Source organism: Oryctolagus cuniculus, chromosome 7 (assembly GCF_964237555.1).
Source record: "Oryctolagus cuniculus chromosome 7, mOryCun1.1, whole genome shotgun sequence".
Classification (NCBI taxonomy): Eukaryota; Metazoa; Chordata; class Mammalia; order Lagomorpha; family Leporidae; genus Oryctolagus; species Oryctolagus cuniculus.
The window spans coordinates 146,512,558-146,573,505 of record NC_091438.1 but is presented as its reverse complement, the minus strand read 5'-3'; the positions used below and the strand labels follow the sequence as shown (position 1 = coordinate 146,573,505).

Genomic DNA, 60,948 nt, shown 5'->3' with positions numbered 1-60,948 from the left:
GTAGTCCAGGAGGAGCCAAGCCGGGCAGTGGCCAGGAGGTGAGCCCGGCCCTCCGGGAGCGCAGGCTGGGACGGGTTCGCAGTAAACCTCTTTCCTCCGGGTCCGGCTGGCTGGCATTCTACACCTGACTAGCACGGTCTACACCCGGCCCGCCCGCGCCCTCCACCCAGACGAGCTCCTCCCACTCCCGGGGCGCCCACACAGCGCCCCGGGCTCACGGCGGGGCATCGGCAGGGTTCCTTCCCGCTCCGTTGCCCTCTCAGGGGGCTCCTGGGTCGGAGCGCCCGCGGGGCCGTAACCCGAGCCCCCCCAGAAGGACCCAGGTCTCGGAGCGGCGCGGGGACGCCGCGAGGAGGCGCCACCACTCCAGCTTGCGGGGTCCTGGCGCCCCCAGGGCGGCCCCGAGGCTCGGGGCGATCACCTGCACGGGGCGGAGCTGGGGGCGGGACCCCTGGGCGGGGCGGGATTCCCACCAGCCGCGTCCAGCCTGGCGGCGGCGGCGTCACCAGCGACTGATCGCCGGAGCGCAGCGGGGCGCCCAGCGGGGTCGCCGGAGCAGGTAGGAGGCGCCTGGCCGCCCAGCTCTGCGGCCAGCGCGGGCCGGCGGCTCCCTGTCCACCTGCTGGCCACGCTGGGCAAGGGGAGCCCCAGCCTTGCTCCCATCTCTGTTGGGCGGTGGTCGGGGTGGGGTTGGGGCTGATCTCTAGGGGGTTTGAGGGCACGGCGGTGGGGGTATGAGTGCGTCCAGGTGCCCAGAACGCCGACCGAGCTCCACCCCGCGGGGAGAAGGGCCCCCGGAGCAGCCTGCATTTTGGGAGTGCTGCTTCCGTGTGCATCGGTCCATCTCTGGTGCCATCCTCGTCCCCTCCTCTGGCGGAGAGGCTGAGACTTCCCGGAAGAATGGGCAGCTGACCTGGGCAGGTAGAAGGAAGTTGGACCCGCTCGGACGCGGGTTTGCCTGTCTGTGAAATGGGCGTCTGGATGGGTCGGGCCTAGGCGGAAGCCCCTTGGAAGCTCTGCCATTGGATGAGATGAAAACCCCGCCCCGGGGAAGGAGGCCAGGTTGCGATGCACCAGGCATGTGGGGTGCGGCTCCAGAGGACTGGTGTGGGGACCCCAGCTTCTTGGGTACCCTTGTGGGAGGAGGGGGCAGCTGTGGCAACCTCCAGGGCTCAGTAAAGGGACCAAGGAGTCCCTGGAGTCTGGGGGAGGATTCCAGAGGGCTCCATGGAGGAGGTGAGGTTTGAGCAGGGCTGGGGAAGACAGCACACTGTTAAGAGCCGAGCTGTGGGATCCCTGGCCCTACCCCTCCATGGTCCAGTCTGATGTGTTCGTTCAATGACGCATTCTGCTAAGACAGATAAATCCACATGAAGTGCTTGGTCCAGGCTCTGTACAGAGCTCGCTCTCAGCAGCACCAGCTATGAATTTCTGCTGGGCCATGGCTCCCTGGGGCAGGGACCAGGCCTGTTTGGTCCCGAGAGGCGCCTGGCTGGTGGGGAGTCAGCTCCTGGCGGGGGGGGGGGGGGGGGGTGAGCCAGGAGCACACTGACCAGGGATCCAGGAAGTGGTGGACGTCTCTGGGGACCAGCTATCATGGTTTCCCATCAGTCGCCTTGGCCAGTTGCTGGACATGAACTGTGGCCGCTTCTGTCACAGGCTGGGAGGGAGCTCCAAGCAAAGCTAGGGGGCTTTCCTGTGCTGGCGTCCTGGGCGGGGCCTCTGTTGAGTTTCCATACCTTGACTTAAGCAAAAGTGGGAGACCCAGGGGCAGCCATCAGTAGGAGCCGGCGGCGCTGCACCCTCAAAGAGCCAGGTTCCAAGTTCCCGTAGCGCTTTCCATATCTGCTCGGGATGGTTTTCGATGTCTGTGTGTCGCCGTGAACCCGTGCCGCTCTGCTCACTGTATCCTCACCAGCGCTGCCGCTGGTGGTGCTCAGGCTGAGGACTGGGTTCTTGGCTTTCTTTTTTTTTTTTTTTTTCTTAAGATTTACTTACTAATTTGAAAGGCAAAGTGACAGAGAGAGGGGGAGCGCGCAGGAGAGGGAATCTTCCATCTGCTGGCTCACCCCCCAAATGCCTGCAACAGCTGGGACGGGGCCAGGCCAAAGCCAGGAGCCAGGAGCTCCATCTGGGTCTCCCTGTAGGTGGCAGGGACCCAAGCCCTTCAGCCATCACCTGCTGCTTTCCCAGGTGCATTAGCAGGAAGCTGGGTAGGAAGCAGACGGGCCAGGACTTGAACCGGCGCTCCTATGGGATGCCGGCATCCTAAGCAGCAGCTTAACCCGCTGTGCCACAACTCCCAAAACTGACCGCGAGTTTGTTGGATTTTTTTGTTTTGGCATCTCTGCCCTGTCCGCCTCCACCACTAATATCTTTTCTCGGACAAGGACCCGCTAGGAGGGACACACACCTGGGGGCAGGCCTGGGGCTCCAGGGAGAATCTGCCACATCCTCGCTGACCCCTCCCATTGCCCAGACGCCAGGTCACAGAGGGGGTCTGAACCGCAGACGCAGCAGCACTTGCCTGCGTTTCCTGATCTTCAGACAGAAGGGGTGGGAGTTAAAAACCAAGAATAAATGTAGAGTGGATGGTACGTTTTCCAATACACCCTTTAATTATTTTTAAACTTCATATTTGATGAAAATAAAGATCCCAGATTACATAGATTCACTTTATTAAAAAAAAAACAGTATTTATTTATTTGAAAGGCAAAGTTACAGAGAGGCAGAGAGAGAGAGAGAGAGAGAGAGAGAGAGAGAGAGAATCTTCCATCCTCTGGTTTACTCCCCAAACGGCCGCAAGGGCTGTAGCTGGGCAGATCTGAAGCCAGGAGCTTCCTCCGGGTCTCCTACGTGGGTGCAGGGGCCTATGCACTTCGGCCACCCTCTGCTGCTTTCCCAGGCACGTTAGCAGGGAGCTGGATCACAAGTGGAGCAGCCAGACCCAAACCCGTCGCCCATAAGGGATGCTGGCGTTGTAGGCTGCGGCCCCACATGATACACCACAGTGCTGGCCCCACTTAATTTTTATTTAAGATCTATGACTGGAGTGGAAGAAAAATACCCCAAATAGGAGCCTCTGTAACTGGGCTGAGCTGTTGCAGCTGAGTGCTGCGCGCTGGCTCTGCACTGCCCCGCGGGGGCCTCCGGAGCCCCGGGCAGCAGCGGCGGTGGCCGTGGTGCTCCTGGAAGGCGTCCAAGCCCTGTGCGCGCTTCCCCGCCGGTCCCCTCCTGCGCCCAGCGGCCTCCTGATGCGCGCGCTGGCATCACAGCCCCGCACCCCAGTCTTCGCCTGAGGAATCTGGCACGAGGACGCCCTGGTTGTTTGCCCTGGGGCGAGGTCCTGATCAGAACAGGGAAGGGGACCGAGCCCAGCGCAGGGCAGGCCAGGAAGCCGCCTGCCGGGGGCCCTGAGCTGGGCTGGCACTGAGGGCAGGGAGGGTAGGGCAGGGGCCTGAGTGGGGCCGAGGGGCGGGGGCTTCTCCTGTGGTTTGAAGCTGCCCTTGGCCCGAGGAAGGAGAGGGTGTGCCAGGCTCTAAGACAGAGAGGCCTGTTCTCAGGCCTGCTGGGAGGGGCCTCCTGCCTGGGGTGGAGACGCACCTGGGCTGCTGGGGCAGGGAACCCAAGGTCCCCAGGACCCTGCTCCAGGGCTCACCTGGAGGAGGGGGAGCGAGAGGGACTGCGGCTGTCCTCTGCCCCCGAGCCTGGGATCCCATCACGTCTCAGCCTCGGCTTCCCTGTGCATGAAGCAGAGGTGGCAGTGTCCACGACGTCACTTAATAAGCATTTGTTTCTCCTTTGGATAAACTTCTGTCTGGGGGCTGCTGGGCCAACCTACCGGCAAACAGCCTCTAGGGTGGTTTCTTTTCTTTTCTTTCTTTTTTTTTTTTTTATTTGAAAAGCAGAGAGAGAAAGAACCAAAGACCCCCAGAGAGAGATCTTCCATCTGGCTCACTCCCTAAAAGGCCACACAGGGCCATCTGGGTCTCCCATATGGGTGACAGACACCCAAGTGCTTGAGCCATCATCTGCCGCCTCTAGGGTGCGCACAAGCAGGGAGCTGGGTTGGAAGTGGAGGAGCCAGGACTCGAACCAGGCGCTCTGATGTGGGCTGTGAGCATGCCAGGCGATGACCTCACCTCTGTGCCAAACACCTGCCCTGGCCTCAAGGATTTTTAAATCCCTTCCACAATTCACAAGTCATTCATTCATTCATTCATTCGGTCCACTTCCTCTGTTCTTTCAAGCACCTGCCTGGGGCCTGCACGGGGAATTCAGCGAGAGCTCTTTTTGGCGCCTGCTTGGTGCCACCTGGCACCCCCAGCACATGGCAGCTGTGCAGCTTCTATCTGGGGGCGTCTCTCCCGCCTGCTGCGCAGAGAAGCAATTGTGTGACCACTTCCACCCAGGCCCACAGTCCTCCTGGGATTCCCTAAGCTCATGGCCTGCAGTTCACAGAGAGAAGCCACTGGGCCAGTGTGATTGGCGGGAGCTTCCTGTGCGCCCAGCCAGGGCTGAAGGCTGCGCTGCCCCGGCGCCCGCAGCCCTGCTGGGGGAGTTGCTCTTCCCCAGCTCGCCGAGAGGTGGAGCCACTTGCCGAGGGCACACGGAGCAGGGATGCGCTGACCTCCCTGGGCCACAGTGCTTCCTAGGATCCTTCCTCTAGACTATTAAACATTACACTTATGACCGCACTGGCATATTAAAGCAATTTCTTCAAGGCCGGGGCTGTGATGCAGAGGGTTAAGTCGCCGCCTGCGATGCCGACATCCCATACGAGCACTGGTTCTAGTCCCAGCTGCTCTGCTTCCAATCCTGCTCCCTGCTATTGTGCCTGGGAAAGCAGCAGAGGATGGACCAAGTACTTGGACCCCTGCCTGTTCGGTGGAGTTGGCAGCTGCTGTCCAGGGGCAGTGGAGGGCGGCTCAAAGCTGAGCTGGGGTAAGGATGGACGGGAACAGGCAAGGCTCAGGCGTGTACTGCTCTGTCAACGCCCCTCCCCCCACACCTGGGCTCTCACAAGAGGCCCCGCCTCCTGCCCCGCCTCCTTCTCTCTGGGATCATAGAGGTGAAGGCTGACGTCAAACCTGGCAGGAAGCCCACCAGGACAGGCTGTCCACAGTCCGTCCTGGGCTCATCTTTTTCCTTATGCCTTCCATGTGCCCCAGACAGACAGCTGGTGCCTCCAGGGAAACGTGAACACACCTGCAAAATAATTGTAAACTCCTGAGCAGAGCTGCTCCAAGAGACGCAGCAGGTCAAGTCCCCTACGCCAGGCAGAGCAGGATGTGGCGGTGAGGGGCCCGGGGTTTAAAGTAAAGCACGGCAGTTATTCTTAGGAGGTAAGAGAAGAAAGGTGGGGGCGTAGTGGGTAAAGCCGCCTGCGGTGCCGGCATCCCATTTGGGCGCCAGTTCGAGTCCTGGCTGCTCCACTTCCAGTTCAGCTCTCTGCTATGGCCTGGGAAAGCAGTGGAAGATGGCCCAAGTCTTTAGGCCCCTGCACCCACGTGGGAGACGCAGAAGAAGCTTCTGGCTCCTGGCTTCCGATCCGCCCAGCTCTGGCCATTGCGGCCGCTGGAGGAGTGAATCAGCAAGTGGAAGACCTCTCTCTCTCTCTCTCTCTCTCTCTCTCTGCCTCTCTGTAACTCTGCCTTTCAAATAAATACGTAAATCAGAGAGAGAGAAGAAATTCATGAAATAACACAAGAGCCAGGAGTCACAGGCTTTCTCAACCATCGCTAAAGCAGCAGCAGCCAAAATGAAGTTCAATCCCTTTGTCACTCTAAATTTATTTACATAATTGAAAGGCAGTTACAAATGAGAGAAAGGTCTTCCATCTACTCGTTCACTCCCCAAATAGCCACGACTGCTGGGGCTGGGCCGAGCCAAAGCCGGGAGCCAAGAACTCCATCTGGGTCTCCCACCTGGATGTTAGGGACCAAAGTACTTGGGCCACCCTCTGCTGCCTTCCCAGGTGCATTAGCCAGGGCTGGATCAGTGGCAGAGCAGCTGGGGCATGAGCCGAGGCTGCGGTGTGGGTGCTGGCCTTGCAGGTGGTGGCTTAACCCACTTCCAACCAGGGCAAGGACTGGAAGGGGCCTTTCAATGTGCCTCCCTGTGTTTGCAGGAAGATTATGCTTTCCCCTTTTCCCAAATAGCTGAGACAAAAATGCTACGTTCCATGCACGCCCCTCTGAAAGCATATTGAAGCTTGGGATGTTATAAAGGCCAGCAAACTGGCAGAATGGTCTGGGTTTACAGGGGACAGCAATCGGGGAGTGGGCGAGACCCGGAGAGGGGACACTGCCATCTACACCATCTACATAGAGGGCAGCAGTGGAAGAAGGCTAACAGCACATCTGCCTGCCGGGACGCTCTACTGCTGTGGCCTAGGAAAGCAGTGGAAGACGGCCCATGTGCTTGGCCCCTGCACCGTGTGGGAGACCTGGAAGAAGCTCCTGGCTCCTGACTTTGGATGGGCCCAGCTCCAGCTATTGTGGCCATTTGGGGAATGAACCAGCAGGTGAAAGACTTTTCTCTCTCTCTGCCTCTGTCTCTGTAACTCTATCTTTCAAATAGATGAATAAATGTTTTTAAAAAATTAACTATGAAAGATGCAATGCTTAGAATAAAACTACAATAGATGGCACGAACATCAGGATGGGTTCCACTGAGAAATGAACTACCCAGGAGGTCGACCAGATTAATTATCCCGGGAAGCAGCCAGGAAAGATGAAGAGAGAACAAATGAAAAAGAAAAGCCAAGAGGGATGGGGTGGAGACGTGGACTCCCCGAAGGGAGGCACGGGCTGGATGTTGTGCACAGTGGCTGGGGATGCCCAGACCTGAGTCAGAGTGCCTGTGTCGGTTCCCACCTCTGCCTCCAATCCAGCCTCCCTCCAATGTGCCTGACAGCAGCAGGTGATGGCCCAAGTACTTGGCTTGCTGCCACCTATGTGGGAGAGCCAGGTAGAATTTCTAGCTCCTGGCTGCTGCCTGGCCCAGCCTCAGCTGTTGGGCATATGGATCATGAATTAGGGGATGCAAGATCTCTATCTATCTTTTTTTTAAAATAAATAAATAATTTAAAAAAAAAAAAAAAAGGAAAGGTAGGCTGGCACCACAGCTCACTTGGCTAATCCTCCGCCTGCGGCACCGCACAACCGGTTCTAGTCCCGGTTGGGGCACCAGATTCTGTCCCGGTTGCCCCTCTTCCAGTCCAGCTCTCTGCTGTGGTCCGGGAGGGCAGTGAAGGATGGCCCAAGTGCTTGGGCCCTGCACCCACATGGGAGACCAGGAGAAGCACCTGGCTCCTGGCTTTGGATCAGCGCAGCGTGCCGGCCATGGTGGCCATTTGGGGGTGAACCAACGGAAGGAAGACCTTTCTCTCTGTCTCTCTCTCTCTCTCTCACTGTCTAACTCTGCCTGTCCAAAAAAAAAAAAAAAAAAAAAATGGAGTTGAGGAAGGAACTGCAGAGACACTGCAGGTTAAATGCATCAGAATTAAAGAGAAGTGAATGGTGCAGAGCGAAGGACCTCGGCGAGCAGCCGCCCCAGAAATACGGAAACCCACACACAGAGATCGCGGCGAAATCAGGACTGCAGACGACGAAAAGGAGGGCACACGGGAGACACGGGTCTCTCGTGCAGGAAGGAGAGCCGGGCTGCGCGGACCTGCATTAACAATCCTTGATAAAGGAAGTGAACGAAGCAGCTAACCTAAAGAAAAGGACCTGAAGAAAAGAACTCTCTCAACCCAGAATTCAAAGCCAGCCAAACTGCCATTCCAACATGAGGTCACAATAAAAATAGTCTTGGGCAAATAAAGCCTCAGGAGGCGGCATGCACAAAGACCCACGAAGCTGAAAATACTCACCAGGAAACACTCGAATAGCAAAAGACCTCCGAGAGGTGCCACAGGAACTCTGGGAAGTCAGGGTGCGAGTAGGGGGCAAGAAAAAGAGGGGGGCATCTTCTCACCTGTCTCTCTAGACAGTGGAAAGACGGAGGCTCCGACCCACGGCAGCGCGGGCCAGCTGGGGGCTGTGGCGCGTGCCGTAACCACGAGGAGGAGCCCCAGGGCTGCCTGGAACTGGCAGCTCCCCCACGGCTGTTCCCGAGCCGGGGCCCCAAAGCTGTCTCCCCGGATCTCCCAGTGTCTCCACAACCCTGCCTTCTCTCTTCTTGTCTCTTAAGATGTGTTCGTCTGTCTATCTCTGTAAAGTGACAAGGAGGAGGGAAGAGAGAGTGAGCGAGAGAGATCTTCCACCCACTGGTTCACCCCACAGATGGTCAGGCCAGGGCTGGGCCAGGCCAAAGCAGGAGCCACAGACCCCACCCAGGTCTCCCATGTGGACGGCAGGGGTGCGGGCAGCTGGGCCGTCTTCTCCCGCCTTCCCAGGCTCACTGGCAGGGAGGTGATGGCAAGCAGAGAGAGGCTGGGACTTGAGCCAGCGCTGATACCGGATGCCGGCATTGAGAAGGCTTACCCTACTGTGCCACAACACCCCTCCCTTGCTCCTCTTTTCAACACAGAGTCGGTGGCCTGGGGCTCATGCACTCCGGGAGGTGGCACTGTCTGGCTGGAACTTAGTGACCTTGATCCGTTCTGTCAGGTCTCTCTTCTTGTTCCCGTCTACTGATGGCAAGTGGGATTGGTTTTCCATCTTCAGAAGTGATGGACAGTTTCTGTTTAGAATGAACTTGTATGTGCTTTAAAAGAAAGGTGGGGGCCAGGGCTGTGGCGTAGTGGGTAAAGCTGTTGCCTGCAGTGCTGGCATCCCATAAGGGCACCGGTTCGAGTCCCAGCTGCTACACCTCTGATCCAGCTCTCTGCTATGGCCTGGGAAAGCAGTAGAAGATGGCCCAAGTGCTTGGGCCCCTGCACCCACGTGGGAAACCTGGAAAAGGCTCCTGGCTTTGGATTGGCGCAGCTCCAACAATTGGGGCCATTTGGGGAGTGAACCAGTAGATGGAAGGCTTCTCTCTCCCTCCCTCTCTCTCTCTGCCTCTGCCTCTCTGTAACTCTGCCTTTCAAATAAATAAATAGATCTTTAAAAATAAATCAATGAGAGCAAGGTGGGTCCAGGACTCCCAACCCAAAGCTGCGCTGGTCGGTACAAACGGTTGTAAGAGGTGCGAGGTGGAAGAGGCCCCGACCTGGGGAGGAGGCTCAGTCCGTGTCGCAGTGAGCCCGGTTCAGACTGGGACAGAGTTGGACGAGAGCGCTGGCGTGAAGGGTGACGTGTGGCTTCTCTGTTGCTAGGTAACCAACCATTCCAAAACTCAGTGGCTTAAAACCACAGCCGCGTGTCCCTCGTGCCTGTGGGCTGGTCAGGTTTGGCAGGTGTTTCTCATTCGGGGTCTCTCTGGGCTGCGGTCAGCTGTCCAGTCACCTGCAGGCTCCGCGGCACAGGGTGCCCGGAGGGCTCACGCCCATGGCTTCCTCCCAGCGCGGGCTGTGGTGCCGGAGCTCGGCTGGGGCTGCCAACTGGAGTATCACCTGTGGCCTCTCCGGGAGCCTTTGGCTTCTCAGCTGGCGGCTGTGACCTGAGAGTGAGGATCCTAAGAGCAGAGGCTGCCCATGGCCGGCGCCGCGGCTCACTAGGCTAACCCTCCGTCTGCGGCGCCGGCACACCGGGTTCTGTCCTGGTTGCTCCTCTTCCAGGCCAGCTCTCTGCTGTGGCCCGGGAGTGCAGTGGAGGATGGCCCAGGTGCTTGGGCCCTGCACCCCATGGGAGACCAGGAGAAGCACCTGGCTCCTGCCTTCGGATCAGCGCGCCGCCGGAGCAGCCATTGGAGGGTGAACCAATGGTGAAAGGAAGACCTTTCTCTCTCTCTCTCTCTCTCTCTCTCTCTCTCACTGTCCACTCTGCCTGTCAAAAAATAAAAATAAAAGAACGATGCCCACGCTGCCAGGGCCACTCCAGAGCACAGCCCCAGCCCCAGTGGCACATTCAGCGGTCTGAGCAGTCATGGGCCTTTCAAATAAGTTAAAACTGAGCAAAACAAAACTCTTATACCCCCTGGCATGTGCCGTGAGGCTGGTAATGGTATTGATTACAGTTAGTATCCCTTTGTCACACGGAGTGAGACAGCTGTCACCAAGCCCGGCTCAGAGAGGGTAAGCCCTGATTCCACGGTGACTCAGCTGAGCCGAATGCAAGCGGGGTCTCATTCCAAAGCCCACACCCCTTCCTGCACCAGGAGAGTCCCTCTCACCCCTGCCACAGGACATTTGCATATTCCAGATCACCCCTCCTCACCTGCTGCCTCCGATGCTTCAGCCCAGCATCCCGCCGGGTGCCCGCCCCGTGCCTCTCCCTCCTCGCAGGCTGTGGCTGCGAGTGGCCCTGCCCCACCCCAGACCACAGCCCCAGGAGCAGAGGGCTGTGTTGGCTTTTACTGACCTTGTAAGCCCCCGGGGTGGGAGTGGGCATTTAGCCCAGTGGTTAAAGACCTGCGTTCCACATCAGACTGCCAGGGTTCGAGTCCCAACTCCAGCTCCTGCAACAGTGATGGCACAAATAATTGGGTCCCAGCAGCCCTCTTGGGACCCCCAGATTGAGGTCCTGGCATTCTGGGCATCTGAGAAGTGAACCAGTGGATGGCAGCTCTCCCTCCCTGTCTGTCTGTCTCTCTGAACCTCAAATTAAAGAATCAAATCCCCGGGCCCCGGACGCTTGGCGTGTTGTGGATGGAGCTCCCAGCTGATTGGTGGGCAGGGAGCACCTGCTGACCCGCAGCCCCCACAGCACCCGCTCAGCTTTCCCACCATGTGCTACTGCCCCCGCCATGCAGGGCAGGGGCAGGGGAGGGGGCAGACGGCCTGCAGGAGTCACCTTCGAGTGGCGCTGTGTGTTCTTGTAACCCCCGGAGGGCCCGGCACGGGAGCCGCAGTCATGGCCAACATGTTCCACGCCCAGCCCTGCAAGGAGCTTTGTTGGGTGGTCTCCCCCACGGCCACCGCCACCTCAAATCTTCATGCAAAGAAACTGAGGCCCCAGAAGATGAAGCCCCCCAATCAAGGCCCCCCGCTGAGGGAGGGTGTGAGCCCAGGGAATCTGGCGGGAGCCTGGGCCTCATTCTGAGGGCTCAACCGTGAGAGCAAACGTTTAAAGAGCACTTCCTATGTGCCATGCACTGTTCTAAAAACTTTGCGAGTACTATTTTATTCCTATGAATTCATATTCTTTCTTAAAAATCTATTTATTTATTTATTTTTGAAAGAGTTACAGAAGGAGAGGCAGACACAGAGAGAGAGAACGACAGAGAAAGAGAGACAAAGAGACAGAGAGAGTATCTTCCATCTGCTGGTTCACTCCCCAAATGGCTGCAATGGTCAGAGCTGGGCCAGGCTGAAGCCAGGAGCCAGGAGCTTCCTCCAGGTCTCCCACGCAGGTGCAGGGGCCCAAGCAGCTGGGCCATCCTCCGCTGCCTTCCCAGGTGCTGGCTTGGAAGTGGAGCAGGCGAGACTTGAACCAGAGCTCCTGTGGGAGGCCGGTGTCGCAGGCGGAGGCTTAACCTGCTGCCCCACAGTGCGGCCCCCGGATATTTCACTTCTCTCCCCTCCCCCACGCCCGGGAAGCTCTCCCCCAACCCCTGGCTGCCCCAGAATCAAGGTTAAACCCGGTGACGGGGAAGCCCGCTGGGAGAGGGAGGTGTCGGGCTACCGCGCGTCTCAGGGCTGGGAAGAATCAGAAATCACTGGGTTTGCGTCCTGCTTCGGGTTACGGAGCTGTGGCCTCCGGGAGGCAGCGCGGGCGATGACGTAAACGAATTCTTCTGTGTTCCGCGCCCGGGCTTGGGTTCTGAGCAAACCGCACAGCCTGGAGGGAGGCTGGGAGCGGAGGAAGCCGGCTGGGGAGGTCACCTCCCGCGTCCCAGCCCCACCCTGCCTCGCGGCTCGGGGCGGGCCACCAGCCAGCACTGAGCTAGGTGATGAGTTTTCCTGGGACCACGGCCTGGGGGCTCACGGAACCTGAGTTTTCCTGGGACCATGGCCCCAATGGAGGCAGACGTGGCTTCGCTTCTCGGGGGACAGATGCGTCACCACTGAGACAGCTCGTTCCGCAGAGCAAGTTATAGAGGGTGAGACAGAGTCGGGGCCAGCGCTGTGGTGCGGTGGGTGAAAACCCCAGCCTGCAACGCCGGCATCCCATATGGGCGCCGGTTCGAGTCCCGGCTGCTCCTCTTCCAATCCAGCTCTCTGCTGTGGCCTGAGAAAGCAATGGATGATGGCCCAAGTCCTTGGGCCCCTGAACCCGCATGGGCGGCCTGGAAGAAGCTCCTGGCTCCTGGCTTCAGATCAGCTCAGCTCCGGCCATTGCAGTCATCTGGGTAGTGAACCAGTGGATGGAAGACCTCTCTCTCTCTCTCTCTCTCTCTCTCTCTCTCTCTGATTTATTTTATTTATTTGAAAGACAGAGTTACAAAGAGAGGTAGAGAGAGGTAGAGAGAGAGAGAGAGCGCGCGCCTGGGGTAGGGGAAGATGTGCTGGTGACTGGTGACATCTCCACAGTTGTGAAAAGATGGCATCCACCACATGGTTGGCCACTCAGAACCCAGCAGGGCATGGAGGCGAAGGTGCAGCGTCTTCACAAGACAGCGTTTTAAACATCACTGAAGCGCCTGATGCAAGTTTTTGGAGTATTTGAAGGCTTGGGTTTTGAAGTATGAATAGGAGTTCACCAGGCAGCCAGGGTTAGGAAGCCATTCTGGAAGGAAGCACGAGCATGAGCGGTGGCAAGTCGTGTCATGGGATGTGTAGGTGTGCAATCCACGATCTTTGGTATCTTGATTTTTAATTAGTTATTTGAGAAACAGACACGGAGCCCCCATCTGCCCGTTCACCCCCGCAAATGCCTGCAGCAGCTGAAGCTGGGAGCAGGGGACTCAGGCCGGGTCCCGCGTGAGCGGCAGGGCACCGCTGCCTCCCAGCGTCTGCATTAGAGGAAGCTGGACTGGGGCTGCAGCCAGGACTCGAACTCAGGACCGTAATCCGGGAATGTGGTCATGCCAAGCAGTGTCCCGGCCACTAGGCCACCACCCCACCCACACTTTGGTACCGTGGAGGCTTCACGTGGGCTCAAACGCCAGGCCTGTGCACCCTGCCTCTGGCGCATGGGGTGCGATGGATGGATTCTCCCAAATGAATCAATGCATGAACGAATGAATGAGTTGGTGTTGGTCAGAGAGGCAGCAAAGAACAGACCAGAAATCAGCGTTGTCCAGTGTAATATGAGCCACATATGCGATTCCAAATTTCCTAGTAGCTACATTGAAGTAGCAAAAAGAGACAGGTCAATGTTTGATGCTTTATTTAATTCCATATATTGCAAATACTATCATTTTCACGTGTAATCAATAGGAAAACATTGTTAATGAGATATTTGCATTGTTTTATTTTGCACTGCAGATATTATATAGTCAGAACACATCTCAACCCAGAGCGGCCATATTTCTTCTTCGTAATTGTTTTTAACTTCTCTATTTGAGAGACAGACAGAGCTCCCACCAATGCCCACACAGCCAGGGAGCCAGGCCGAGAGCTGAGAACCCAATCCAGGCCTCGCACGTGGGAGCCAGGGACCCAACGCTTGAGCCCGGGCTGTGCGTCAGCAGGACGCCGGATGCAGCAGCCAGGGCCGGGACGTGCACCCAGGCACCCTGATGTGGGATGTGGGCGTCCACACCAGCGTCTTCCCCGCTGCACCAAGCACTCAGCCCAGGAGCAACCATGTGCCCAGGGCTCAACAGCCACGCACCGCCGTGTTGGAGAGCGCAGGCGTAGATGCTGCCGGCGGCGAGACTTGCCGTGGAGTTTGGGCTTCATTCACTGTAGCCAGCGAGAGGCCACCAACGGTCAGGCAGAGGCAGGCACCATCCAGTCTGTTTCTAGAATGTTCTCTGGGGTGGCTGCCGGAGAGGGCTTCCCGTCCTCTGCACTCTGGACGAAGGGGGCCACACGGAGGACGCGCCTGCCCCCTCCCGGTGCAACCGCAGGTGGAGACATCCCCATCCCACAAGGACTCCCCTGCCTCAGCAGCGCCACCCACCGCTTCTTCCCTCCCCGGGGCCTCTGAGCTGTCCCAAGGCACGTGGTGGTTCCTGGACAGGACAGGGTTGGCCAAGCTCGGCATCTGCTGGGGCTCGGGGGTAAACAGACGTAGCCCTGGGCCGCACGGTGAAGATACCAAGTGCCTGTGAGTGCGTACAGCATCATCCCCGGGCACGCCCGTCCGGCCCAGGGCCAGCTCAGGACGAACCCCAGGCGCAGGCACGCTGGCGCAGGCACGCTGGCTCACGCCGCCGGGAGTGTGCGGGTGCTGTGCCCGCACAGCTTTCCACGGCCTGTGCCCGCAACCCGGGTGCAGGCACGCTGGCTCACGCACGCACAGGAGTGTCAGGTGCTGCGCCCGCACAGCCTTCCACGGCCTCTGTCCACACCCTGGGCACAGGCACGCTGGCTCACGCACGCCCAGGAGTGTCAGGTGCTGTGCCCGCACAGCCTTCCATGGCCTCTGTCCTGCTGCTCAGTATTCCCCAGCCCCTGGGCCCACAGTCGCCTTGCACATCGTGCACACCCCCGAAGTCCCTTGCACACGCTCTTGGACGCCTCAAGGAGGGGAAGGTGAGAGCCACTAGATCCCGGTTTGGGCAGTAGAAACTGGGTTCTGATCTTGCCCTGGGAGCTGTGTGGCCTTGGACAAGTGACTCAGCCTCTCTGAGCCTCGGTTTCCTTGGGTATAAAGTACAGTGGGATGGGATCGTGAACGTGGGGCCTGCAGCACCTGCGGGGCGTGCAACGGTGCCCACAAGGAGCATTCTTGGCTGGGCGGCGCCCCTCGCCCCCCTCCCAGGCCCTCCAGAGCCAGGCTCAGCCCCCACACCGTGGCCCCTGCACATGAAGCAGACTGGACTTCCCTGGCCTCTGTGCCTGAGGTTCCCCGAGGCCATGCTAACCCCCCTCCACCTGCCCGGCCCTCTCTGCGGCCCCCTGCCTTGTCCAGAGCCCTCCTCCTCCTCACCCCTCCGCGCGGCTCCCCCACTCTGCCCCCACCCGCCTTCCCGTCCTGTCTCGAGCCCACAGCAGCGCTCCTCAGTTCAGTGCCGTCCGTGTGCACCTCCCAACCAGCTGGGGGCTGGCACTGCCGCCCGGGAGGGGGTTTCAGTGGAGCCGCGGGGCCCCCAGACAAACGCCCTCTGTATCTCCGGCCTCCTGGGAGTGGCCGCGGGCCAGCCCTCGCCGCCAGCCGCTTGAACGGTGCGGATTGTTTCCCGCCTCCTGTCCCCTCGCCTGCCAGGCCGGGCTGGGCAGGAAAGGGGAGGAGTGCTCCTTCTGGAATGGAAGGTGTGGGAGGCCAGCGAGCCGCTGGGGAGGGGGCGGGGTGCTGACCGCACGGAGGCCGCGCAGGCCCCAGCGGGGAGGCGAGGGCAGGCGAGGGCGGGCCCGGGCTCCCGCTGCTCGTGAGAGCGCACAGCAGCCCAGCCAGAGCCGGCGACCTGCCCAAGGTCGCTCAGCAAGCCAGTCGCAGCGGCGAGACTGGCCCCAGCCCAGGTTCTGGCCCCAACGCCAGGCCCCTCCGCTGGGGTTTGCGTGGGGAGCTGCTTAACGAAGGAGTGGCGCAAACCGCAGATGGGCACGCGGGGGCGCAGGGAGTGCAGGGAGCGCCGGCGCGTTCACGCGGGGCTCAGGAGCCAGCGGGAGCCCGCGCGGGACCGGCTCCGCCGGGGGCTCCGCAGGGGCGCTCTCACCTCGGTCGTCAGAAGAAGAAAACCGAATGCGGAGCCGCCCGGAAGCGCGGCGACCCAGGAGGCTGCGGGCGCTCGCTGGGGTCCTGCGCTGCCGCCCCACTGCCTTTCCTCCTGGTCGCCTTGTCGCCAGGTACAGGACCAGTTCCGCGGGCGTGTTCCCGCCTTGCACAGGCGCCGGTGGAAAGTTACAAGCGCAGAGAGCCCCGGGGAAAACACCTGGGCAGGGGCGCACGTGTGGCGCACCTGCGTTGGGTTTGGTGTTTCTTGTCGCCGCTATTGGGCTTGGTTTGGGGTGGCTCAGGAAGGAGCTCTTGCACAGTGGGTGCTCGCAGGTTCGAGTCCCAGCTACTCCGCTTCTGATCCGGCTTCCTGCTGATGCACAGGTGGGCGGCAACAGAGGATGGCTCAAGTATCCGTGCCACTGCCATGCACGTGGGAGACCTGGATTGAGTTTCAGGCTCTTGGCTTTGGCCTGACCCAGCCCTGGCTGTTTCGGACATTTGGAGGGTAAAAGAATAGATGGAGGATCTCTCTGTCTCCCTCTCTGTCCCTCTGCCTATTATTCATTTGAAAGGCAGAGTTACAGAGAGGCAGAGAGAGAGAGGTCTTCCACCCACTGGTTCACTCCCCAAATGACCACATTGGCCAGAGCTGGGCTGATCTGAAGCCAGGAGCCAGGAGCTTCTTCCAGATCTCCCACACAGGTGCAGGGGCCCAAGGACTGGGGCCATCTTCTGCTGCTTTCCCAGGCCACAGCAGAGAACTGGATCAGAAGCTGGGACTTGAACCACTGCCCATATGCAGGCAACAGTTTTACCCACTATGCCACAGCGCCAGCCCCATCTTCTGCCTGTTAAATAAATGTATAAATAAATCTTAGAAAAAACAGGAAATCACTGTCGGGTGTACCTTCCACTCTGCACGCGGCCCTGGCTGCCTGCTGGCCCTCGGTTTCCTCTCTTGGAAAGTAGAGGGTCATGACCTCAGTAGCTGTCAGACTGGGACCCACAGGACCCTGTGATGACACCGAGTTGGCTCCCAGGGCCACCACTGAGGACAGGGTGGGGGTGGAGAGGAAAAACTGTAGGGTGTGGGGAAGGTGGGGGGCTGGAGCAGAGGGGAGAATTTTGCTCTCTAAGTCTTGGGGGCGTGTGAGTCTTTTTTCTTTTTTAAAGATCCATTTATCTACCTGAAAGGCCGAATCACAGAGAGATCTATCCACTGGCTCACTCCCCAAGTGGCCACAGTGACCAGGGCTGGGCCAGGCCGAAGCCAGGAGCCAGGAGCCTCTTCCAGGTCTCCCACATGGGTGCAGGGGCCCAAGGACTTGGGCCATTTTCTGCTGCTTTCCCAGGCACATTAGCAGGGAGCTGGATGGGAAGTGGAGCAGCCAGGACTCGAACTGGCACTCACATGGGATGCCGGCACTGCAGGTGGCAGCTTTACCTCCCGCACCACCTTGCCAGCCCCGCATTTGACTTTTTGGGGAAAAAAAATCATTCCTGGAATTTTTGTTGTCAAGATGTTGGGCCTCCTGGCGCGTCCCGTTTTCACCAACTTTCTGTTTTTTCCACTTTATGAGATTTTTCTCAACTATCTCCCAAGGCTTCTGTTGATTTTAAAATTTCTTTTATTGTATTTTAAATTTCCCGGGGCCCCATCTTGGCCTCATAACGTTCCTTTCTTACATCATCCCGTTCCTGTTTCACAGGTGCAGGGCTCGTCTCCAGGCTTTCTGAGTTGTCTTCTGCCCTCTGTCCTGTCTCTGCTGTCAGCGCCACCTTCGGTCCACCTGTTGTTTGCGGGTCTTTCATCATGTCTGAGGCCTTCCTCTCAACGGTCTCTTGATGAGACGTGGAAGTAGGTTGCTGTTTAAAAGTAAGGGGGTCAAGTGTGTGGCATAGTGGTTAAGACTCCGTTTGGGGGGCTGGCATGTTGCATAGTGGGTAAAGCTGCTGCCTGTGGTGCCAGCATCCCATACGGCGCTGGTTCGAGTCCTGGCTGCTCCACTTCTGATCCAGCTCTCTGCTATGGCCTGGGAAAGCAGTAGAAGATGGCTGAAGTCTTTGGGCCCCTGCACCTGCATGGGAGACCTGGCTTCAGATCGCTCCGGTTGTTACAGCCATTTGGGGAGTGAACCAATGGATGGACGTTCTCTCTCTCTCTGCCTCTGCCTCTCTGTAACTCTGCCTTTCAAATAAATAAATAAATAAATAAATCTTTTTAAAAAAAAAAAAAATGTAAGAGCCACAGCTGGCTGTGGCGTTGGGCGGTGGATGCCCGGCCCTGCAGGGCAGAGGACGGGCGGCCGTCACACAGCAGGAGCTGGTCCTTGTGCCAGGTGTCTTCTTCCTCTCCTCCACCGTGCACGGCACCCCGACTCTTGGTGACGGCTGTGGCCACCCCCTCCCGAGTCTCGTGGGGATTTCTTCCGTGCGACCAGGACCAGCTTGTGCTGGGCGGCGTGGTGCCCTTGTGTCAGCTAAGCCCCACACAGATGCCAGCTCCCCCCAGCTCTCACACCTGCGCTGGCTTCCCGCCCACCCACAGGGCTGCCTTCTCCCCTTCCCCGTGTGGCCTCTTGATTGACACCTCTTGATTCTCCTTGACCGTCATCAGTATCAGGACCAAGCCTTCATCTGTGCTTGGGCTCCCCCTGCCTTGTCTAACAGGAAGTCCCTCCTGCCTTTTTTTTTTTTTTTTGGAAAGGAAAGGAGAGATCCTAAAGGCTGTTTCTTCCAACGTAAAGCAAACCAGACTTCGTTGTCTCACCTGTGGCTTGCCTGTGGACCAGGGGACCGCTGTGCCCGGTCACCCACAGCCACCAACCCTGAGTCGCTGCCACACCGGAGAACCCCCAGGCAAGGGAAAGCCCGCATGTCTGGGGAATCTCAGCTCGCTCTCTTCTCTAAAGGGGTCGCCGGGACTTGGGGCTGAAAGACATCCTTGCAAATCAGACCTGGGCTGAGAGCAGCCGTAACAGACTCAAGGCCGTCTCAGCCCTGGGCGGGGAGGAAATCTGGAAAGGAAAAATTGAGAGTGGTTGCGAGTTGGCTGGGCAAATACATCCCAGAGGTGGGACGGAATCCCGGCCGGCAGGGCCAGGCTGGGGTGGGCTCGCGGGGCAGGGTGGACCACAGAGGGCGTGGCAGTGAGGTCGGAGGCAGTGCTCCGGCGTGGGTGACGGCAGCTCGCTCCGCGGTGGGGGGAGTCAGGCCTGCCGGTCGCCCCCGAGCCCACTCCCCACACCCCTGCTCCGGCGGGTCCAGCGGCCCCAGGGCTTTCTGTGCCCCTCCCTCACACGATTCTCCTGTTCTCTGCGCTGATGCCACACTGGTGCCTGCCACCCTGCACCTGTCTGGTCCACCTCCTTCCTGGCACCTGGCCTAGGCTGCATCTGTGGTCAGGCAGAGTAGCGAGGGTGTGAGCACAAACCTTGGGACCTGAAAGATAAAGAGTCTAAAATCCTAAGTGGGATACTAGATAACATCTCCCTAGGGGCATCTGTGTCCTGGGGTGGACTTTGGAGCAGTGGTCAAGATGCCTGCGCCCCGATTCAGAGGGCCTGGGATGGGGTCCTGCCTCTGCTTCTGTCCAGCTTCCCACCAGTGCACAGCCTGGGAGGCGGCAGTGATGGCAAAAGGAAGATCTGCCTCACCCCTTCTCCCCCCTCCCTCCCCCTCTCCTTCCCTTTCAAATAAAGTGGGGAAGAAGTCCACATCCTAATGGCCCATTGCTAGGGCTCTGGGTTTGCTTGGCTACAGGGATTTTGTAGGCCTGACTGAGTTGGGATCTTGAGATGGGGGATTCGGGGATGTCTGGGCCCAGTGTGACCACAGGGACTCAGTGGACAGGGGACACCTGTCAGGGAAGGAGCCGAGAGGCAGCGGAGCCGGCAGCTCGCAGAAGCTGAAGAAAGAAGGTGTGTTCTGCCCTTGCGCCGCCAGAGGGCGCGCCGCGCCGCAGGCCCGGGCCCCCGCCCAGAGAATGGCCGGAGACCGCTGACCTTGGAACCGTGAGCAGCACAGTGCGGCCTCTCCAAGCACTAAGTAGGCAGTGCTTGACCCAGCAGCCCCGGGGAACCACTCCGCCTGGCCCCTCGCGGCCTCTGTGTAAAGTAGGGGTGGCCCCGTGGGAAGATTACACAAAGTCCTTACCGGGCGCTCTGGTACAGGGTGAGCACCTGATAAAAGAAGCTACGGATCTCGTGGTCCCCGACGTCATCATTATTGGTTGTCGGTCCCCAGACCATCAGGTAGAAAGACGAGGGGCAGAGGCCTTCCCCCGCAGGCTGTGGACCCCCGGAGTGTCCTCGGGAGCCCGCTTGCCTCCTGGGAGGTTTGGAGGTGGGGGATCTGAGTCTGCTGTGAGATGGGGGGACGGTCACTCTGCCGCTCAGCCTCTGCTTCCTGGTAGCAAACAGTTGGTGCTGGACAAACATGAGCTCCCTGCCCTTCCGGGCCAGGCTGCTGGGGGGCGCTGTCGCCCTCTGACAAATGCACTGAGCGGTGTCAACTCTTCAGCCTTGGGCCCTTCCCCCAGTCGGCAGGGACAGTGGCAGACCTGGAGGTGCAGCTGGGTGCTGCTGTGTAGTCTGAGGACGCGGCGGCGCTGGGCCCTTGGCTTGAGCCCAGAGGCTGGGGGCAGATGGGAGCCACAGGTCACATTCCAGCTCTCGGTCAGTCTCGGCCGCGACACCCACAGGTCTCTTCCTCCCACGGACTCCTGGCACGGCCCGTGCTGCCCTTTTGGCACCAGGCGAACTCAGCCTTGTGCCCGCTTCCGTCTGTGGTTTCTGGTTATAACCCCTAGGACTTGGAGCTCACCGCTCGTGGGTGGGAAGCTGCTTGAGACCACTGCCCTTACACTGTGGGGCCATCCAGGTCCGAGAAACAAAGGACCCGTGCCATGGCTTGACGGGGCAGGCAAATCCGATTTCGCAGATGTGCTGGGTCTGGGCCACACTTCAGGGCCACGGGCGCTTCCGTGTGGCACTGTGCTCGGCGCTGGGCTAGGCGTGAGGTGGGATGAGACCCGCTGGACACGGACAGAAGAGAGGTTTGGAGGGGAAACGATTCCACTTCTCCTTGCTTGCACTTTGCAGATGTGAGCGCCACAGTCCTTGCTTGAATCCTCTCGGTGCTGTGCTTATGGTGGGCCCTGGTTGAATGAATGACAGGGCGAGTGGGCGGCAGACCAGGGGCAGGATGAAGGCGTGCCCAGCACATGGGGAAACCGGGGGGTGCATGAGCAGAACAGGTGCTTCCAAATTTCTGGGAAGCAGCCACATGGTGCACGTGCTCCAGTTCAAGGGAGCACCGAGCAGAGCGCCGTGTCTGGGAGCCGTGACGCACGGTGGGACGAGCAGAGCGCCGTGTCCGGGAGCCGTGACGCACGGTGGGACGAGCAGAGCGCCGAGCCCGGGAGCCGTGACGCACGGTGAGACAGGGCCACAGGCAGAGCGCCATGTCTGGGAGCCGTGACGCACAGTGGGACGGGCAGAGCGCCGAGCCCGGGAGCCGTGACCCACGGTGGGACGGGCAGAGCACCGTGCCCGGGAGCCGTGACCCACGGTGGGACGGGGCCACAAGCCGACAGGGCAGGAGGGTGCAGATGAGAAGGCCGCGGGCGGCGGTCACTGAAGCTGCAGGCGGCGCGGGTCTCTGAGGCCGCAGGGTGCGCGGATCGCTGGGCCCCGACACAGTGTCTGGAGTCACCCCCGGCCCTCCACGCTGCTGCTGCTCCCCTACGTGGAGCCCCAAGTGTGCTGCCGTCTCAGCTGCCTTCCAGCAGGGTCTCCTCGTGCCGACGCCCCCTCCCTACCGTCCTAACGTCTCCTGTCCAAGTCTACAAGGAAGGCATGCTTTGGGAAAGAGTGAGCTGTGAAAGTTTTTTTTGTTTGTTTTTTTTTTTTTTTTAAGATTTATTTGTTTATTTGCAAGGCAGGAATACAGAGAGAGAAGGAGAGAGAGAGAGAGAGAGAGAGAGAGAGAGAGAGAGATCTTCCATCCACTGGTTCACTCCCCAGATGGGCACAACAGCCAGGGCTGGGCCAGGCTGAAGCCAGGAGCCAGGAGCTTCTTTCTGGTCTCCCACATGGGTGCAGGGGCTCAAGGGCCTGGGCCATCCTCTGCTGCTTTCCCAGGCCGTTAGCAGGGAGCTGGATCAGAAGTGGAGCAGCCGGGACTTGAACCCAGTGCCCATATGGGAGGCCAGTGCTGCAGGTGGAGGCGTAGCCCACCACGCCACAGCGCCGGCCCCACCAAGAATGTCTTTCGATGCACCAGAACCACAGGTTGGAAAGGGCTTTTGAGATCATCTCCAAACTGAGCCATTTCATGGACAGGAAAACCAAGGCCCGGGGAAGGGGAGAATATCCCAAGGTCACAAGGCAAGTGAGTGGCAAAGGGAATCCAATCCCCTGATTCTTGTCCCAAGGTGGGCACCCACATCCTGCTCTTCTCGTCAGAGGCAGGCATCCCGGTGAGGTTTTCCTCCGCTCTGTCCACTGTCGGTGGAGACTCGGAGGCAGGGCGGAGCCTCCAGCAGCCCCCGGGAACCCCTCCTCCAGTCCTCTCCCTGGGACACCTGCTTCGGGGCCTGGCTCCCTGGCCTTCCTGTTCACGCCTGGGCTCGCCCAAACACAGCCAGCGGGACAGAGAACAGAGAGCTCACACTCCAAGAAAAGCAGCCAAGATGTGGCTGCAGAGAGGGAGAGGAGGAACGGCCGTGGCAGTGACAGTGACAGTGGCCAGTCAGCTCCCACCCACCAGGCCCGCTCCTGGGCCCCTGCGGTGTCTCATCCACTCTCCCAACCCCAGGAGGCGGGGCCTGTTCTCCCTGTCTACAGCTGAAGACACTGAGGCCTTAAGAAGTCACTGTCCAGCCAGCCGGCCAGCAGGAGAGGCCAAGGTCAAAACCCAAGTCTTCGTGACCCCAGAGCCCTTGCCGGTCAGGAGCTGCTGGACAGCCTGTTCCGTCCTCAGCAGCCACCCAGGAGGAGCTGGGGTTTCTCTCCTGAGGCCCGAATCAGCAAGGCCGAGCCAACAGGGGAAAATGCAGTCTTGCTCTTCAGCTCACGAAGTCATCTGCGCAGGTGCAGCATGGGGTCAGCTCGTCAGAATGGCGTCATCACTGCCGCCGCCGCACTTGCTGCTCTTAGGGCTTTCGATGTCCGGAAAAGGGCCGAGGGGTCCGTCCACAGGGTGTTTGAAGGGACCTCACAGGAAAATGGGGTCCGAGGCCGGCACCGTGGCTGCCTGCAACACCAGCATCCCGTATCACCGTGGCAGTTCGAGTCCTGGCTGCTCCGCTTCCGATCCAGCTCCCTGCTGATGCTGCTGGGGGAAACAGCAGAGGACGCCCAAGTGCTGGGGCCCTGCACCCACGTGGGAGACGGTCACTTGGGGAGTGGACCAGCAGATGGAAGATCTCCCCCCCCCCCCCGTATTTCTGCCTTTCAAATAAATACATCTTTTTTTTTTTTTTTTTTAAGCACTTGTGAGAGGCAGGCGCTTGGCACAGCAGTTAAGCCGTGCTCGGGCTGCCCATACCCCTTATCAGAGTTCCTGGCTCTGCACTGACCCAGCTTCCTGCTAATGTGCACCCTGGGAGACAGCAAGGCCTGGGGGCCCCGCTACCCACTTAGGAGACCTGATTTGAGTTCTCAGGCCAGCCCTGGCTGTCGTGGGCATTTGGAGAGTGAGCCAAAGATGGAAGATCTCTCTTCTTTCAAGTCAACAAAAAGAAACAGTAATTTAAAAAATAAAAGCACTTCTGTGTACGGAAATTTCATCTCCAATTTGCAAGATCAGTTAGTCCAACTGTATCCCTACATCAATTTCATATCCCACCAATAGGTGGCGGCAGCAGTTGGCCGTGGGTTGGTAAAAGTCCTGTTGAACCTGTTTTTTGTTTTTGTTTTTAAAATTTATTTATACTTGAAATTCAAAGTTAGAGAGAGAGGAGAGAGACCTTCCATCTGCAGGTTCACTCCCCAGATGGCCGCAATGGCCAGGGCTGGGCCAGGCCGAAGGCAGGAGCCTGGAACTCCACCTGGGTGCCCCTTGAGGGTGCAGGGGCCAAACACCTGGGCCATCTTCCACTGGCACTTGAACCTGCACCCATATGGGACTCTGGCATCACAGGCAGCAGCTTAGCCTGCTGCACCCTGATGCCAGCCACCACAGAAGTGCTTTAAAACCTGATGGGGGGCTGGCGCTGCGGCTCACTAGGCTAATCCTCCGCCTGCGGCACCACAATCCCAGATTCTAGTCCCAGTCGGAGCACCAGATTCTGTCCCGGTTGCCCCTCTTCCAGGCCAGCTCTCTGCTGTGGCCCGGGAGTGCAGTGGAGGATGGCCCAGGTCCTTGGGCCCTGCACCCGCATGGGAGACCGGGGAAGCGCCTGGCTCCTGGCTCCTGGCTTTGGATCAGCGTGATGCGCCAGCCGCAGCGCTCTGGCCGCAGCAGCCATTGGAGGGTGAACCAACGGCAAAAAGGAAGACCTTTCTCTCTCTCTCTCTCTCTCTCTCTCTCTCACTGTCCACTCTGCCTGTCAAAAAAAAAAAAAAAAAAACTGATGGGGGCTGGTGCTGTGGCATAGCAGGTAAAGCTGCTGCCTGCAGTGCTGGCATCCCATATGGGCACCAGTTCTAGTTCCAGCTGCTCCTCTTCCAATCCAGCTCTCTGCTATGGCCTGGAAAAGCAGTAGAGGATGGTCCAAGTGCTTGGGCCCCTGCACCCACGTGGGAGACCTGGAAGAAGCTCCTGGCTCCTGGCTTCGGATCGGCTCAGCTCCGGCCATTGTGGCCATCTGTGGAGTGAACCACTGGATGGAAGACCTTTTTCTCTCTCTGCCTCTGCCTCTCTGTAACTCTGCCTTTCAAATAACTAAATAAATCTTTAAAAAGAAAAAAGAAGACCTGACAGGTTGTCACGTGGGAGAGGGAGCATAGCTAACCTCGTGGGACAAGAATTAGGCTGAATCGGGGGAACCACAAGGTGCCAACACAAAGGTCAATTTTCTGGCAAGGAAAACACCCCGATGATTCCGGGGCTGCTTGTGTGTGGAGGAGGCGCGGTCGGGCTGGACCACGCGTCCCGGGCAGCACCAGGCTCCAGCAAGCTGGGGGCTTCGTGGGCCACCCGCTGAGTTGTCCTCCTGGTGGGGGCGGGGGCTCTGCCGGACCTGGCTGTGCCTTTGTCTTCCAGTGGGGGTGGGGGTGGGGGTGGGAAGTAGACACAGGAGGCTGAGGAAGCAGGGCGCCCCAGGACAGAGCAGGAGGGGAGGTGTTCTGGCCAGTGGGGTCAGCCCCAGCTCTTAGGCTTGTTGAGGGGATGAGCCGTGAGTGAGTGAGTGGTCGTCACCGTCCATCGCTTCCCAAACTGACCCCCGCACAGGGCCACGGGAACACAGCCGAGGAACAATCACCCTTGTGTGTCCTGTCCCAGCTGATGAAGGCTGGGCTGAAGACAAAGGTTCCGAGTGTGGGCCAGGGCAGGGGAGGGGTCGGGGTCAGGTCTGCCGGACTCCATCCTGGCTGGATTTTCCCGTCAAAGGGCCAGGTGCCGGTACTCACTAGGGGGAGGTATGGTGAGGCGTAATGGAGAGGAGGCTGCGAAATCAGAGCGAGGCTGGCTTGACTCCTAGCACGACTCTGGTACTGACCTGTGAACTTGGTGGGTTTCTCCTCTGCTCTGAGCCTCAGTGTCCTCGTCTGTAGAATGGACACAGTGATTATGCCCCCTTTACTAGAGGGGTATGGGACAAACATAAAGCACGGAGGGTAGGGTCCAACACGAATTACATTTTTTTTAACAATTGATTTTACTTATTTGAAAGACAGAGTTATAGGGAGAGGTAGAGACAGAGAGAAGTCTCCCATCCACTGGTTCATTCCCCAAATGGCTGCAACAGCTGGAGCTGAGCCAATCTGAAGCCAGGAGCCAGGAGCTTCTTATGGGTCCCCCCATGTGGGTGCAGGATCCCAAGCACTTGGGCCAATCTCTGCAGCTTTCCCAGGTACATTAGCAGGAAGCTGGACTGGAAGTGGAGCAGCAGGACTCAAACCGGCACCCATATGAGACACTAGCGCTGCAGGCGGGGGCTTTAACCCGCTGTGCCACAGCGCCAGCCCCAAGTATTATATTTGTTGTTGCCGCTAAATCAACCTCTGTGGGTGAAAACCACCCCTACCCTCTTCATCCCTCCCGGTTTCTGTAGCCTTGGACCCTGGTCATCAGCACGATTAATACTGCATCCCCTGCCGGACCTCACTTAGTTAACAGCAGTCACGGGGACCCCCCACATGCAAACACCCACGCCCTTGGCCATGGACGTTCTACCAGCCTCCTCCCACCTTCTCCCATGTGGCAGGAACAGAGAGGTCATTGAGAGCCCCGGTCCCGAGATGAGGCGAGATGTGCTGCAGGCTCACTCACTGTTCTCTCACCAAGAGGAGTGCCTGGGCCCGTCCAGGAGGAAGTGTGCACCTGCAGCTTGGTCCCCAGGCGGTCGCCCCTGAAGGACCTGCGTCCTGGAGGCCCTAGGGGGCAGCATTGCCGGTCAGTGTGTGCGTGTCTGCGCTTGTGCACGTGTGTATTTTGGCGGTGACTGAACACGGACTTCTCCAAGGTGTGCCTCGGGGGCAGGGCAGAGCAGCAGGCAGCACCCAGCTGTGCAGCTGGCAAAGCCTGGGCTCAAATGGCAGCCCCACAGCTCCAGGCGGAATGAGCATGGAGACTTATCCCTGTGTCCCCACGGCTGGGAAAGGACCCTCCCTTCCCTGGCACTTCGCAAATTAAGTCAGGGCATCGATTTCAAAAAACCGATCGAGCACAAGGCCTTGGCAGGTGACAGGCGCTGGGGAGGTGGCTCTGCCGTTTCTGTGTATGTCGGTTGCACGGTGGACATGTGTCCAGGGTGGAGGTGGGTTATCCAGTGACTGTGCACGTCTGTCTCACCGAGAGACCTTGCTCCGTGGCTGCCTGTTTGTCTCTTTCCTGCTTTGAAAAGGAACCGTAAGACGGCCTCACCGGGAGCCTTCCTGGCCTGAGTGGGGTAGAAGCAGAAAGTCAAGGCGGAAGCAGGTTCACCTGCTCCCAGTGGGGACGGACAGCGGCCTGGGGGTGGACGGCTCTCCCGTGGCGGGGTGCAGGCTGGGGGAAGACTCCGTTCTGCAGTCTCACGCGGGTCCGTGCTAATTTCTGCAGAAAGAGCTTTTCCTTGTCCGGAGCCCCAGATCCCCCATCGTCGGCTTAGTTCAGCAAATGTTCCCTGCACCCACGCTGGGAGTTCCCGCTCACTGAGCTCTTGGCCCTCAGCTCATGCACTTTGCCTGCAGCACTCAGCTGCCCTGGGCAGAGCCACAGGTGCTGGCTGCAGCCCCTGCCCCCTCCCCCCAAGGTGAAAAGGCCCTGGGGAGGCTGGGAGAAAGAGCCAGAAGCAATCTGGACCTTCAGCTAAAGCACAATGTTAAAGGCAGACAGAGGCACCGGCACCGAGAGGCTGAGCGCTGCTGGGGGCAGGGGTGGGGGTGGGGCACTAATTCTGTCCCAGGGCCTGGGTGAGTCTTGGAGGGGTGACTGGGCTGAGTCTTGCAGGCTGTGTTCACTCCATTGGGGAGCTTGAAGCTTGGCTGGTGCACGCGGAGCCGCCCGGCGTCGCTGGATGGAGCCTCAGTGCTGGGGATCCTGGGGGTTTGCTCTGTAGGAGGAAGGGCAGACAGGCCCTGGAGAGGGTTAGGGGAGGGTTAGGGGAGGGTTGGGGGAGGGTTAGTCGGGGCTGCAGACCCAGAGGATGGTGGAGATGGAGAGGGCAGAGGCTGTCCTGTGGGTCAGCCGGGCCAGGCTGCAGCCACCAGGGGCCCCCATTTGGGTGCAGGTGCAGGCGGCCTGACCCCACTTCCATCAGACTGGGAAAGCAGGAGCCGCAGCCCAGAGGTGAGGACTCCAGGTGGATGCCCCCACCTCCCCTGCAAAGACCAGGCCCCAGGCTGGGGGCACTGGAGGGGTGCATTGTCACAGCACTCCACGGAGGAGCTGCGGGCACTGAGGGTGGGGCCAGGCCTGGTAGAGGAGGCGGCGGGGGGAGGACGGCTGCTCTGTGAGTCCCGGGAGGACGGGTGCACAGTCCGTCTCTCTCACCGGAGCCTGCGCTTCCCGAGCCAGGAATGCGCCTCAGCTCGCTCGCGCCTGTCACTCACAGGTACTTGGTTGATATTCGCGTAATAAATATTATGTAGAGTTACAACACATGCAATGTTTATGGATACAATGTTTAAGGGGACTTCAAAAAGTTCATAGAGAGTGGAATTAAAAGGAAGTTTATTTTGGTGCAAAAAGATGTTTGAATTCATGGGTAGTTTTTCATAGTAACTATTTTCCATGAAGGCCACTGATGTACACAAATTTCAACAATTTTATATACCCAAATAAACGTATCTTTTTTCCACAGACTTTTTGAAGCCTCCTCGTGGTGAACCTGTTAACACTTTGATGAGATTCACTGAGGTTGAGGCACTGGTTACTCTGGGGAGGGAGGAAGTGGGATTCAGATAACACACAAAGCACTTCCGGTGCATCTGAATTTTTAGTTATTTTAAAGATTTATTTATTTTAAAGGCAGAGTTAGAGAGAGAGAGAGGTCTTCCACCTACTGTTTCACTCCCCAAATGGCTGCAACGGCCAGAGCTGGGCCAGGCAGAAGCCAGGAACCAGGAGCTTCTTCCGGGTCTCCTACGTGGGTGCAGGGGCCCAAGGACTCGGGCCATCTTCCACTGCTCTCCCAGGTGCATTAGCAAGAAGTTGGATTAGAAGTGGAGCAGCCAGTTCTCAAACCAGTGCCCATATGGGATGCTAGCACACAGGTAGCTGTTTTCCCCGCTACACCACAATGCAAGCCTCTTAAAATTTTTATTTAAAAGGCAGAGAGACAGAAAGAGTGCTCCCATCCACTGATTTACTTCTCAAATGCCTTTGGGCCAGGCCAAAGCCAGAAGCCAGGAACTTAGTCCGAGTCTCACACGTGGGTGACAGGGACACACGCACTAGAGCCACCCTCTGCTGCCTCCCAGGGTGGGCACGAGCAGGACGCGGGAGGATGGGTCCCAGGCACCTGCCGTGGGACAAAGGAGGCGGCTTAGCTGTTGTGCCAACTACTCGCCCCTGAGTTTCTCTTTAAATCTCATTTAGTTGAGAGGCAGAGGAACAGAGACAGAAATGTGGGTGCTAAGCGCCGCTCAGCAACCGGGAGGCTTGATAAGATGAGAGATTTGTGGAGGGAGACTGCTGAGGCGGAGCCCGGGCTGTGGCCGACTCTCCCGTGCCCCAATCTCCTCCCTCTGAGCACCAGTTCTCCCTCCTCCACCCCCAGCCCCGCCCCTCCCGTGGCAAGCAGGACTACCATGTCAGGCACCAAGGCAGGTGGAGACAGGCCCTGGAGAATGGCAGGTGCACGGCGTTGGGTGAACGGCGCTGGGCGAACCTGGAGCCCCAGGGGGCATCAATGTCATCAATATACTGCTCAGTTTCCGGATTGAACTTGACATTTTAGGTGAAGCACAGCTCAGAGGAGTTGAATAAATATTGGGGAATGAATGTAAGCGGCCATAAGAAAGAGTCCCTTACCAGTGTTGGGCATTCGTTTCATTTCTGCCACAGCGTCCAGGACACGGGCCTTGTGTCCCTTGCTGCCACAAGCAGCTGCCTGCTGGACTGTCCAGCAGTCGTCACGTGGAGACCGGAAGGGGCACCGCCCGGGAGGACTGAGGCTCGCTCTGGTTTTAAACAAAATCTCTTCTTCATTCTCCCCAGGATCGAGATGACCACAGCCACCCCTCTGGGGGACACCACCTTCTTCTCGTTGAACATGACCACCCGGGGAGAGGACTTCCTGTATAAGAGTAAGGTCGCCTTGGCTGGGAGGCCAGGGGAGGGACGGCAGGACACGTGTTGCGGTCAGCTCTGGTTCAGAGGTCAGGAGCTTGCGCTCTGGAGGCAGAGGGGCTGGGTCCCAGCCAACTGCATGGCCCTGAGCACACGGCTTCACTGCCCTGGCCTCAGCCTTCTCATCTGTAAGATGGGGATATTAACGGAGCTGCCACATGAGGGAGACCATCCACAGAGGGAGCTCAGGGCAAGCACCTAATGAGTTGCTGTTCTTGCTGCGAGTCCCGACACCTGTCTATCGTTGTTTCCTTGGAGGCCTCCCGACCAAGGGATTTGGCTACTTTGTGAGACGTTTCTCCCCCGGGGCACCTTGCAGGGAAGCCACTTTTGCGAGACAGAAACATCTGTTGCTGTGGATACGTTTTGAGAGGAGGAGCACAGTGGGGGCAAGAGGCGCAGAGTCACCACACAGACCCCGGGAGCCGGGTGAAAGCAGGCCAGAGGCGAGCAGCCTGTAGACTCGTTTATTTCAGTTGGTACAGCAGCTTATATAGCCAAGGCAGCCAATCCGGTCAAGGGGCGGTCTATGCCCTAGCCAATCACACCCTGTTGCCAGGAAGTTTCCAAAGCCACCCAATCACAGCCTGTTGTCAGTCAGGCTCCGTTGTCAGTGGCCATCTTGGCATGGCCTTCTCATTCCACCACAAATATCCCTTCAGCTTGTGGAGGAGTGAATGGATACAAGTGGTGAGAGTTAGTCGTGGGGAGATGCTGGCTGGAAACCAGAGGCCCCCAGAATGGAAACCATGATGACGGCTCTCCAGAAAGCCAAGTGGTTGTACTGGGGGAAGTCTGGGTCCATTTCAGCCATTTTGGTGGGCTGTGCTTTTACCTCTGCGAGTAGAACAGGCTTCCGGTAGACACGGGGCAGTCTCTCCAGTGATGGCAGCTTCAGGCTGGGGCCGCAGGCGGCTGATCCATGGCAGGACCCCCCCCAATCCCCGTCTTTGTGGAGATGCAGCCTGGGATGCCCTGGACACAGGGTCCTGCAGGAGCCGCTGCTCCTTGCTGAGTGTGGCTCCGAGGGCAAGTGCCGGGCAGAGAGAAACGCTGTTGGTTGCATGGAAATGATCCCGTTTTTATTTAACAAAAGTCATGGTTCTTCAAAGGTGATTTTTGCCCTTTAGAGAGGGTTACGAGATTCAGCAAATAACTGTACAAGACACCCAGGGCAATGTGAGTTTAAGATCAGCAGTGAGTTAATTGTTTGGGACAAGTCTGTGCCACGCAATGATTGAGATGTGTTTGTGCTAAAACTAGTTCTTGTTTATCTGAAATTCTCTGTAAATGGGCAGCCTGCAGGTTCCTGGGAGCCCTGCCGCAGAGGGTCCCTTGGCAAGTTCTGGTGTCATTTTGGGGGTTGTCATACCTGGGTGTGTGTGTGGGGGGGGGGTCTTAGGTGGCATCGAGCTCATCAAACCCAGGGCTGATGTGACACATCCTGCCACGCACAGAACAGCACCTCACAGCAAAGAATTCTCCCCCTGAGTTTGGAAGACCCTGAACTTGGGACAGGCACCTGACCTCTCTGGTAAGATGCCAGTTTGGATGCCCACACCCCACACTGGAGCGCCTGGGTTCAGATTCCAGTTCTCTCTGGCGCCTGGCTCCGGCTTCCTGCAATGCAGACCCTGGGAGGCAACCATGATGGCCCAAGCAGCTGGGGCTCTGCCACCTGCCTGGGAGACTTGAATTGAGTCCCAGCTGGCTCCCAGCTTTGGCCAGGCTCAGCCCCAGCCTGTGCAAGAATTTAAGGAGTGAACCAGGTGCAAACATTTTTTTAAACCCTAAATTTTAATTTTTAAGATTTATTTAGTTATTTAAAAAGCAGAGATACAGAGAGGCGGAAGTCTTCCATCTGCTGGTTCACTCCCCAAATGGCTGCAATGGCCAGAGCTGTGCCGATCCGAAGCCAGAAGCCAGGAGCTTCTTCCGGGTCTCCCACATGGGGGCAGGGGCCCAAGCACTTGGGCCATCTTCTTCTGCTTTGCCAGGCCATAGCAGAGAGCTGGAAGTGGAGCAGCCAGGACTCAAACTGGCATCATATGGGCTGCCGGCACTGCAGGCTGTAGCTTTACCCACTGCACCACAGCGCCAGCCCTGGCAGGCATTTTGAATAAGCCTTTTATAAAAGCATCGCATGTAGTTACAAAGTACACACAGCTGGGTAATCAGCCCCCACATCAAGAAACAGTCACCGGAATCCCAGAAGTCCTGGAGCTCCGCCCAGCCCCACCCCCCGCCCCCGAGGGAACCCACATTTTTACTTCCGCCACCGTGTATTAGTCCTCTCTGGCTTCCGCATTACGTAAGCGGGAAGAGGGCTTTAGGTGTCGAACTTGCTTCTGGCTCCTTTTGCTCTACATTATATTTGTATGCTTGTCTCTTGATGTTGCAACGTGGGGGTGTGGGTGTGCACGTAGGTGTGTGAGTGTGTAAATGCCTACCCTGCTCCACCTCTTCCATCGTATAAACATCTTCATTCATACAGATTTTTCTACATTTAGGATTAGTCCCTTGAGATAAATTCCCCAGAGTCACACACAGATCTCCCACCTGCTGGGTCACTCCTGCAGGTCCTACCGCCTGCAACGGCAGAGGCTGAGTCAGGGTCAGGCTAGACTAGGAGTCAGGGATTCAATTCAGGGTTCCAGCAGGGGCCACCGCCTGCTGCCTCCCAGGGTGCATTAGTGGGACGCTGGAAGCCGGAGCAGGTGTTTGGCACAGTGGTTAAGACACGGCTTGGGCTGCCGGTATCCCATAGAGGAACACCTGTGTTCAGGTCCCAGCCTCACTCTCAATTCCAGCTTCCTGTTAATGTACACCAAAGAGACCGCAGGTAATGGTTCAAGTACTTAGGTCTCCGCCACACATGTGAGAGACCCACACTGAATTCCTAGCTCCCAGCTTTGAGCTGGCCCAGTCCCAGCTCTTGTGGGCATTTGAGAAGTAAACCAGTGGATGGGAGCTGTCTGTCTCTCTGCCTTTCATATAAATAATTTATTTTTAAAAAATAGATTGATTTGCGGGACCATGTTGTGGCATAGCAGGTAAAGCCGTTGTCTGCATGCCAGCATCCCATATGGGTACCAGTTCATATCCCAGCTGCTCTGCTTCCAATCCAGCTCCGTGCTAATGGCCTAGAAAAAGCAGCAGAAGATGGTTCAGGCACCTGGGCCCCTGCACCCGTGTAGGAGACCTGTGGGAAGCTCCTGGCTCCTGGCTTCAGATCAGTGCAGCTCTGGCCATTGCAGCCATTTTGGGAGTGAACCATCGCTGGCCCCCCGTGATATTTTCAATATCAATTCCGACAAGGATATTGATCTTGAACCTAAAACTAAATAATGTTCAGTGTGGAGACTGGTGCTGACGTTGAAAGTGGAGTCGGAGATACTAAGCGGCTAGGACATTCATCACGGCCTTGTTGTCAGTGAGCTGGAAACAGCGTGAATGTTCTCAGCAGGGAAGTGCTGAGCAGATCACGCACGCCCAGACAGTGGAGTGCTACGCAGCCGTCAAAAGTCCGGAAGGGCAGGTGTTTGATGTAGTGTGCAGACGCTGCTGGACACCCACGTCCCATATCGGAGTGCCTGGGTTCAAGCTCCAACTCTGCTCCTGAGGATTCCAGCTTCCTGAGAAGGTGCACCCTGGGAGGCCACCCCGTGGAGGCTTAAGTAGTTGGGCCACCTGTGTGGGAGACCTGGGTTAATTTCCTGATTCCTGGTTTTGGTCTGGCCCAGCCCTGGCTGTTGCAGGCATTTTGAGAATGAATCAGTGTATGGGAAATTTTTCTCTGTCTCTGTCTCTCCCTTCTTCTGTCTCCTTGGCTTTCAAATAAATAAAATAAATACTTTTAAGTCATGAAGAAAAATATGGGACCAGCGCTGTGGCATGGCAAGATAAAGCAGCTGCCTGCAGCACTGGCATCCCCTATGGGTGCTGGTTCAAGTCCTGGCTGCTCCACTTCCAACCCAGCTCCCTGCTAATGCACCTGGGAAAGCAGCAGAGGATCCTGCACCCACATGGGAGACCAGGATAGAGCTCCTGGCTCCTGGCTTCTGTCTGGCCCAGCCCTGACCATTGTGGCCATTTGGGGAGTGAATCAGCAGATGGAAGACCTCTCTCTCTCCCCCTGCCTCTGCCTCTCTGTCTGTGATTCTGACCTTCAAATAAATCCTTAAAAAAAAAGAGAGAGAGAGAGAGAGAGAGAAAGAAAAGAGAAGCCATCAGACATTTCCTTCAACTTGGCACCAAACTTAATAATATATTAAAAGAAGAAAATATGAGAAGATGACTATGATATTATTTTTCAGATTTATTTATGTATTTGAAAGGCAGAGTTGCAGAGAGGGAGCTGGATCAGAATGGAACAGCCAGGACTCAAACAAGCACCCAAGGGCTGGTGCTGTGGCACAATAGGTTAATCCTCTGCCTGCGGCGCCGGCATCCCATATGGGCGCCAGTTCAAGTCCCAGCTAGTCCTCTTCCAATCCCACTCTCTGCTATGGCCTGGGGAAGCAGTAGAAGATTGCCCAAGTCATTGGGTCCCTGCACCCCTGTGGGAGACCTGGAAGAAAATCCTGGCTTCGGATTGGCTCAGCTCCAGCTGTTGTGGCCCTTTGGGGAGTGAACCAATGAAAGGAAGACCTTTCTCTCTGTCTCTCCCTCTCACTGTCTATAACTCTACCTCTCAAATAAATAAATAAAATCTTTAAAAACAAAAACAAGCTGGCGCCATGGGTCAATAGGCTAATCCTCCGCCTGCGGCGCAGGCACACCAGGTTCTAGTCCCAGTCGGGGCGCCGGATTCTGTCCCGGTTGCCCCTCTTCCAGGCCAGCTCTCTGCTGTGGCCCGGGAATGCAGTGGAGGATGGCCCAGGTGCTTGGGCCCTGCACCCGCAAGGGAGACCAGGAGAAGCACCTGGCTCCTGGCTTTGGATCAGCACGGTGCACCAGCTGCAGCGCACCAGCCACGGCGGCCATTGGAGGGTGAACCAACGGCAAAAGGAAGACCTTTCTCTCTGTCTCTCTCTGTCACTGTCCACTCTGCCTGTCAAAAACAACAACAGCAACAACAAAAATAACGGCACCCATATGGGATGCCGGTGCTGCATAGCAGCTTAACCTACCACCCCCCAGCGCTGGCCCCAATGATGATATTAGTCTAAAACAGTATATGGGAAATGGCTGCATTTCTATCCAATGTGTGCTTTTCCGTATTGACAAATAGTTCCTGAAGATGGATTTTCAGGCACAGTAAGTTATTCTAAGATGCTTCAGCCGCACAGACACAGATGCTGGTGCATGTACAATGTGCAGATGATCAGTGGTCTGGGGGCCACGAGGTATCCATCCCTGCCCCTGCTCGGGGTTGCAATTGTAGTCTCAAAATCATCTACACAGATCACCTGTTGCTTCTGTCTTGTCAAAGAGAGAGGGGGATAATCTGCCTCCTGTCTTGTTTCCTGGAAGAAGTTTGCAGCTGCATGGGGCTGATAAGAATGGGACTCAGCCCGCGCAGTATTTGGTGGACGAGTGTGGCGGATGAGGTCCTTCAAGCCCACTGGGGGCAGGGGTGCACGGCCACCCTGGATGGGACTGTGTCCTTGGGTCAGTGGCGAGCAGGCCAGGTCATCCCCATCCCTCCTCCTCCTCCCCTTGGCCCAGCGGGGTGGCAGGTGCAGCAGGGCCCCTCCCATGCTGCCTCTCATTTGCATGTTTGCAGTCTGCACTCTCTCCGCTCTGTAGGTTCCGGAGCCATCGTCGCTGCCATCGTGGTGGTTGTCATCATCATCTTCACCGTGGTTCTGATCCTGCTGAAGATGTACAACAGGTACGAGATGCCCGGGGCCCTGGCGCTGTCCGGGCCTCCAGCCACATCCGAACGAACGGGAGCTGGTGCCTGTGGGAGGCTGTCGAGGGCCGGGGCATCCGTGAGCCACCAGCGAAGGCTCTCTCCCTTCCCGGGTCCCCCGTGAGGTCTGCTCTGCTGGAGAAACTTCACGGTGGCCAGGCACCTCACCCTTGGAGAACTCGGCGCTTCAGTGGCAGTGACCACGGCCTTGAGCACTGTGGCAGTCCTGGCATGCCATTTTCTGGTACTCAGGAATGTTTCTGTCCTTTTTCCAGGAAACCCCTCTGCTTGCTTCTCTTGAGTAGGCCACGTGGGGTGTTTGAGGTGACAAGGACTGGCAGCATGTACCCCAACTCCCCCAAACATACACAATTCAATTTCTTTTTTTTTTTTTTTTTTTTTTTTTTTTTACAGGCAGAGTGGACAGTGAGAGAGAGAGACAGAGAGAAAGGTCTCCCTTTTGCCGTTGGTTCACCCTCCAATGGCCGCCACGACCGGCGCACCGCGCTGATCCGAAGGCAGGAGCCAGGTACTTATCCTGGTCTCCCATGGGGTGCAGGGCCCAAGGACTTGGGCCATCCTCCACTGCACTCCCGGGCCACAGCAGAGAGCTGGCCTGGAAGAGGGGCAACCGGGACAGAATCCGGCGCCCCGACCGGGACTAGAACCCGGTGTGTCGGCGCCACTAGGCGGAGGATTAGCCTGTTGAGACACGGCACCGGCCTATTATCTTACAAGTGGAAGGTGTCGCGGTGGGATCCTCGCGTTAGGGATCTACCGGGGAACACGCTTGTCCGGGGAGTGCCCTAGAGCAAAGCGGCGAGATGTGTGCGGCCAACTCCCGAGTGTCGCGTGATTTTCAAAAGCTGCTCAGAGTGTGTGGTTGCAGGTGCAGGTGGAGAGAGAGGGGAGCGGGGAAAGGAGACACCGGATGTGGCAAGTTGTGAGAGGTTGGTGAACTGTTCACGGAAGGGGATGGGGGGGTTAATTTTACTATCATGCCCCACCTCTGCGGATTTGCAGATTTGTGACAGAGAGTTATGTCCACAAGAAGAAAGACCACACAGACTCTGGGACCCAGGGTAACTGTTCACTGTGAACGCCGTGACGGGACATGGGGGCAGGACCTGCGTTCAGAGAGCATTCTCTCCGCACCTGCGTGAAAAGCTCGGCCTATTTCTAGCAGTGAACTTGGCAGCAGGACGAGCTGCGCCGTTTCACTCGCACGGCAAACCTGAGCAGGTCGTTTCGTCCTGAACGCAGCTGCCTCTCTGAGACGTCACTCGTTCAGGAATAGGAACCAATAAGATGACTCAGCTAATCTGAGTCCAACAGGAAACAGAAGGGTCGCCCTAGCTGGTGCCTGAGGTCCCTTCTTGGTGATCCGCGGCTGGCAGTGAAGCAGTGTGGTCTCGTGCTGTCTCCCCTGATCTCGTCACCAGAACTGCGGTCACAGATCCATTTCTCATGGCCAACCCCGGGGAAAACTCACCCGTGTGTGCTTGTCTCATTGCAGGAGAATGAGGATGAGGCGGGGGCTGGAGCCCAAGGGCCCCAAGCCAAGTGCCCCTTCTGCCCCGGACCCAAACAGCAACAGCAGCCAGCACCCTGCCACGGTGACCTTCGGCCCAGTGGACGTCCACGTGGAGACCTGACGACCCCTCCCCCAGCGCTGGCTCGCCGGCTGTCCCACAGTCAGGCCCCAGGAGCTCACTTCTCCGGCAGCTTCCCCGCGACTTCCCCCCGGGCGGCTCCACGGAGGGGTCTGTCACTCACTCCCTGATGCTTCAAGCACCCTTGCCCTCATTCGGCCGCGCCCCCCCCCCCCCAGCTGTGTCCGCATCCCTGCTGCCCTCCTGCCAAAGAGCTGGGGCACAGTCCTTTGTCATCCGGCGAGGCAGAGCTATGTTGGGAAGCCGGTGGTGTGGATTTGGCTCTGTCCCCCCAGACTACAGCTAGACAGACAGACACGCAGCCCAGGAGACTTCTGATTGCGTCAAGGTCGGGGTAACAGACAGCAAAGCGCCCCGCCCCGCGGTCAGACCCGGGGAGACCCACACGGACTAACCACCCAGAACACCAACTTGTTAATTTACTGCCTCTTCCTGCCCCAGATGACCCCGGCACCCTTCCCAACCCCTCACAGAGAGATTCAAGCCAGAGCGTGCCACGGTCACCCACGGTTTCTCTGTAGAGAGCCGGCCTCTGACCCCTGAGCCTGGACAAGCATCTGAGAAGGAGCAGCATTTTGGAGATAAGATGACCTGCCCTCTGAGCCCTACTTCCTGCCTGGTGGCCTTGGAAAAGTGACTCCACCCCCACAAAAAGTGCAAAAACAGAAACAAAACAAAACAAAAAAAAAGTGGCTCAACCTGTCCAGGGTCAGCTTCCCAGCCGTGAAGCGGATGCTAACGTGTGCCTGGCTGGGCGGGGAGCTCCAGCCCTGGGTTCAGTACTGCAGCTCAAGTGCAGGGCCCAGCACCCAGCAGGTGCTTCATATGTGAAAGCCAGCATATCACCACGGCATTTCTTTAATTACAGGACATACATGTGTTCCCATTGCAATAATTCTAGTATCAGAATGTGTCATAATTTATGGGTCCCTTAGTGCCATTATATTTCTTTTCTTCATCTTCCCTCTCCAAAAAGCTGCTTCTTAATCAATCGTGCGCCCTTGGAAACAAGGGGATGCATCCCTACTGCGCTGCGGTCGGTGGCACTGTGACCTTTCCCCTCAAACCCTGGCGTCTCTCCCTTCCAGGGTCAGAATTTGCCTTCTGAGGGGAAGTTGAGGGTCACAGCGTTGGTTAAGAGGACTGACCCGGGTCGCTCCTGTCGCCGCACTAGGGAACACCCAGCTGGAGAGAGCTGGAGCAACACAGGCAAACTCTTCCTCCGTGGTCATCTTCTCTTCCTGCTGTGTTTAAATTCCACCAAGTACCAGGCTCTTTGCAAAGTGCTTTCCCGGGAGTTATCAGCTGGGTTTCCGTTTTCCTCACCACCCTAGGTGGTGTTACCTTCTTCCATTCCCAGATGAGAGTCTCCAACTCAAAGAGAAAGCGCCCTTGCCCAAAGTCACGCGGCCAGGAGGTTGCAAGGAAGGACTCAAAACCAGGTCTGTTTGCTTCCAGGCCCGTCTTTTTGTCCCATCACACTCTTCCCGCCATCCTGGCTCAAAGGAGCATGGGTCCTTTCGCGGCTGCACAAGAGGACAGGCGGCTTGTCCACGTGTTTGAGGGGCGGTCAGGGGTCTGGCTTCCGGTCACCTCCCATTGGTAGCCTAAGGACCCCATTATCAACCCTTCCTGGCACTAAGGATTTCTGCTGCATTCACCCTGCCGCTGCGGCCCGCGGAGCAGGGGCCTCTGAGCAAGGCAAAGCCATTTCTGTAAGGGCCCAAACCTCCAGCAGACGTGCCCCACAAACACATTCTGCTTCCGAAGAAAAGTCATCTGGAATATTCCAGCCCTAAAACTGAACCCTTCAGCCCACAGTGCAGTCTCCCTGGAACCCCTCCAGTGCAGGTTCCTATCTGCCAAACACCAGGGAGGGGGTGGAAGAAGGAGGGAGATAGAGTGGGGGGAGAGGCAGATAAGAGGCTTTCAATGTTTTGTGTTTAACCGATAAAAGTAATTCAACAGACGTCCTGCAAGGCTCCCAGGGGCAGGAGCTGAATACAGGCAAAGGCGAGGTCCTAGCTCTCTGGAGTCAGCGCGGTCTCCTATGATCAGGACCCTCTGAGAAGTGTTTCATTCCTGACGGCGCCTTTAACTGAGCAGGTGCTGCCTTATTTGGCCTCTGAGTCCCTAGGAGATATAAAACGCTTAAAGACAAACACTTAAAAATTAAAAGATTTAAATCAAACATGTGTTGAGTTACTTTGAATTAAGTTTAGAGCTAACAAAGACCTTTTCTAGAAAAGTCCTTTCCTTGACAGTGGACGCCGGCTCGCGAGGGAGAGCCTGGATGGTTTCCCACGTTGTGCTGTTGCTTCTCAAGACGCTGGAAAAGGTGGGCTGTTCTCAGCAGGTGTCTCTGCGACTTCGAAAATTGAACTTGCTCAAGGGCGACAAAAGGAATCCCTTTCACAGGCTGCACTTAAACTTGAACCCCCGATCACCAATACTATTTTCTACCATATACTGAGCTCCTACCACGTGGTGGGCATGTGATGGGCCCTTTGTACACAGCAGCTCCACCACGACTGCTATCCTTAGGCCAAAAAATGGACACTTGGTATTCTCCTGCTGACCGCCATCATGTCTGGGGAGTCCTCCGCTTTAAGAGGTGAGGCCACCTCCTGCTATAGAAGTTGAAAGGAGGCTGTGGTGGTGGCGCACCGCACAGTGCTGCCTGCAACAGCTGCATCCCACATGGGCACTGGTTCATGTCCCAGCTGCTTCACTTCCGATCCAGCTCCCTGCTAATGAGCCTGGGAAAGCAGCAGAAGACGGCCCAAGTTCCTGGGCCCCTGCACCCACTTGGGAGACCTGGAAAAGCTCCTGGCTCCTGGCCTCAGCCTGGCCTAGCCCCAATTATTGCAGCCATGTGGGGAGTGAAACCAGCAGAGGAAAAATTCTCTCTCTCTCCCTCTCTCTGTCACTCTGTCTTTCAAATAAATATATCTTTGGGGGGGAAAAAAGCTGAAAAGACCTGATATTCATTTTCCCAGAGTCCCTTGCAGCCAGGGTGAGGGCATGTCACCTAGACTCTGCCCAGCAGACACCCCTTCTGTGGACGTTGAAGCTAACAGCTGGTCACAACAGGGCAGGAACTGTCCGCCCGTCTCCCCTGGCGGCAGGGCAGATTCACTGCTGAGGGCCCGGACCCAGCGTGCTTAGACCTGGCTGTGTGATGGGTGTGTGCCAGCCTGGCGCTTTAGGATGACCCTCGGCTTCTTCCCGGGCAGCCCACCTCTGGGCCTGGCTCTGGACCCCAGGTCTCCAAAACTCTTGCTCTTTCTATGCAGGTGCTTCTAGGTGAGGCCAGGTCATCCCAGGATTCCACAAAGGGCTGAGGACTCAGAGAGCAAATAGAGTCACTGCCAATCACAGCATCCCAGTAGCTGTGACCTTGTGACTATCAGTGAAGGGCCTGGGGAAATGGGTAGGGTTTTTTTTTTTTTTTTAAACTTTACTTATTGAAGTATAACACACACACACGCACACAGCCTGAAAAACGCTGAAGCTTAAAAGATTTTTCACACACAGAGTAACCACCATGAAGATGAAGAAATAAAACAGGGCCGGGGCCGGTGCTGTGGCATAGCAGGTAAAGCCACTGCCTGCAGTGCCGGCATCCCATATGGGCGCCAGTTCGAGTCCCGGCTGCTCCACTTCTGATCCAGCTCCCTGCTAATGTGCCTGGGAAAGCAGTGGAAGATGCCCAAGTTCTTGGGCCCCTGCACCCACATGGGAGACCCGGAAGAAGCTCCTGGCTCCTGGCTTTGGATCAGTCCATCTCTGGCTGTCCCAGTCATTTGGGGAGTGAACCAGTAGATGGAAAATCTCTCTCTGTGTCTCTACCTCTCTCTGTAACTCTTTCAAATAAATAAAATGAATAAAAAAAGAAAGAAAGAAAGAAAGAAAGAAAGACAAAGAAACAGATAGATAAAGCTCTTCCACCTGCTTCTTCACTCCCCAAATGCCCACACAGCCAGCCGGGCCAGGTCAAAGCCAGGAGCCCAGAACTCAGTCCAGGTCTCCCATGAGGGTGGCAGGGATCCAAGCACTTGAGCCATCACTCGCTGCCCCCAGGGTCTGCAGCAGCAGGAAGCCAGACTTAGAAGTGGAGCCAGGACTCAAATCGGGCACTCTGATATGGGATGTGGGTTTCCCCAGTGCCGTCTTAACTGCTAGGCCAAATGCCTCCCCCTGTCAATATTTTTAGCGTTACAAAGAACCAACTTTTGGATTTATTAATTTTTCTCAATTATTTTTCTTTCATGTGTCTGTCTTTTGAAATCTTTTTAATGGTTTCTTTTATGAAAACGAGTTTTCTATCTGAATGTTAATTTATCAATGTTTTCCTTTATAATCAGTGCTCTTTGTATCTTGCTTAAGGAATCTCCGGTTATAAGGATTTTCTCTTATGTTTTCTTCCAGAAGTTACGTGGCTCACTCCCTCTGTGCAGGTACACGACCCGTCTGGCGTCAGTTTGGACCTGGGTGCCAACTTCCCGTCTTCCGTGGGGATGTCCCGCGGAGCCAGCCCCGGCTGCTGCGGGACTGGGCTTCCTGCACGTCGCCGAGGGGCCTTATCCAAAACTGAACGACTGCGCACGCGTGGTCTGTTAACCACAGGAGCAGGCGTGGCAGACAAGTCAGGCAGGCGCTGGAGAAGCGCGAGGAGAGCGTCCGGGAAGAAGGTTCAGTGCCCTCGTTCCTCCCTTCCTACGTGCGCACCGCGCGGGAGTTAACAGCACTGGGCAGCACAGGTGCCGTCCCTGCCCTATGCGGGCTTCTCACCTCTCGTCCCCCGGGGAAGACAGACCATCAAGCGAACAGTGGTGGTCTAGAGTTTGTGTAGAACCCAGCTGTTCTCAGTGAAGGGACGAAGCTCCAGGTGTTGTGTAAACCGGCTGCGGAGACCAGCTCAGCCTGGAGATCATGGTGGGGAGGCGCCGGCAGCAGGCCCCCGCAGGAGACGTGTGCACGAGTGAGTGGCATGAGTCCAGGGGGCCTGGGAGGAGACAGGGAGGGGGCTCTGCAGGAGGCTGCAGCCTGGGGCTCGCGCAGAGACAAAGGGGCTCTGTGTGATGGCTCTCTGATGCTTGGTTATTTAAAGGCAATGGGGAGCCTTAGACAAGGCTTGAGTGGGGAAAAGACAAGATCAAGTCTGTGCTTTCGGGAGATGATCCTGCTACCATGTGCGGAATGAGTGGGCGGAGGGCCTGGAGGCTTCCAGGACAATTTATAGACTGTGGCAAGAAGTGACAGGCACATCTGTCTGTCTGTTAGTTTTAAAATGCCTGCTCTAGATAACCCTCTGAGTGTGGAGTTTTGTTGCTCTTTTTTAAAAAGTGGCTGTTTGTGGGTGTGCAGTAACCCAACAAAAATGTCTCCAGGAATCATCTCGGCCCCCGGATGGGAGCGCACAGCAGGGTATTGTCTTAGTTCTGTGCCCTTTTGTCCCAGGGCTCCCTTTGCCTGCACAGAAAAATGTCCTGGCAAAGAAGCCAGCGGCTGCGGGTCAGCAGCCACCGCCAGCCGGGGCTCCGAGAGTCAGCCGCGCTCCGGACAGCAGGCAGAAACCAGGCGGCTCTGGGCACGCGGGCGTGACACCCTCTTTGACAACAGCCGGGTCTGAGCGGGGAGGGTCCCTGTCAGCCTGGACTCCAACCTCTCGGAGGGGATCTCACCTGGCCCCCCATGCTCTCCCAGAACCCTGCAGTGCCTTCGTGGAGCTCAGAGAAACGTAACATGCAACTTCTCCGTGCTCCCAGCTCGCCAGCTCCTGCCTGGGAAACCCATGGGGATTAAGGGGGTGGGAAAGTTCGGGAGAAGTCACGCCCTGGAGTGGCAGCATCTGAGGAGTGCGCGTTTGCTGGGCGCAGTAAAGGCCCAAAGCGGAGGAGAAGGTGCCGCCGGCTTCCCACGGTCTGCTGCCCCCTCTCTCGGCTCTCTGCCGAGATGGCTCCACCACCATTCTCTTCAGGCTGCGCACACCGTCGCCTCCCCAAAGCAAGAGGTCCTCTTGCTTTAGAATTTCTTCCACTCCATCCTAAACCCTCCCCCCCACCCCAAAAAAAAATACCCTCTTCCCCACTAACATATCTAAGGTCTCAGGCTAAAGACAAACAGATAAAAAGGCTCCATGGACCCCTCAGGGCCCTCACCCAGTCCGCCCCGCCCCCATCTGCTTTCCTGGGCAGAATTGTTCTGCATCTCCATGGCTGCACCTGCTCTCCCCTGTCCCCACTGAGCCCCCTCTAATCAGGACACCGAGGGTCCTTGCCAAGTGTCCTCGTCCCCATCTTACTGTCTCAGGAGAACTGGGCACAGCCTTTCGCCCTGGCCTTCTGGAAATACTTCCACACCTGGCCTCCTGGGCCCCACCCCCTGCCCGTTCTCTTCCATCTCCTCCGTGGTCGCTTTCTTTTCAGTCTCTGGCTGGCTCCCCATCGCCTCCCTCTGCCAAAGAAAATCTGGTCTCTGGCTTCCCGACTCCTTATCTCACTCCGTTGGTGACTGCATCTAATCCTGTGATCCAAAATCTAGCTCTGGCCGGCGCCGCGGCTCACTAGGCTAATCCTCCACCTTGCGGTGCCGGCACACCGGGTTCTAGTCCCGGTCGGGGCGACGGATTCTGTCCCGGTTGCCCCTCTTCCAGGCCAGCTCTCTGCTGTGGCCCGGGAGTGCAGTGGAGGATGGCCCAGGTGCTTGGGCCCTGCACCCCATGGGAGACCAGGAGAAGCACCTGGCTCCTGCCTTCGGATCAGCGCGGTGCGCCAGCTGCAGCGCGCCAGCCATGGCGGCCATTGGAGGGTGAACCAACAGCAAAGGAAGACCTTTCTCTCTGTCTCTCTCTGTCACTGTCCACTCTGCCTGAAAAAAATCCACCTGACATTGCGACTACTTTTGCTTTACACTTAATTGATGTTTCAAGAATTTAAGAACATAAAGTTGGCTTTTTAAATAGCCATCCTTGGGGGCCAGGGTGTTGTGGGGCAGCAGGTTAAGCTGCTGCTGTAGTGCGGCATCCCCATACCAGAGCAGAGCCCCAGCTGCCCCACTTCCAATCCAGCTTCCTGTGAGCGTGCCTGGGAAGGCAGCAGCTGATTCCTGAAGTACCTGGGTCCCTGCTACCCACGTGGGAGACCTGGATGGAGTTCCTGGCTTCTGACCTTGCCCTGACCCAGCCCTGGCTGTTGTGGTTATTTGGGGAGTGAAGCGGCAGATGGAAGATTGATCGCTTGCTCTCTCTTTCTGCTTTATGGCATTCTGCCTTTGAGTAAATAAATATCTAAAAATAATAACTAGACTGTGGTCATTTATTTACCATTTGCAAGGTTCTCTCTCCCTAACCCTAACATGTTCTAAGGGCTACTATTTCCTTTCGGCCTACAGAGCTTCCTTTAGAGTTTCTTCTGGTGTGGGTCTGTTGGTGACTCAGTCCACTTAGTGACTTAGTCCACTCAGCTTCATTTATCAGGAATATTTATCTCAGCTCCACTCGTGAGGGACATTCCTGCACGGAATAGAGTTCTGGGTTGTCTTAGTGCGTCCAGCACTTTGCAAACGCAGTTCCATCATCTGCCAGCCTCCGATCAGATGAGAAGTCAGCTGTCATTCTTCTCACTTTCTGTGTGCACTGCATCTACTTTCTCTGCTGCCTTTAATATTGCCAGTGGGAGGTGGCCCAAACCTTTGAGGGTTTGTGACTAAACAGGGGCACTTCTTAGGGGCGTTGCAGTTTCTGTTTTCGGGAGGAAGGGCACACAGTTTATTTACGTGTGCAGGCTGCACTAGACTCGGGTCTATGGGTGTTGCAGTTTGAGGAGGCGAAGATTCCACGCTCTGCTGTCAGAGTTCCCCAATCCTTGCTCTGAGGTTTGAGAGAGGAGGCTCTGGTGTGCCCCGGAGATACCACACTGTGCCCACTCCACAGGAAGAGGAACTGAGGGAAAGGGTTTAGAGGAGCGTGTTTGTACAGGCAGCCTCTGGGGAACGTGACAAAGGGTTCCCTGGAGTCAGCTCTCGGGGTCTGCTTTGTAGTAGGGAGTCAGGAGATTGGGGGGGGGGGATCTTTCAAGGCCCTGAGAGGTTAATGTGATCTGCATAGAAAAGGGCTCCAGAGGGGTGAGGGAGTGGAGAGGAAGAGCGGCAGAGCCGCTGCGGGTGTGCGGAACGGAGCCAAGCGCAAAAGGATTTTACTAAGGATCCCTCTGCCGCTTCTGAACGTGCAATTGGATTTTGAAATTATTTTTTCTTTTTTTAAAAAGGACTGATTTAGGGCTGGCGCCTACAGTACCAGCATCCCATATGGGCACCAGTTTGTGTCCTAGCTGCTCCACTTCCAATCCTGCTCCCTGCTCCCTGCTAATGGGCCTGGGAAAGCAGTGCAGGATGGCCCAAGTGCTTGGGCCCCTGCACCCTGATGTTTTTCAAATAAATAAAATAAATCTTAAAAAAAAAGAAAAAAAAAAAGGACTGATTTATCTCTTTGAAAGATAGAGTGACAGGCAGAGAGGGAGATGCAGCAGCCAGGCTGGCCGTGCCAAAGCCTGGAGCCTCGAGCTCCATCTGGGTTTCCCACGTGGGCGGCAGCCGCTGCTTTCCTGGGCACATTAGCAGGGAGCTGGATCAGAAGCAGAACAAACAGGACCCAGGCCCAGCTCTCTGACATGAGATGTTAGCATCACACATGGGGGTTTAGCGCGCTACACCACAACGCCAGGTCCTGGAATTAGGTTTTCATGACTTTCCAGCACTGAATTCTGTTTGAGTGTGTGAGACCACCAGCGGGGCCATGAAGGACCCGCACTTCCTCAGGTACTCAGATACATCGAGCAGAGAGCACTCGTCACTCCTTTATCGCCATACTTTTCACTCAGCAGTGATTTATTGAGCACTTACTATGCCCAAGGCTCTCCGGAAACTCAGACTCTAGTGAGGACTCAGACAAGAACAGTTTTCAGGTGGAATTGGCGCTTCCTAAACTAAGTTGGACATTGCCTCCCGGGACCAAGAAGAGCTAACTGAGGAGCTCATGGAGGTGACGGCAGACTAGAGGGATAGAGAATTTCTTTTCTTTTCTTTTTTTTTTTTTGATTTATTTATTTATTTGAAAGAATTACACAGAGAAGGAGAGGCAGACAGAGAGAGAGAGTCTTTCATCTGCTGGTTCACTCCCCAGATGGCTGCAATGGCCGGAGCTGCTGATCCGAAGCCAGGAGCCAGGAGCTTCCTCCAGGTCTCCCACGTGGGTGCAGGGGCCCAAGGACTTGGGTCATCTTCTACTGCTTTCCCAGACACATTAGCAGGGAGCTGGATGGGAAGAGGAGCAGCTGGGACTAGAACTGGTGCCTATGTGGTATGCCAGTACAGCAGGCAGTGGCTTTACCTGCTACACCACAGTGCTGGCCCCGAGAATTTCTAGAAAAGTTACAACAAAATGAAACTGGAGAAACTGAGCCTCTGACAGAGACGAGCCTGGCTGCTGGAAATCGGGGGGAAGCTGTGAGGGATGCTCAAGCAGTGCTTGGTGGCATCTCAGGGAGTGACGGAGTGTGGAGTGCGGAGCCAGCTCAACCCACTCTTCACCATCAGTCGTCAGAGCAGCTCACCCCAGCCCGCGTGTGCATCCGTACCCCAGCCCCTGTCTGCATCTGTACCCCAGCCCGCGTGTGCATCCATACCCCATCCCCTGTCTGCATCCGTACCCCAGCCCCTGCCTGCATCCGTACCCCAGCCCCTGTCTGCATCCGTACCCCAGCCTGTGCCTGCATCCGTACCCCAGCCTGCGTGTGCATCTGTACCCCAACCCCTGTCTGCGTCCGTACTCCAGCCCCTGTCTGTTATCTGTACCCCAACCCCTGTCTGCGTCCGTACTCCAGCCCCTGTCTGTTATCTGTACCCCAGCCCACATCTGTATCTGTACCCCAGCCCACATCTGTATCTGTACCCCAGCCTGTGTGTGCATCCGTACCCCAGCCCGTGTCTGCATCTGTACCCCAGCCCTTGTCTGCAACTGTACCCCAGCACCGTGACAGACGACCCCCAACCACTTACAACATCAGTGACACAGTCCATGTGATCCCCCACACCCTGTGACCCGAGGAGAAAATCTCTTTCCAAACCCCAGAGTTGTGTGCGTGTGCACGCATGTGTGAGTCCTTAGAGATATGAGGACTTTGCTATTAAAAATGTCCATGTCTTTGGGGGAAAAAAAAAAGGTTGAGTGGTTCTGGGCTCCTGGCTTTGGCCTGTCCCAGCCCCAGGCTGTTGTGGGCATTTGGGGAGTGAACTTGCGAATGGAAGACCTTTCCCCTCTCCCCTCTGTAACTCTTTCAGATGAGTAAATAAATAAATGTTAAAACAGGGAGATTAGCCCAGGGCTGGCAGAGCAGTGATAACATGGAAGTAGTGTTCTCGGGGAAAATCATCCCCACGATTACGGCCCGGTGGCTCTGGCTAGGTGACGCAGGGGCCGTCTTGCTCAGGGGTCACCTGCAATTTTTTATTATGGGGTTGTGTAACAGAATTGTATTAGTTTTTTTTTTTTATCTTCAGTGAAATGTCTGCAAGGAGCTTCTTGGGAAGGAAAAGATTTATTTCCGCTTGCAGTCTGGAGTTCAGGATTGTGTGACCCTTCAGTCTGGCATCTCTCTGGTGGAGGCTGGTGATGGCAGAGCAGGTGCAGAGAAAGGATCCCATGGCGAGCCAGGAGGTAGAGAGAGAGAAGCCAGGACAAGCATGGCTTAAATAACCAGCACTCCCACTCCCATAGAGGTCGGCCCCCAGTGGCCTGAAGACCTCCCACCGGCCCCGCCTCCTGGCTGCCATAATTAGATCAAGTCTCCACCCTAACCCATCAATCCTTAGCATCAATCTACTGTTAACAGAAGACTTTGGGATTTATTGTTATTTCTTTTAAAGATTTTTTTAAGATTAATTTTGTTTATTTGGAAGGCAGAGTGAGAGCGAGAGTGAGAGAGAGGGAGAATCTTCCGTCTGCTGGGTCACTCCCCAAATGACCACAATGGCCAGGGCTAGGCCAGGCTGAAGCCAGGAGCTTCTTCCGGATCTGCCACGTAGGTAGCAAGGGTCTAAGCACTTGGACCATCCTCTGCTGCTTTCCCAGGCACGTTAACAGGGAGCTGGATCAGAAGTGGAGCAGTCAGGACTCCAACCAGCACTCATACGGGATGCTGGTGTCACCTGGGGTGGCTTAACCCACTGTGCCACAGCACTGGCCCTGATTTTGGGGTATAAATGTCTGCTTCTGTTTGGGATGGCAAGTCCTGTTCAACCCATAACAACAACCATACTTAACACCTACCTATCTGACACTAACATTTCTAGTAATACACAGACCACAATTACATATATGTTCTCACTGGGTTAGCAGCCACAGCACCTTAGCCAGGTGGATGCCTTGTAGGCATGGAAGCAACTCATTCGCTTTCCATCTGCTGCCCAGGGGTGAGGAGAGTGGAGGGAGAGCAGGCACTCCTGTGTTGGGAGGCATGGGGTCAGGAAAGCTTGGCCTTCCACTCTATAGTCGAGGGTGCCCTGTCTGTGGTTGGTCCCCATCGTGAGGGTGCCGTGCACCCCATGCTGGATGCGACTGGCCTGGGCACACTATGCTCAGCTCACACACCGGCTCGCCCACCCTCGCTCAGCTCCGTGTAGGTTTGACTTCTAAGCTAGACCATGCTGGTTTGTCCATGCTATTAAGGTGTGGTGGCCTTCCTCGCCATGACAGCAACCCTCATGGGCTAGACAGGGGACTTCAAGTCATAACTCAGGTACTCACACACTTCACACCCACCTGGCCTAAGGGTCTTTCTCCATCGCTCATGGGAAACTGGACCACCATCTCCCAGTAATTCCACCAAAAGGGTTGCAATCCAAATTTCAGAAAAAGGTAAAGCTCTTGGAAAGACAGAGCAGTGATTTATTTTAAAAAATCGCTGTCAACAAATTGGTATTTGTTGAATGGCTCCCTGTGTCTTGTCTCCAGCCAGCCCTTTGTAAGACAGTGTGATTTGGGTGTGGGAGACAAGGAGAAAAAACGAAGACCCCTGGGAGCGGGCTGTTGTTTGTTTGTGAGCAGAGATGGTAGGAATAGTTCAGACGTGAGACAGAGGAGTGGTCAGCAAGGCCAGGCTGAAGAGCAGATTTGCGCCTCTGCAGACGGGTGTGAGCGTGCCCAGCCATCCCGGCTGGGTCTATAAGGGTGTGGGGGCCACTTATCTCCCCCAGTCCTCTTCTCTGGGCTTCCTAGGTGAGAAATAGGTGAAAATCCCTCCCAAGCTTTTATTACTCGGTGTTTTCAGACTGGGTAGTCCACTTGGCACTGGGCAGGGAGGATTCGCCCTTCTTGTCTTGGGGGAAAGGCTTGGATCACCTATAAAACCAGTGGATTATGGAAAAGACTTCGTAGCGTAAAATACTGGGCTGCTTCCAGGGCTGCCACATTCTTTTCAGCAGGTGCTTTGTTTTCCTTAGGCGCCTTTCACACACAAAATGTATTTAATTGAAAGGCAAGAGTTACAGAGAGAGAGAGAGAGAGAGAGATCTTCTATCAGCTGGTACACTCGCCAAATGGCCACAGTGCCAGGATCTTTTGGCTGGGCTGAAGTCGGGAGCCAGGAGCTTCTTCTGGGTTTCCCATATGGGAAACTTGGGCCATCTTCCTCTGCTTTCCCAGTCACATTAGCAGGGAGCTGGATCAGAAGTGGAGCAGCTGGGACTTGAACTGGTACCCATATGGGATGCCAGTATCACAGGTACAGGCTTAACCTGCAGCACCACAATGCCAGCCCCTAAATTGTTTCTTTTGAGGACTGACTTTTCATGTAATTTGCCCATTTTAAAATTGTATTATTTAAGGGTTTTTTTGTTACTGAGGTTTTGTAGTTCCTTATGTATTCTAGATATTAATCCTGTGTCACTGGAGTGGCTTGCAGAATTCTCTTCCACTCCGTAGTTTGTCTCTTCACTGTTGATACTTTCTTTCTTGTTCAGCATCTTCTTAGCTCGACAGGATCCCATTTGTCTGTTTTTGCTTTTGTTGCCTGTGCTTTCCGGGAGTTATATGAAATAGAAAACATTGCCCAATCTGAGGTCTTTCTTGACGCATTTCCCCTGTTTCCCTCTGGTAGTTTCCTAGTTTGGGGCTTGCCTTCAGCTCTCCGATCCATTGGAGTGGACTTCTGTGCAGGGTGAGAGGTGGAGGGGGAAGTGTCGTGCGCCTTGTTTCAGTCTCCTGCATGTGATGCCTGGTTCTTCCAGCACTGTTCACTGAGAGGCTGTCCTTCCTCCAGCGTGTGTTTTTGGCACCTTTGTCCAGAACCAGTTGGGTGTAGACGCACGGACTTAGTCCTGGGATCTCTGTTCTGTTCACTTGACTGTGTGTCAGTTTTATGCCGCTGCCATACGCCTTAGCTACTGCAGTTCTGTCCCAGGTACTGAAATCAGGTACTGTACTGCCTCTAGCTTTGTTTTTGTTCAACATTGTTTTGGCTATTGCAGGTCATTTGTGTTTCTATATAAACTTAAGGATTATTTTTGCTAGTTCTGTGAAGAATGCCACTAGCCCTTATCTTAAAAATATGTTAAAATACATACATATATATATAATGCCTGACTAGGAAATCTATGAGGTCTTTTTGGGATGAAGGCAAAGCAGCCTGCTACATTTTCTTTCATGCCTGTGGCTGCTGTCCTCCTGGCTACTCTAAACCCTCTGAGAACTTTCTTTGGGCCCTTTATTATCCGGGAACGCCATGATGAATACTTAGGAAGGGCTCAGTATAAAGACAACCCAGCAAACCACATACCCTCCTGATCATTCGCTTACTTCTGGTGACAAGTCCTGCCCTAGACTTGCCCTGTACTTCCCGAGAGGGTACAGCGTCATCTAGTGGCACTTGTTATTAGCTCAGGAAAGAGAGATTGCGAAAATCCTAGATTGCTACCTCCACATCTTACCTATTTGTAAATGCAAAAATAAGTGGACATCTCCTCATAGTTTAGAAGCTGTGTATATCACCTAAACTTCTCCTTTCCCAGAGAGTTCTGGCCTTCGTGTGGTTAACCTAGATGGATCTGAATGGAAAGGCAATAAAGAAAAGTGTCAGGCAATTAGCATTGGCGACAGAATGACACAGAACAGGCCATGAGGAAGTGAGGACTCTCAAAGCCCCTGTCTAGGATGAAAAGTGGGCGGCACAGTGACTGCAGGGACATTCCAGGGCTGTGAAATGATTACACCTGCATCATAGTGCCAGACTGAGACAATTTAACTAAAACTGTCACAATATGGCTTTATTCATCTCTGGTGTTTGTTCATACTTTCTGGATAAGTGTATGCTTGACCTGCACAAAAGTCATGGTGTGGCAGGCAAAGCAGCCGCCTAGGACCCAGGCAACCCCTGTGGGCACTGATCCATGTCCCAGCTGCTCAGCCCCGATTCAGCCCCCTGCTAACACACCTGGGAAAGCAGCTGAACACGGCCTGTGCCTGGGCCCCTGCCACCCTCATGGGATACCTGGATGAAGCTCCAGGCCTGGCTCAGTCCTGGCCATGCAGCTATCTGGGGAGTGAACCAGTGGACGGAAGGGCTTTATTTATTTGAAAGCCAGAGTGACAGAGATGGAGGGAGAGACAGAGATCTTCCATCTGTATTCAATCATTCCTTCAAATGGCTGCAGTAGCTGAGGCTGCGACTGGCTGAAGCCAGAGGCAGGAGCTCCACCCAGGTCTCCCATGTGGGAGACGGGGGCCCATGCACTTGGACCATCGTCTGCTGCTTTCACAGAAGCATCAACAGGAAGCTGGATTAGAAGCTGAGCAGATGGGACTTGACTGCTCTGAAACGGGATGCCGGCGTCACAAGCCACAGTCTAACTCCTGCGCCACAAAACCCGCCCCAGACCTTCAGGGCTGACAGAATATCAACACCCCATGCTTCTGCGTTTGCCCAATATGTGTGCTGCCTGTGTGTCTACTTAGAACTTGTTATTTGCCAACAGAGAGAAGAGAGAGACATGGTCCCTTTCTTCAAAGACCATATCTTACAGGGAAAAGGGTAGAGATCAGCAGACATGTGGTTAGAATAGGGCGGAAAATGGACCACAAGAGCATAGGTAAAATACGGGGCGCAGTTTGGGGAGGTCTGGACCCAGAGATCAGCAGGACTCAGCAGTCCTCTGAAAGACATCACAGGGCGAAGTGCTTAGTCCCACTGAACAGAAATGCTCCCTGGGAGAAGTCCCATCCAAACCAAATGGTGCAAGGCGACGGGTGGGGGTGGGGGGGCAAGGGGCTGGAAGGGAGAGAAGAGTTGTCTCAGACCAAGGGGACACAAAGTGCACAACTGACTTCAGAAAGACTTCAGTCCCTCCTAGGCACGTGTGTGCACAAGCTGCCAAAGGCATGTATTTTGAATTTACACTTACATCGCAGCCAGCTTCCCAGATGCCCCCAGCGCCCAGCTCCTCCCCTGCCGGCATTCATGTCCTGGTATAGTCCCCTCCAACAACGAGCAGGGCTGCCTGTGTGGCCACTAGGATACTGTGAAAACCGCGGGGTGTGACTTCTGGGGTTAGGTCATAAAGGACGCGGTGGCTTTTGTTCTGTTCTCTTTGAGATCATTTGCTCTGGGGAAGCCAGCTGCCCATCACTGAGGACACTGAATGGGCCGCACCCATGGGTCGACGTGTCGGTGAATTGACCTCACACCCATTGCCACGTGAGTGAGCCTTCCTGGGTCTCCCAGCCCCCACTGGGCTGCAGCCTTGACTGCATCCCCTTGACTGACCCTGCGCCAAGACCACTCCCAAACGACCCCGGATTCCTGATGCACAGAAACAGTGTGAAATAGCAAATGTCTGATCTAAGATGAAAACTGGCAGGGGAGGGGAGAGGCTGATTACTACACGCACTCACGTGCTCAAAGCCATCCTCCAGGGCCAAGTGCAAACTTCTACCCATCGGTCAGCGTCAGCTCAGCTACCAGATTCCTTGGTAAGATTGTGCTCTGCTTTTGCAGTTTTTCATGAAGATCATTAACCCCATTATATCCAGGAAACACAAAAGCAGAGTTGTAAAGAGGCAAGTGGCAGAGACAAAAGTGGAGACTACAAAGAGGAAAGTGATGAAAAAAATTACAAAAGCTGCATCTGCCTATAGGATGAGTTTTCAGCAGAAGGCCACCTGTGATGCTGGAATCCCATACGGGCGCCAGTTCGAGTCCCAGCTGCTCTGCCTCCGCTCCAACTCCCTCCTAGGGACAGCAGCAGAAGACAGCTCAAGTATTTGGGTCCCTGCCACCAACATGGGAGACCTGGATGGAGTTCCTGGCCAAGCCACAGTTGTTGTGGCCATTTCGGGAGTGAGTCAGTTGGTGGAAGATTTCTCTGTAACTCTGCCTTTCAAGTAAATTAATAAATCTTTTTAAAATGTGGGGGGAGGGGATTCGAATCTGTGCCTTGGATCAGCACCAAGACTGGACACCTATCTGATCTCAGCATTTTCTGAGCCCAGCCTTTGAGGACTTAGAGGTCACAGCGAGCAAAAGAGCACTCGTGGTTTCACTAGGCTATCTTGTCGGCTTGAGACCTATTTTGTTCTGCACAACATCAAAGTTGGCGGGAGGTGGTGACTACAAAAACCTTCACCGCCAGCTAATTCTCCACTGCACCTGCAGGGGTCACCAGGGAGGCACATTGTGCCTCAGCCGCGAAGGCTGTTCGGATACAATCAGTGGCTGCCACATTTCAAGAACCTTTTCACTAATTGGTGGAAATGCTTTGGGGGGCTGAGCCTTAGAGTCTGATTCAGACATTCACTGCAACAAACAACTACTGGATTCCAAAAACGGGTAAGACCCATGCCTTTTTAAAAAATGTTCAAATGTTTTAAGATTTATGTATTTGAAATCACAACTTCAGAGAGAGAGACAGAGATTTTCCATTAGCTGGCTTATTCCCCAAATGGCCACAACAGCCACAGCTGGGCCAGGCTGAGGCCAGAAGTCTGCGCTTTATCAGGGTTTCCCACGTCTTCCGCTGCTTTCCCAGGGGCATTAGCAGGGAGCTGGATTGGAAGCAGAGCAGGTATAACTCGAACTGCAGCTCCAATATGGGATACTGGCACCTCAGGTGGCAGCCTAACCCGCTGTGCCACAACACTGGCCCCCATGCCCTTTTTATTATTTTTTTAAGTGGGGAAAGACAGTAAATACACAAAATAAATAACAAGGTCAGCTGTGGGGCAGGCATTTAGCCTAACAGTTAAGACACCACGTCCCAAGCAGGGTACCAGAGCTTTTGTCCCCAGCTTCCTGCCAGCACAGACCCTGGGAAGCAGCAGGTGCTGGCTTCAGTACCTACTTCCTGCTGCCCTCGGGGAGACTAAGAATAAATTCCTGGCTCCCAGCTTCAGCTAGCCTCAGGCCCAGTCACTGAGAGCAGTGAATCACTGGATGGGAGCTCTTTGTCTTTGAATTTAAAAAAAAAAAAAATTAAAGATTTTTAAAAATTTATTTGAGAGACAGAGTTAGAAAGAGGAAGAGACACAGAGGTCTTCCACATGCTGGTTCACTGCCCAGCTGGTCACAGCAGCCAGAGCTGAGCCAATCCGAAGCCAGGAGCCAGGAACTTCTTCCAGGTCTCCCACGAAGATGCAGGAACCCAAGCACTTGCGCCATCCTCTACTGCTTTCCTAGGCCATTAGCAGGGATCTGGATTGGAAGTGGAGCAGCCAGGACTTGAACTGGTGCCCACATGGGATGCTGGCACTGCAGGCAGAGGCTTAACCTACTACACCACAGCACTAGCCCCTAAAAATTTTTTTAATTAAAAAATTAAGTGGTCAGCGCTGTTGTATAGAAGGTTAAACCTATGCCTGTATCCCATGTGGGCACTGGTTTGTGTAGTGGCTGCTCCACTTCCCATCCAGCTCCCTGCTAAGGCGCCTGGGAAAGGCAGTGGAACACGGCCCAAGTGCTTGGGCCCCTGCACCCACATAGGAGACCTGGAAGAAGCTCCTGGCTCCTGGTTTTGGTGTGGTCCAGCCCCAGTCATTGAGGCCATCTGATGAGTGAACCAGCAGTTGGAAGATCTGTCTTTCTCTATTTCTGCCTTTCAAATAATAAATAAAAAAATGAATAATTAAGACATCGGGTAATAGAAAGCACTATTAAAAAACAACAAAGCGGGGCCAACGCTGTGGTGCAGTAGGTTAATCCTTCACCTGTGGCACCGGCATCCCATATGGACGCTGGTTCTAGTCCCAGTTGCTCCTCTTCCGATCCAGCTCTCTGCTATGGCCTGCGAAAGCAGTAGAAGATGGCCCAAGTACTTGGGCCCTTTAACCCATGTGGGAGACCCAGAAGAAGCTCCTGGCTTCAGATGGGCCCAGCTCTGGCCACTGTGGCCATTTGGGGATGGAAGACCTTTCTCTCTATCATTCCCTCTCACTGTCCGTAACTCCACCTGTCAAATAAATAAATAAAATATTTTTTAAAAAAGTTTAAAGGCCGGCGCTGTGGCTCACTAGGCTAATCCTCTACCTGTGGTGCCTGCACCCCAGATTCTAGTCCTGATCGGGGAGCCGGATTCTGTCCCGGTTGCTCCTCTTCCAGTCCAGCTCTCTGCTGCGGCCCAGGAGTGCAGTGGAGGATGGCCCACGTGCTTGGGCCCTGCACCCACATTGGTGCAACGCCGGCCGTAGTGGCCATTTGGGGGGTGAACCAATGAAAGGAAGACCTTTCTGTCTCTCTTTCTCACTGTCCAAAAAAAAAAGTTTAAAAAAAAATCAAGCAAGGTAGGATAGAGTGAGGAGACGGAGGGTGTTAGTAAAATGGCGCAGTCTTATCTGTGGCATCACCTATGCCTTGGATGCCTTCTTATGCCCTGGCCCTGCCGCCATGTTGCACAGTAGGCTTTGGTCCTAAGCCGCCTCATGGCCCACCCACCAGTGTGGGATTCGCTGTGCCCCCAGCAAAGGTTTAACAGGAACTGTTCCCGAACACGTGCTCTCTTGCCCTCTCTCTCATGCTCTCTTACCCTCTTGCCCTCTCCGCCTGGCCCGTCGGGCTTCCCCACCCGACAATAAACCCTTCCTCTAACTCGGGTGTTTGGTGTGTTTGGTGGCAGCCTTACAGAGGGTGTGTATTTATGGGAAGCTGGTGAGAAAAGGTCTGAGGGGTGACAGCGGTCACTGATGACTTTACGCTGACCCATACACAGACTACACAATGGCCATCTGAAATCTAACCTGCTCACAGCCCTGTGTCTGTTGTGTGGCAGCAGCTTAGAAGTGAGGTATGGGGGCTAGTGCTAGGCCTGCGGCGCCCGCATCCCACACAGGTGCTGGTTCATTCCCGGCTGCTCCATTTCCAATCCAGTTCCCTGCTAACGCACCTAAGAAAGCAGCAGAGGATGGCCCGAGTGCTTAGGCCCCTGCACCCACGTGGGAGACTGGAAAGAGGCTCCAGGCTCCTGGCTTCAGTCTGGCCCAGCTCCAGCTGTTGTGGCCATTTGGGGAATGAAGCTCTCTCTCTCTTCATCCTCCCTCCCCCAGTAACTTGGTCTTTCAAATAAAATAGATCTTAAAAAAAAAAGTTTAGGAATCCCACCTCTTCAAGAAACTTAAAAAAAAAAAAAAAAAAAAAAAAAGGAAGTGAGGGGCGGGGAGAGGGAGGGTTGGCCTGTGGGGCTGAGTCTGGAAAAGGGAGCAGACGGCAAATCAGAAGGGCTTCACGGGCACAGCGAGCGGTATGGCCTTTATCTGGAAGACCATGGGAGCCACTGAGCGGTTTTAAGTTGGGGGTTGACAGGATCCGGATTATCACCTCAGAAAATCACTCCTGGGGTTGGCCTGTGGCGCAGCGGGTTAAAGCCCTGGCCTGAAGCGCCAGCATCCCATATGGGTGCAGGCGTGAGTCCCAGCTGCTCCTCTTCCGATCCAGCTCTCTGCTGTGGCCTGGGAAAGCAGTGGAAGATGGCCCAAGTCCTTGGACCCCTGCACCCACGTGGGAGACCCAGAGGAGGCTCCTGGTTCCTGGCTTTGGATCGGCACAGCTCCAGCTGTTGAGGCCATCTGGGGAGTGAACCAGCGGATGGAAGACCTCTCTGTCTCTACCTCTCTCTAACTCTTTCAAATAAATAAAATAAAGCTTGAAAAGAAAAGAAAAGAAAAGAAAAGAAAAGAAAAGAAAAGAAAAGAAAAGAAAAGAAAAGAAAAGAAAAGAAAAAATCACTCTGGGTATAGGGTGGAGATGTCAACCCTGGAGGCAAGGAAAGTGCTTACTAGACCCAAGGATCCAAGTGGCCTGGAGTGAAGAGGTAGGGAGGCTACAAGGAAGCTGCCCGATTCACAAGCCAGGAAGAGCCGAAAAGGCACGTCTCGGCGGTTGTGGAGCATGAAGGGAGGACGGCACTCAGCAGGAGAACAGGAGGCTGACGGCAAATGGAGGTGATGAATTCCGTTGGCGAGCTGCTGACGAAAGGTCATTCCGGCGATGTGTCAGCAGGTCTGAGGCAGACGAGTGCCTGAGATATATGTTCCGGATGCAAAAGGCAATAGGAGCCAAGAGGACACGGACACAGCACCATTGTCAAGGGAAAAGAGGGCCAGGGAAACCAGCAGTCAGGATTGGCAGCAAAAGCGCAGGGACAGAGCAGGAAGGCAAAAATCCAATGGCGGGCTGGCGCTGTGGCATAGCGGGTAAAGCTGCTGCTGCAGGGCCGGCATCCCATATGGCACCAGTTCCTGTCCCGGCTGCTCCACTTCCGGTCCAGCTCTCTGCTGTGGCCTGGGAAAGCAGTGGAGGATGGCCCAAGTGCTTGGGCCCCTGCACCATCACGGGAGACCCGGACGAAGCTCCTGGCTCCTGATCGCGCAGCTCCAGCCATCTGGGGAGTGAATCAGCGGATGCAAGACTTCTCTCTCTGCCTCTCTGTAACTCTGCCTTCAAATAAATCTTAAAAAAAAAAAAAAATGACAAGCAAGCACAACAGCGAACAGCCAGGGAGACGTGGGCCGTCGCTGTCAGGTCAGCTGCATCCGGTAGAGCCCCTTACTGTCGTGCAGGCCCAGTCACTCCACAGCTTCACCCTCCGGCTAACCTCTCAGTCAACAGTTGTTGTGTGTGTGTGTGTGTGAGTCTGTACTACATGCCACTGTCCTATTGCTAGGGACACATTAGTGAAGAAGAAGCAAGCAGATGAAAAGCTCTTCTCTAGGGAGCTCACATCTTAGCGTGGGAACATTTAAAATGCGTTAGCCCCGGTGTTCGGCACAGCCATCACGGCACTGTTTGGGACGCCTGCATCCTATGTGGGAGGGCCTGGGTTTGAGCCCCCGCTCTGCTCCTGACTCCAGCTTCCTGCTGCTGCACACCCTGGGAGGCAGCAGGCGATGGCGGAGATGCCGGAGTCTCTGCCACCCACGTGGGAGACCTGTGTTGACCGAGCTCCTGGCGCCCAGGCATCTGGGGGAGGAGTGCACCAGAGGAGGGGAGGCTTCTTTGTCTCTCTGCCTCTTGAATAAAATAAAGAATATAGGTTAACAGAAAACAATACAGTAAGGGGCACCAGGATGTAAAGACAGCGGGCAAGCAGTTTCCACGGGGCAGTCAGGGTGGGCTCCACCGAATGACAGCGGAGTGAAAACCCGGAGTTTCCCAAGCAGCTTTCAGGGTAGGGCACCCTAGGCGAAAGCTACAGCCAGCACAAGGCCTTGGTGCAGAGGCAAGCTTGGGAAGCTCGAGCAGTCAGGCAGGGTGAAGGGATAGGACAGGCCAGAGAAACAGGTAGCCAACAGGATTTTGGCTCTTGCTCTATGAAAAATGAGGAGGACATTTGGCCTAGCAGAGGGTGCTAGGAAAATGGTGCAGTTTTATCTATGGCGCCATCTACACCCTGGCACCATCCTAGGCCCTAGCCCCGCCGCCACATGGCCCGACCACCGGTGTCAGCTCCACCCCCACCCTAATGGGATTGGCTGCTCCTGCTTCCCTGCCCGCCCTCCAGCAAAGTTTCAAAAGGGCCTGTTCCTGAGCACGTGGCTCTCTCGGCTCTTCTCTCCCGCTCTCCGCTCTCTCTCCTGTCTTCTCTTATACTCTCCTTCTCTCCCTTTTTCCCTCTGGTCTGCTGGGTTTTCCGCAATAAACCTTTTCCCTTACTCCGGCGTTTGGTGTGTTTTGTGACGGCCTCACAGAGGGGACACTGGTTGGGGGCAGGCAGCCCATAGCAGAATGCTTGGGTACAACTCCTGTCTCCCCTGCCACCCACCTGGCAGACCTGGATTGAGTTCCTGGCTGCGGGTCCAGTCCTGCGGTCGGGGGGAGGCTGTGGATGGGGGAGCAAACAGCAGGTGAGAGCCTCCCTCTGGCTCGCCTGCAAACATATATGTATATATTTTAAAGAATCTGGGACGCTGGAGTGGTTTCCACGGAACAGGGTCACTTGACCGCTAGTGTAGCCAGCATGGGTGGCAGCAGGGAGAAGAGCTGAGAGCCCCGGAAGGTACTGGGCGGGCCGCCTCCGCCTTGGCGAGCTCGACCTTCAGGGCTGAGGCTGCTTGTGCCACAGCGCCCGCCACTGCCAACGCCCCAAGCGGGTGGAGTCCCCGCCGCTCCACTTCTGACCCAGCTCCCTGCAGGTGCGCCTGGCAAAGCAGCAGATGGCCCACGTGGGAGACCCGGATGCTGCTGGCCCAGACCTGGCTGTTGAGGGCAGGAGGAGTGAACCAGCAGATGGAAGATTCTCTCTGCCTTTCAAGTAAATATTTAAAAACTCAGAAGCCCGAGCTGGAAGCACTCAAGGTCCCCAAGAGCGGCACAAGTGGGGCCAGGCACTCGGGCGGGCGGTAGTTAGAACAGCCGGCTGGGAAGGCCTTCTGGGGAAGGGACAGGCATTCCCTGGGAGGAAGGGGCCGGCAACCCCAGTCCTCCCGTCCCTGCGGCCTCCTCCTTCAGTCCCCGCCCGTCATGCAGCCCCAGGGCGCGCGGTTGTCGGTAATTTCGTTTTTACTTCACTACACAGCTCGACTGCTTCACAGCCGACCTTAATAACTGGTACGCTCGTCCAACGCGCACACTCGCAACTTTTTAGAATAACAGGCTAGGCCTCAGGCTTCTAATCTGCGCGCAGGCCGCCTCCCTAGCGTCACTCTGAGGTAACTGCCTTTTTCCTTAATCGCTCCATGGAACCCCCAGGGCGGGAGCCCCCGCCCCCCCCACTACGGGTAGAAGGATGGGTCATGTCACACTGCAAGAACAAGGCTGGTCACGCGCCACAAAAGGATTCGCAGGGCGGGGCGATCCGGCGACGCCCCCTGCAAGCTCCCATTGGCTGCGGCCGCGGCTCGCCTCTCTCACTGGCTGCTGGGGAGCCTTGGCCTCAGCAGGAGCCCGCCCCTACCAGCACGCGTACGCACGCGCACAGCGCTCCCAGCTCACTGAGCAGGCGCAGCCTCGTGTCGGCGGCGGGGGCGGGTGGAGCGGCGCGCGCTGCGTCCCGGCGCTCGGCTTTCCCTCTGCGGGTCCCGCCCTCCGTCGCGGCGGCGCGGTGCACCCTGGGATAGGGAGCGATCTCCGAGCGAGGCAGCAAGATGGACGCGGGATTCTTCCGCGTAAGTAGAAACGCGGGGATCTAGGGTGAGACCAGGGGCTTCTCGGTGAGGCCCGGCAGGAGGCCTAAACTC

The 60,948-nt window shown here is 56.1% G+C and overlaps 2 protein-coding genes across 37 annotated transcripts in view; both read left to right on the top strand.

The window, feature by feature from the left end:
* The first annotated feature begins 456 nt into the window (after window positions 1–456).
* Window positions 457–39,426, top strand: NCMAP (non-compact myelin associated protein). 6 transcript variants are annotated; one of them, XM_051856679.2, is made up of 4 exons: window positions 457–559; window positions 29,574–29,662; window positions 35,457–35,541; window positions 37,079–39,426. In XM_051856679.2, the coding sequence occupies exons 2-4, from the start codon at window positions 29,581–29,583 to the stop codon at window positions 37,215–37,217; spliced, it is 306 nt and encodes a 101-aa protein (XP_051712639.1). In that variant the 5' UTR covers window positions 457–559; window positions 29,574–29,580; the 3' UTR covers window positions 37,218–39,426. The 6 variants fall into 6 exon arrangements, with proteins under 6 accessions (XP_051712639.1, XP_069935192.1, XP_051712638.1 ...); XM_070079091.1 differs by lacking the exon at window positions 457–559 and adding an exon at window positions 17,477–17,619; XM_051856678.2 differs by lacking the exon at window positions 457–559 and adding an exon at window positions 26,120–26,332.
* Window positions 39,427–60,706: 21,280 nt separating this feature from the next.
* Window positions 60,707–60,948, top strand: part of SRRM1 (serine and arginine repetitive matrix 1) — a 28,814-nt gene continuing 28,572 nt past the window's right edge. For 18 of the 31 annotated variants that reach the window (XM_070079070.1, XM_070079069.1, XM_070079072.1 and 15 more), the window contains exon 1: window positions 60,707–60,876. In XM_070079070.1, the coding sequence (XP_069935171.1) occupies window positions 60,856–60,876 (21 nt within the window). In that variant the 5' untranslated portion in view covers window positions 60,707–60,855. The remainder of the gene's footprint in view (window positions 60,877–60,948) is intronic. The other 13 variants (XM_070079088.1, XM_070079087.1, XM_070079083.1 and 10 more) reach the window with 2 other exon arrangements.

Excerpts from the sequence above, each read along its gene's own strand:
- NCMAP (XM_051856679.2), top strand. The coding sequence starts at position 29,581 with ATGACCACAGCCACCCCTCTGGGGGACACCACCTTCTTCTCGTTGAAC. Across the intron at positions 29,663-35,456 it reads AGAGGACTTCCTGTATAAGA|GTTCCGGAGCCATCGTCGCT; the intron begins GTAAGGTCGCCT and ends TCCGCTCTGTAG. Across the intron at positions 35,542-37,078 it reads CTGCTGAAGATGTACAACAG|GAGAATGAGGATGAGGCGGG; the intron begins GTACGAGATGCC and ends GTCTCATTGCAG.